Genomic DNA, 72,089 nt, shown 5'->3' with positions numbered 1-72,089 from the left:
GGAGTGAGAATAAAACTCACTGAGCGAACAGGGAGTGAGTATAAAACTCATTGAGCACACAGGGAGCGAGTATAAAACTCACTGAGCACACAGGGAGCGAGTATAAAACTTACTGAGCGCACAGGGAGTGAGAATAAAACTCACTGAGCGCACAGGTAGTGAGTATAAAACTCACTGAGCGCACGAAGTGAGTGTAAAACTGACTGAGCACACAGGGAGTGAGTATAAAACTCACGGAGCACACAGGGAGTGAGTATAAAACTGATTGAGCAGACAGGGAGTGAGTATAAAACTCACTGAGCACACGAAGTGAGTGTAAAACTGACTGAGCACACAGGGAGTGAGTATAAAACTGACGGAGCACACAGGGAGTGAGTATAAAACTCACTGAGCACACAGGGAGTGAGTATAAAACTCACTGAGCACACGGGGAGTGAATATAAAACTCACTGAGCACACGGGGAGTGAATATAAAACTCACTGAGCACATGGGGAGTGAGTATAAAAATCACTGAGCCCAGGGAGTGAGAATAAAACTCACTGAGTGCACGGGGAGTGAGTATAAAACTCACTGAGCACACAGGGAGTGTGTATAAAACTCACTGAGCACACGGGGAGTGAATATAAAACTCACTGAGCACATGGGGAGTGAGTATAAAAATCACTGAGCCCAGGGAGTGAGAATAAAACTCACTGAGTGCACGGGGAGTGAGTATAAAAGTCACAGGGTGCAGGGGGAGTCAGTATAAAACTCACTGAGCCCAGGGAGTGTGTATAAAACTCACTGAGCGCACGGGGAGTCAGAATAAAACTCACTGAGCGCACAGGGAGTGAGTATTAAACTCACTGAGCCCAGGGAGTCAGAATAAAACTCACTGAGCGCACAGGGAGTGAGTATAAAATTCACTGAGTGCACAGGGAGTGAGTATTAAACTCACTGAGCCCAGGGAGTCAGAATAAAACTCACTGAGCGCACAGGGAGTGAGTATAAAATTCACTGAGAGCACAGGGAGTAAGTATAAAACTCACTGAGCACTGGGAGTGTGTATAAAACTCACTGAGCGCACGGGGAGTGAGTATAAAACTCACTGAGCGCACGGGGAGTGAGTATAAAACTCATTGAGCGCACAGGGAGCGAGTATAAAACTCACTGAGCACACAGGCAGTGAGTATAAAACTCACTGAGTACACAGGGAGCGAGTATAAAACTCACTGAGAGCACAGGGAGTGAGTATAAAACTCACTGAGCACACAGGCAGTGAGTATAAAACTCAATGAGCGCACAGGGAGTGAGAATAAAACTCACTGAGCGCACAGGGAGTGAGTATAAAACTCATTGAGCGCACAGGGAGTGAGTATAAAACTCACTGAGCGCACAGGGAGCGAGTATAAAACTCACTGAGCGCACAGGGAGTGAGAATAAAACTCACTGAGCGTACAGGGAGTGAGTATAAAACTCACTGAGCACACGAAGTGAGTGTAAAACTGACTGAGCACACAGGGAGTGAGAATAAAACTCACGGAGCACACAGGGAGTGAGTATAAAACTCATTGAGCACACAGGGAGTGAGTATAAAACTCACTGAGCACACAGGGAGTGAGTATAAAACTCACTGGGCGACAGGGAGTGTGTATAAAACTCACTGAGCATACAGGGAGTGAGTATTAAACTCACTGAGCCCAGGGAGTCAGAATAAAACTCACTGAGCGCACAGGGAGTGAGTATAAAATTCACTGAGAGCACAGGGAGTGAGTATAAAACTCACTGAGCCCAGGGAGTGTGTATAAAACTCACTGAGCACACGAAGTGAGTGTAAAACTCACTGAGCACACGGGGAGTGAGTATAAAACTCACGGAGCACACAGGGAGTGAGTATAAAACTCATTGAGCACACAGGGAGTGAGTATAAAACTCACTGAGCACACGAAGTGAGTGTAAAACTCACTGAGCACACGGGGAGTGAGTATAAAACTCACTGAGCTCAGGGAGTGAGAATAAAACACACTGAGTGCACGGGGGGTGAGTATAAAAGTCACTGGGTGCACGGGGAGTGAGTATAAAACTCACTGAGCGCACAGGGAGTGTGTATAAAACTCACTGAGCACACGGGGAGTGAATATAAAACTCACTGAGCACATGGGGAGTGAGTATAAAAGTCACTGAGCCCAGGGAGTGAGAATAAAACTCACTGAGTGCACGGGGAGTGAGTATAAAAGTCACAGGGTGCAGGGGGAGTCAGTATAAAACTCACTGAGCCCAGGGAGTGTGTATAAAACTCACTGAGCGCACGGGGAGTCAGAATAAAACTCACTGAGCGCTCAGGGAGTGAGTATTAAACTCACTGAGCCCAGGGAGTCAGAATAAAACTCACTGAGCGCACAGGGAGTGAGTATAAAATTCACTGAGAGCACAGGGAGTGAGTATTAAACTCACTGAGCCCAGGGAGTCAGAATAAAACTCACTGAGCGCACAGGGAGTGAGTATAAAATTCACTGAGAGCACAGGGAGTAAGTATAAAACTCACTGAGCACAGGGAGTGTGTATAAAACTCACTGTGCGCACGGGGAGTGAGTATAAAACTCACTGAGCACACAGGGAGTGAGTATAAAACTCACGGAGCACACGAAGTGAGTGTAAAACTGACTGAGCACACGGGGAGTGAGTAAAAAACTCACTGAGCACACAGGGAGCGAGTATAAAACTCACTGAGCGCACAGGGAGTGAGTATAAAACTCATTGAGCACACAGGCAGTGAGTATAAAACTCAATGAGAGCACAGGGAGTGAGAATAAAACTCACTGAGCGAACAGGGAGTGAGTATAAAACTCATTGATCACACAGGGAGTGAGTATAAAACTCACTGAGCGCACAGGGAGCGAGTATAAAACTTACTGAGCGCACAGGGAGTGAGAATAAAACTCACTGAGCGCACAGGGAGTGAGTATAAAACTCACTGAGCGCACGAAGTGAGTATAAAACTGACTGAGCACACAGGGAGTGAGAATAAAACTCACGGAGCACACAGGGAGTGAGTATAAAACTGATTGAGCAGACAGGGAGTGAGTATAAAATTCAGTGAGCACACGAAGTGAGTGTAAAACTGACTGAGCACACAGGGAGTGAGTATAATACTCAGGGAGCACACAGGGAGTGAGTATAAAACTCATTGAGCACACGAAGTGAGTGTAAAACTCACTGAGCACACGGGGAGTGAGTATAAAACTCACTGAGCCCAGGGAGTGAGAATAAAATTCACTGAGTGCACGGGGAGTGAGTATAAAAGTCACTGGGTGCACGGGGAGTGAGTATAAAACTCATTGAGCACACAGGGAGTGAGTATAAAACTCACTGAGCGCACAGGGAGCGAGTATAAAACTCACTGAGCACACTGGGAGTGAGTGTAAAACTCACTGAGCGCACAGGGAGTGAGTGTAAAACTCACTGAGCACACAGGGAGTGAGTTTAAAAGTCACTGAGCACACAGGGAGTGAGTATAAAACTCACTGAGCGACAGGGAGTGTGTATAAAACTCACTGAGCATACAGGGAGTGAGTATTAAACTCACTGAGCCCAGGGAGTCAGAATAAAACTCACTGAGCGCACAGGGAGTGAGTATAAAATTCACTGAGAGCACAGGGAGTGTGTATAAAACTCACTGAGCGCACGGGGAGTGAGTATAAAACTCATTGAGCACACGAAGTGAGTGTAAAACTGACTGAGCACACAGGGAGTGAGTGTAAAACTCACTGAGCGCACAGGGAGCGAGTATAAAACTCACTGAGCACACGAAGTGAGTGTAAAACTCACTGAGCACACGGGGAGTGAGTATAAAACTCACTGAGCCCAGGGAGTGAGAAATAAACTCACTGAGTGCACGGGGAGTGAGTATAAAAGTCACTGGGTGCACGGGGAGTGAGTATAAAACTCATTGAGCACACAGGGAGTGAGTATAAAACTCACTGAGCGCACAGGGAGCGAGTATAAAACTCACTGAGCACACTGGGAGTGAGTGTAAAACTCACTGAGCGCACAGGGAGTGAGTGTAAAACTCACTGAGCACACAGGGAGCGAGTTTAAAAGTCACTCAGCACACAGGGAGTGAGTATAAAACTCACAGAGCGACAGGGAGTGTGTATAAAACTCACTGAGCATACAGGGAGTGAGTATTAAACTCACTGAGCCCAGGGAGTCAGAATAAAACTCACTGAGCGCACAGGGAGTGAGTATAAAATTCACTGAGAGCACAGGGAGTGAGTATAAAACTCACTGAGCACAGGGAGTGTGTATAAAACTCACTGAGCGCACGGGGAGTGCGTATAAAACTCACTGAGCGCACGGGGAGTGAGTATAAAACTCATTGAGCACACGAAGTGAGTGTAAAACTGACTGAGCACACGGGGAGTGAGTATAAAACTCACTGAGCACACAGGGAGCGAGTATAAAACTCACTGAGCACACAGGGAGCGAGTATAAAACTCACTGAGCGCACAGGGAGCGAGTATAAAACTCACTGAGCGCACAGGGAGTGAGAATAAAACTCACTGAGCGCACAGGGAGTGAGTATAAAACTCACTGAGCGCACGAAGTGAGTGTAAAACTGACTGAGCACACAGGGAGTGAGAATAAAACTCACGGAGCACACAGGGAGTGAGTATAAAACTGATTGAGCACACAGGGAGTGAGTATAAAACTCACTGAGCACACGAAGTGAGTGTAAAACTGACTGAGCACACAGGGAGTGAGTATAAAACTGACGGAGCACACAGGGAGTGAGTATAAAACTCACTGAGCACACAGGGAGTGAGTATAAAACTCAGTGAGCACACGGGGAGTGAATATAAAACTCACTGAGCACACGGGGAGTGAACATAAAACTCACTGAGCACACGAAGTGAGTGTAAAACTCACTGAGCACACGGGGAGTGAGTATAAAAGTCACAGGGTGCAGGGGGAGTCAGTATAAAACTCACTGAGCCCAGGGAGTGTGTATAAAACTCACTGAGCGCACGGGGAGTCTGAATAAAACTCACTGAGCATACAGGGAGTGAGTATTAAACTCACTGAGCCCAGGGAGTCAGAATAAAACTCACTGAGCGCACAGGGAGTGAGTATAAAATTCTCTGAGTGCACAGGGAGTGAGTATTAAACTCACTGAGCACAGGGAGTGTGTATAAAACTCACTGAGCGCACGGGGAGTGAGTATAAAACTCACTGAGTGCACGGGGAGTGAGTATAAAACTCATTGAGCACACGAAGTGAGTGTAAAACTGACTGAGCACACGGGGAGTGAGTATAAAACTCACTGAGTACACGGAGCGAGTATAAAACTCACTGAGCGCACAGGGAGTGAGTATAAAACTCATTGAGCACACAGGCAGTGAGTATAAAACTCACTGAGCGAACAGGGAGTGAGAATAAAACTCACTGAGCGCACAGGGAGTGAGTATAAAACTCACTGAGCGCACAGGGAGCGAGTATAAAACTCACTGAGCGCACAGGGAGTGAGAATAAAACTCATTGAGCGCACAGGGAGTGAGTATAAAACTCGCTGATGCAAATGTGTTGCTGGTCAAAGCACAGCAGGTTAGGCAGCATCTCAGGAATAGAGAATTCGACGTTTCGAGCATAAGCCCTTCATCAGGAATAAGAGAGAGAGAGCCAAGCCGGCTGAGATACTCACTGAAATCCTTGTAGAGGGAGGAAGAGAGCTTCTTCAAGGAAGGCATCCTTGTAAGAGGATTCGCAGTAGGTTAAAATCTTCGAGTAAAAAATGAGGTCTGCAGATGCTGGAGATCACAGCTGCAAATGTGTTGCTGGTCAAAGCACAGCAGGTTAGGCAGCATCTCAGGAATAGAGAATTCGACGTTTCGAGCATAAGCCCTTCATCAGGAATAAGAGAGAGAGAGCCAAGCCGGCTGAGATACTCACTGAAATCCTTGTAGAGGGAGGAAGAGAGCTTCTTCAAGGAAGGCATCCTTGTAAGAGGATTCGCAGTAGGTTAAAATCTTCGAGTAAAAATTGAGGTCTGCAGATGCTGGAGATCACAGCTGCAAATGTGTTGCTGGTCAAAGCACAGCAGGTTAGGCAGCATCTCAGGAATAGAGAATTCGACGTTTCGAGCATAAGCCCTTCATCAGGAATAAGAGAGAGAGAGCCAAGCCGGCTGAGATACTCACTGAAATCCTTGTAGAGGGAGGAAGAGAGCTTCTTCAAGGAAGGCATCCTTGTAAGAGGATTCGCAGTAGGTTAAAATCTTCGAGTAAAAAATGAGGTCTGCAGATGCTGGAGATCACAGCTGCAAATGTGTTGCTGGTCAAAGCACAGCAGGTTAGGCAGCATCTCAGGAATAGAGAATTCGACGTTTCGAGCATAAGCCCTTCATCAGGAATAAGAGAGAGAGAGCCAAGCCGGCTGAGATACTCACTGAAATCCTTGTAGAGGGAGGAAGAGAGCTTCTTCAAGGAAGGCATCCTTGTAAGAGGATTCGCAGTAGGTTAAAATCTTCGAGTAAAAAATGAGGTCTGCAGATGCTGGAGATCACAGCTGCAAATGTGTTGCTGGTCAAAGCACAGCAGGTTAGGCAGCATCTCAGGAACTCACTGAGCACACGAAGTGAGTGTAAAACTGACAGCACACAGGGAGTGAGAATAAAACTCACGGAACACACAGGGAGTGAGTATAAAACTCATTGAGCACACAGGGAGTGAGTATAAAACTCACTGAGCACACGGGGAGTGAGTATAAAAGTCACTGAGCCCAGGGAGTGAGAATAAAACTCACTGAGTGCACGGGGAGTGAGTATAAAAGTCACTGGGTGCACGGGGAGTGAGTATAAAACTCATTGAGCACACAGGGAGTGAGTATAAAACTCACTGAGCGCACGGGGAGCGAGTATAAAACTCACTGAGCACACTGGGAGTGAGTGTAAAACTCACTGAGCGCACAGGGAGTGAGTGTAAAACTCACTGAGCACACAGGGAGTGAGTTTAAAAGTCACTGAGCACACAGGGAGTGAGTATAAAACTCACTGAGCGACAGGGAGTGTGTATAAAACTCACTGAGCATACAGGGAGTGAGTATTAAACTCACTGAGCCCAGGGAGTCAGAATAAAACTCACTGAGCGCACAGGGAGTGAGTATAAAATTCACTGAGAGCACAGGGAGTGAGTATAAATCTCACTGAGCCCAGGGAGTGTGTATAAAACTCACTGAGCGCACGGGGAGTGAGTATAAAACTCACTGAGCGCACGGGGAGTGAGTATAAAACTCATTGAGCACACGAAGTGAGTGTAAAACTGACTGAGCACACGGGGAGTGAGTATAAAACTCACTGAGCACACAGGGAGCGAGTATAAAACTCACTGAGCGCACAGGGAACGAGTATAAAACTCACTGAGCGCACAGGGAGCGAGTATAAAACTCATTGAGCACTCAGGCAGTGAGTATAAAACTCACTGAGCGCACAGTGAGTGAGAATAAAACTCACTGAGCGCACAGGGAGTGAGTATAAAACTCATTGAGCGCACAGGGAGTGAGCATAAAACACACTGAGCACACAGGGAGCGAGTATAAAACTCACTGAGCGCACAGGGAGCGAGTATAAAACTCACTGAGCGCACGAAGTGAGTGTAAAACTCACTGAGCACACGGGGAGTGAGTATAAAACTCACTGAGCCCAGGGAGTGAGAAATAAACTCACTGAGTGCACGGGGAGTGAGTATAAAAGTCACTGGGTGCACGGGGAGTGAGTATAAAACTCATTGAGCACACAGGGAGTGAGTATAAAACTCACTGAGCGCACAGGGAGCGAGTATAAAACTCACTGAGCACACTGGGAGTGAGTGTAAAACTCACTGAGCGCACAGGGAGTGAGTGTAAAACTCACTGAGCACACAGGGAGCGAGTTTAAAAGTCACTGAGCACACAGGGAGTGAGTATAAAACTCACTGAGCGACAGGGAGTGTGTATAAAACTCACTGAGCATACAGGGAGTGAGTATTAAACTCACTGAGCCCAGGGAGTCAGAATAAAACTCACTGAGAGCACAGGGAGTGAGTATAAAATTCACTGAGAGCACAGGGAGTGAGTATAAAACTCACTGAGCACAGGGAGTGTGTATAAAACTCACTGAGCGCACGGGGAGTGCGTATAAAACTCACTGAGCGCACGGGGAGTGAGTATAAAACTCATTGAGCATACGAAGTGAGTGTAAAACTGACTGAGCACACGGGGAGTGAGTATAAAACTCACTGAGCACACAGGGAGCGAGTATAAAACTCACTGAGCACACAGGGAGCGAGTATAAAACTCACTGAGCGCACAGGGAGCGAGTATAAAACTCACTGAGCGCACAGGGAGTGAGAATAAAACTCACTGAGCGCACAGGGAGTGAGTATAAAACTCACTGAGCGCACGAAGTGAGTGTAAAACTGATTGAGCACACAGGGAGTGAGTATAAAACTCACTGAGCACACGAAGTGAGTGTAAAACTGACTGAGCACACAGGGAGTGAGTATAAAACTGACGGAGCACACAGGGAGTGAGTATAAAACTCACTGAGCACACGGGGAGTGAGTATAAAACTCAGTGAGCACACGGGGAGTGAATATAAAACTCACTGAGCACACGGGGAGTGAGTATAAAACTCACTGAGCACACAGGGAGTGTGTATAAAACTCACTGAGCACACAGGGAGTGAATATAAAACTCACTGAGCACATGGGGAGTGAGTATAAAAATCACTGAGCCCAGGGAGTGAGAATAAAACTCACTGAGTGCACGGGGAGTGAGTATAAAAGTCACAGGGTGCAGGGGGAGTCAGTATAAAACTCACTGAGCCCAGGGAGTGTGTATAAAACTCACTGAGCGCACAGGGAGTCTGAATAAAACTCACTGAGCGCACAGGGAGTGAGTATAAAATTCTCTGAGTGCACAGGGAGTGAGTATTAAACTCACTGAGCACAGGGAGTGTGTATAAAACTCACTGAGCGCACGGGGAGTGAGTATAAAACTCACTGAGTGCACGGGGAGTGAGTATAAAATTCATTGAGCACACGAAGTGAGTGTAAAACTGACTGAGCACACGGGGAGTGAGTATAAAACTCACTGAGTACACGGAGCGAGTATAAAACTCACTGAGCGCACAGGGAGTGAGTATAAAACTCATTGAGCACACAGGCAGTGAGTATAAAACTCACTGAGCGCACAGGGAGTGAGAATAAAACTCACTGAGCGCACAGGGAGTGAGTATAAAACTCATTGAGCGCACAGGGAGTGAGTATAAAACTCACTGAGTGCACAGGGAGCGAGTATAAAACTCACTGAGCGCACAGGGAGTGAGAATAAAACTCATTGAGCGCACAGGGAGTGAGTATAAAACTCACTGAGCACACGAAGTGAGTGTAAAACTGACAGCACACAGGGAGTGAGAATAAAACTCACGGAGCACACAGGGAGTGAGTATAAAACTCAATGAGCACACCGGGAGTGAGTATAAAACTCACTGAGCACACAGGGAGTGAGTATAAAACTCATTGAGCACAAAGGAAGTGAGTATAAAACTCACTGAGCGCACAGGGAGTGAGAATAAAACACACTGAGTGCACGGGGAGTGAGTATAAAAGTCACTGGGTGCACGGGGAGTGAGTATAAATCTCATTGAGCACACAGGGAGTGAGTATAAAACTCACTGAGCGCACAGGGAGCGGGTATAAAACTCAATGAGCGCACAGGGAGTGAGAATAAAACTCACTGAGCGCACAGGGAGTGAGTATAAAACTCATTGAGCAGACAGGGAGTGAGTATAAAACTCACTGAGCACACCAAGTGAGTGTAAAACTGACTGAGCACACAGGGAGTGAGTATAAAACTCACGGAGCACACAGGGAGTGAGTATAAAACTCATTGAGCACACAGGGAGTGAGTATAAAACTCACTGGGCGACAGGGAGTGTGTATAAAACTCACTGAGCATACAGGGAATGAGTATTAAACTCACTGAGCCCAGGGAGTCAGAATAAAACTCACTGAGCGCACAGGGAGTGAGTATAAAATTCACTGAGAGCACAGGGAGTGAGTATAAAACTCACTGAGCCCAGGGAGTGTGTATAAAACTCACTGAGCACACGAAGTGAGTGTAAAACTCACGGAGAACACAGGGAGTGAGTATAAAAATCATTGAGCACACAGGGAGTGAGCATAAAACTCACTGAGCACACGAAGTGAGTGTAAAACTCACTGAGCACACGGGGAGTGAGTATAAAAGTCACTGAGCCCAGGGAGTGAGAATAAAACTCACTGAGTGCACGGGGAGTGAGTATAAAAGTCACTGGGTGCACGGGGAGTGAGTATAAAACTCATTGAGCACACAGGGAGTGAGTATAAAACTCACTGAGCGCACGGGGAGCGAGTATAAAACTCACTGAGCACACTGGGAGTGAGTTTAAAAGTCACTGAGCACACAGGGAGTGAGTATAAAACTCACTGAGCGACAGGGAGTGTGTATAAAACTCACTGAGCATACAGGGAGTGAGTATTAAACTCACTGAGCCCAGGGAGTCAGAATAAAACTCACTGAGCGCACAGGGAGTGAGTATAAAATTCACTGAGAGCACAGGGAGTGAGTATAAAACTCACTGAGCACACAGGGAGTGAGTATAAAACTCATTGAGCACAAAGGAAGTGAGTATAAAACTCACTGAGCGCACGGGGAGTGAGTATAAAACTCATTGAGCACACGAAGTGAGTGTAAAACTGACTGAGCACACGGGGAGTGAGTATAAATCTCATTGAGCACACAGGGAGTGAGTATAAAACTCACTGAGCGCACAGGGAGCGAGTATAAAACTCACTGAGCGCACAGGGAGTGAGAATAAAACTCACTGAGCGCACAGGGAGTGAGTATAAAACTCATTGAGCAGACAGGGAGTGAGTATAAAACTCACTGAGCACACCAAGTGAGTGTAAAACTGACTGAGCACACAGGGAGTGAGTATAAAACTCACGGAGCACACAGGGAGTGAGTATAAAACTCATTGAGCACACAGGGAGTGAGTATAAAACTCACTGGGCGACAGGGAGTGTGTATAAAACTCACTGAGCATACAGGGAATGAGTATTAAACTCACTGAGCCCAGGGAGTCAGAATAAAACTCACTGAGCGCACAGGGAGTGAGTATAAAATTCACTGAGAGCACAGGGAGTGAGTATAAAACTCACTGAGCCCAGGGAGTGTGTATAAAACTCACTGAGCACACGAAGTGAGTGTAAAACTCACGGAGAACACAGGGAGTGAGTATAAAAATCATTGAGCACACAGGGAGTGAGCATAAAACTCACTGAGCACACGAAGTGAGTGTAAAACTCACTGAGCACACGGGGAGTGAGTATAAAAGTCACTGAGCCCAGGGAGTGAGAATAAAACTCACTGAGTGCACGGGGAGTGAGTATAAAAGTCACTGGGTGCACGGGGAGTGAGTATAAAACTCATTGAGCACACAGGGAGTGAGTATAAAACTCACTGAGCGCACGGGGAGCGAGTATAAAACTCACTGAGCACACTGGGAGTGAGTGTAAAACTCACTGAGCGCACAGGGAGTGAGTGTAAAACTCACTGAGCACACAGGGAGTGAGTTTAAAAGTCACTGAGCACACAGGGAGTGAGTATAAAACTCACTGAGCACACAGGGAGTGAGTTTAAAAGTCACTGAGCACACAGGGAGTGAGTATAAAACTCACTGAGCGACAGGGAGTGTGTATAAAACTCACTGAGCATACAGGGAGTGAGTATTAAACTCACTGAGCCCAGGGAGTCAGAATAAAACTCACTGAGCGCACAGGGAGTGAGTATAAAATTCACTGAGAGCACAGGGAGTGAGTATAAAACTCACTGAGCCCAGGGAGTGTGTATAAAACTCACTGAGCGCACGGGGAGTGAGTATAAAACTCACTGAGCGCACGGGGAGTGAGTATAAAACTCATTGAGCACACGAAGTGAGTGTAAAACTGACTGAGCACACGGGGAGTGAGTATAAAACTCACTGAGCACACAGGGAGCGAGTATAAAACTCACTGAGCGCACAGGGAGCGAGTATAAAACTCACTGAGCGCACAGGGAGCGAGTATAAAACTCACTGAGCGCACAGGGAGTGAGAATAAAACTCACTGAGCGCACAGGGAGTGAGTATAAAACTCACTGAGCGCACGAAGTGAGTGTAAAACTGACTGAGCACACAGGGAGTGAGAATAAAACTCACGGAGCACACAGGGAGTGAGTATAAAACTGATTGAGCACACAGGGAGTGAGTATAAAACTCACTGAGCACACGAAGTGAGTGTAAAACTGACTGAGCACACAGGGAGTGAGTATAAAACTCACGGAGCACACAGGGAGTGAGTATGAAACTCATTGAGCACACAGGGTGTGAGTATAAAACTCACTGAGCACACGAAGTGAGTGTAAAACTGACTGAGCACACAGGGAGTGAGTATAAAACTCACGGAGCACACAGGGAGTGAGTATAAAACTCACTGAGCACACAGGGAGTGAGTATAAAACTCACTGAGCACACAGGGAGTGTGTATAAAACTCACTGAGCACACGGGGAGTGAATATAAAACTCACAGAGCACATGGGGACTGAGTATAAAAGTCACTGAGCCTGGGGAGTGAGAATAAAACTCACTGAGTACACAGGGAGTGAGTATAAAAGTCACAGGGTGCAGGGGGAGTCAGTATAAAACTCACTGAGCCCAGGGAGTGTGTATAAAACTCACTGAGTGCACGGGGAGTCAGAATAAAACTCACTGAGCGCACAGGGAGTGAGTATTAAACTCACTGAGCCCAGGGATTTAGAATAAAACTCACTGAGCGCACAGGGAGTGAGTATAAAATTCACTGAGAGCACAGGGAGTAAGTATAAAACTCACTGAACACGGGGAGTGTGTATAAAATTCACTGAGCGCACGGGGAGTGAGTATAAAACTCACTGAGTGCACGGGGAGTGAGTATAAAACTCACTGAGCACAGGGAGTGTGTATAAAACTCACTGAGCGCACGGGGAGTGCGTATAAAACTCACTGAGCGCACGGGGAGTGAGTATAAAACTCATTGAGCACACGAAGTGAGTGTAAAACTGACTGAGCACACGGGGAGTGAGTATAAAACTCACTGAGCACACAGGGAGCGAGTATAAAACTCACTGAGCACACAGGGAGCGAGTATAAAACTCACTGAGCGCACAGGGAGCGAGTATAAAACTCACTGAGCGCACAGGGAGTGAGAATAAAACTCACTGAGCGCACAGGGAGTGAGTATTAAACTCACTGAGCGCACGAAGTGAGTGTAAAACTGATTGAGCACACAGGGAGTGAGTATAAAACTGACGGAGCACACAGGGAGTGAGTATAAAACTCACTGAGCACACAGGGAGTGAGTATAAAACTCAGTGAGCACACGGGGAGTGAATATAAAACTCACTGAGCACACGGGGAGTGAGTATAAAACTCACTGAGCACACAGGGAGTGTGTATAAAACTCACTGAGCACACGGGGAGTGAATATAAAACTCACTGAGCACATGGGGAGTGAGTATAAAAATCACTGAGCCCAGGGAGTGAGAATAAAACTCACTGAGTGCACGGGGAGTGAGTATAAAAGTCACAGGGTGCAGGGGGAGTCAGTATAAAACTCACTGAGCCCAGGGAGTGTGTATAAAACTCACTGAGCGCACGGGGAGTCTGAATAAAACTCACTGAGCGCACAGGGAGTGAGTATAAAATTCTCTGAGTGCACAGGGAGTGAGTATTAAATTCACTGAGCACAGGGAGTGTGTATAAAACTCACTGAGCGCACGGGGAGTGAGTATAAAACTCACTGAGTGCACGGGGAGTGAGTATAAAATTCATTGAGCACACGAAGTGAGTGTAAAACTGACTGAGCACACGGGGAGTGAGTATAAAACTCACTGAGTACACGGAGCGAGTATAAAACTCACTGAGCGCACAGGGAGTGAGTATAAAACTCATTGAGCACACAGGCAGTGAGTATAAAACTCACTGAGCGCACAGGGAGTGAGAATAAAACTCACTGAGCGCACAGGGAGTGAGTATAAAACTCATTGAGCGCACAGGGAGTGAGTATAAAACTCACTGAGTGCACAGGGAGCGAGTATAAAACTCACTGAGCGCACAGGGAGTGAGAATAAAACTCATTGAGCGCACAGGGAGTGAGTATAAAACTCACTGAGCACACGAAGTGAGTGTAAAACTGACAGCACACAGGGAGTGAGAATAAAACTCACGGAGCACACAGGGAGTGAGTATAAAACTCAATGAGCACACCGGGAGTGAGTATAAAACTCACTGAGCACACAGGGAGTGAGTATAAAACTCATTGAGCACAAAGGAAGTGAGTATAAAACTCACTGAGCGCACAGGGAGTGAGAATAAAACACACTGAGTGCACGGGGAGTGAGTATAAAAGTCACTGGGTGCACGGGGAGTGAGTATAAATCTCATTGAGCACACAGGGAGTGAGTATAAAACTCACTGAGCGCACAGGGAGCGAGTATAAAACTCACTGAGCGCACAGGGAGTGAGAATAAAACTCACTGAGCGCACAGGGAGTGAGTATAAAACTCATTGAGCAGACAGGGAGTGAGTATAAAACTCACTGAGCACACCAAGTGAGTGTAAAACTGACTGAGCACACAGGGAGTGAGTATAAAACTCACGGAGCACACAGGGAGTGAGTATAAAACTCATTGAGCACACAGGGAGTGAGTATAAAACTCACTGGGCGACAGGGAGTGTGTATAAAACTCACTGAGCATACAGGGAATGAGTATTAAACTCACTGAGCCCAGGGAGTCAGAATAAAACTCACTGAGCGCACAGGGAGTGAGTATAAAATTCACTGAGAGCACAGGGAGTGAGTATAAAACTCACTGAGCCCAGGGAGTGTGTATAAAACTCACTGAGCACACGAAGTGAGTGTAAAACTCACGGAGAACACAGGGAGTGAGTATAAAAATCATTGAGCACACAGGGAGTGAGCATAAAACTCACTGAGCACACGAAGTGAGTGTAAAACTCACTGAGCACACGGGGAGTGAGTATAAAAGTCACTGAGCCCAGGGAGTGAGAATAAAACTCACTGAGTGCACGGGGAGTGAGTATAAAAGTCACTGGGTGCACGGGGAGTGAGTATAAAACTCATTGAGCACACAGGGAGTGAGTATAAAACTCACTGAGCGCACGGGGAGCGAGTATAAAACTCACTGAGCACACTGGGAGTGAGTGTAAAACTCACTGAGCGCACAGGGAGTGAGTGTAAAACTCACTGAGCACACAGGGAGTGAGTTTAAAAGTCACTGAGCACACAGGGAGTGAGTATAAAACTCACTGAGCGACAGGGAGTGTGTATAAAACTCACTGAGCATACAGGGAGTGAGTATTAAACTCACTGAGCCCAGGGAGTCAGAATAAAACTCACTGAGCGCACAGGGAGTGAGTATAAAATTCACTGAGAGCACAGGGAGTGAGTATAAAACTCACTGAGCCCAGGGAGTGTGTATAAAACTCACTGAGCGCACGGGGAGTGAGTATAAAACTCACTGAGCGCACGGGGAGTGAGTATAAAACTCATTGAGCACACGAAGTGAGTGTAAAACTGACTGAGCACACGGGGAGTGAGTATAAAACTCACTGAGCACACAGGGAGCGAGTATAAAACTCACTGAGCGCACAGGGAGCGAGTATAAAACTCACTGAGCGCACAGGGAGCGAGTATAAAACTCACTGAGCGCACAGGGAGTGAGAATAAAACTCACTGAGCGCACAGGGAGTGAGTATAAAACTCACTGAGCGCACGAAGTGAGTGTAAAACTGACTGAGCACACAGGGAGTGAGAATAAAACTCACGGAGCACACAGGGAGTGAGTATAAAACTGATTGAGCACACAGGGAGTGAGTATAAAACTCACTGAGCACACGAAGTGAGTGTAAAACTGACTGAGCACACAGGGAGTGAGTATAAAACTCACTGAGCACACAGGGAGTGAGTATGAAACTCATTGAGCACACAGGGTGTGAGTATAAAACTCACTGAGCACACGAAGTGAGTGTAAAACTGACTGAGCACACAGGGAGTGAGTATAAAACTCACGGAGCACACAGGGAGTGAGTATAAAACTCACTGAGCACACAGGGAGTGAGTATAAAACTCACTGAGCACACGGGGAGTGAATATAAAACTCACAGAGCACATGGGGACTGAGTATAAAAGTCACTGAGCCTGGGGAGTGAGAATAAAACTCACTGAGTACACAGGGAGTGAGTATAAAAGTCACAGGGTGCAGGGGGAGTCAGTATAAAACTCACTGAGCCCAGGGAGTGTGTATAAAACTCACTGAGTGCACGGGGAGTCAGAATAAAACTCACTGAGCGCACAGGGAGTGAGTATTAAACTCACTGAGCCCAGGGATTCAGAATAAAACTCACTGAGCGCACAGGGAGTGAGTATAAAATTCACTGAGAGCACAGGGAGTAAGTATAAAACACACTGAACACGGGGAGTGTGTATAAAATTCACTGAGCGCACGGGGAGTGAGTATAAAACTCACTGAGTGCACGGGGAGTGAGTATAAAACTCATTGAGCACACGAAGTGAGTGTAAAACTGACTGAGCACACGGGGAGTGAGTATAAAACTCACTGAGCACACAGGGAGCGAGTATAAAACTCATTGAGCACACGAAGTGAGTGTAAAACTGACTGAGCACACGGGGAGTGAGTCTGAAACTAACTGAGCACACAGGGAGCGAGTATAAAACTCACTGAGCGCACGGGGAGTGAGTATAAAACTCATTGAGCCCACGAATTGAGTGTAAAACTGACTGAGCACACGGGGAGTGAGTATAAAACTAACTGAGCACACAGGGAGCGAGTATAAAACTCACTGAGCGCACAGGGAGTGAGTATAAAACTCATTGAGCACACAGGCAGTGAGTATAAAACTCACTGAGCGCACAGGGAGTGAGAATAAAACTCACTGAGCGCACAGGGAGTGAGTATAAAACTCTTTGAGCACACAGGGAGTGTGTATAAAACTCACTGAGCGCACAGGGAGCGAGTATAAAACTCACTGAGCGCACAGGGAGTGAGAATAAAACTCACTGAGCGCACGGGGAGTGAGTATAAAACTCATTGAGCACACGAAGTGAGTGTAAAACTGACTGAGCACACGGGGAGTGAGTATAAAACTCACTGAGTACACGGAGCGAGTATAAAACTCACTGAGCGCACAGGGAGTGAGTATAAAACTCATTGAGCACACAGGCAGTGAGTATAAAACTCACTGAGCGCACAGGGAGTGAGAATAAAACTCACTGAGCGCACAGGGAGTGAGTATAAAACTCATTGAGCGCACAGGGAGTGAGTATAAAACTCACTGAGTGCACAGGGAGCGAGTATAAAACTCACTGAGCGCACAGGGAGTGAGAATAAAACTCATTGAGCGCACAGGGAGTGAGTATAAAACTCACTGAGCACACGAAGTGAGTGTAAAACTGACAGCACACAGGGAGTGAGAATAAAACTCACGGAGCACACAGGGAGTGAGTATAAAACTCAATGAGCACACCGGGAGTGAGTATAAAACTCACTGAGCACACAGGGAGTGAGTATAAAACTCATTGAGCACAAAGGAAGTGAGTATAAAACTCACTGAGCGCACAGGGAGTGAGAATAAAACACACTGAGTGCACGGGGAGTGAGTATAAAAGTCACTGGGTGCACGGGGAGTGAGTATAAATCTCATTGAGCACACAGGGAGTGAGTATAAAACTCACTGAGCGCACAGGGAGCGAGTATAAAACTCACTGAGCGCACAGGGAGTGAGAATAAAACTCACTGAGCGCACAGGGAGTGAGTATAAAACTCATTGAGCAGACAGGGAGTGAGTATAAAACTCACTGAGCACACCAAGTGAGTGTAAAACTGACTGAGCACACAGGGAGTGAGTATAAAACTCACGGAGCACACAGGGAGTGAGTATAAAACTCATTGAGCACACAGGGAGTGAGTATAAAACTCACTGGGCGACAGGGAGTGTGTATAAAACTCACTGAGCATACAGGGAATGAGTATTAAACTCACTGAGCCCAGGGAGTCAGAATAAAACTCACTGAGCGCACAGGGAGTGAGTATAAAATTCACTGAGAGCACAGGGAGTGAGTATAAAACTCACTGAGCCCAGGGAGTGTGTATAAAACTCACTGAGCACACGAAGTGAGTGTAAAACTCACGGAGAACACAGGGAGTGAGTATAAAAATCATTGAGCACACAGGGAGTGAGCATAAAACTCACTGAGCACACGAAGTGAGTGTAAAACTCACTGAGCACACGGGGAGTGAGTATAAAAGTCACTGAGCCCAGGGAGTGAGAATAAAACTCACTGAGTGCACGGGGAGTGAGTATAAAAGTCACTGGGTGCACGGGGAGTGAGTATAAAACTCATTGAGCACACAGGGAGTGAGTATAAAACTCACTGAGCGCACGGGGAGCGAGTATAAAACTCACTGAGCACACTGGGAGTGAGTGTAAAACTCACTGAGCGCACAGGGAGTGAGTGTAAAACTCACTGAGCACACAGGGAGTGAGTTTAAAAGTCACTGAGCACACAGGGAGTGAGTATAAAACTCACTGAGCGACAGGGAGTGTGTATAAAACTCACTGAGCATACAGGGAGTGAGTATTAAACTCACTGAGCCCAGGGAGTCAGAATAAAACTCACTGAGCGCACAGGGAGTGAGTATAAAATTCACTGAGAGCACAGGGAGTGAGTATAAAACTCACTGAGCCCAGGGAGTGTGTATAAAACTCACTGAGCGCACGGGGAGTGAGTATAAAACTCACTGAGCGCACGGGGAGTGAGTATAAAACTCATTGAGCACACGAAGTGAGTGTAAAACTGACTGAGCACACGGGGAGTGAGTATAAAACTCACTGAGCACACAGGGAGCGAGTATAAAACTCACTGAGCGCACAGGGAGCGAGTATAAAACTCACTGAGCGCACAGGGAGCGAGTATAAAACTCACTGAGCGCAAAGGGAGTGAGAATAAAACTCACTGAGCGCACAGGGAGTGAGTATAAAACTCACTGAGCGCACGAAGTGAGTGTAAAACTGACTGAGCACACAGGGAGTGAGAATAAAACTCACGGAGCACACAGGGAGTGAGTATAAAACTGATTGAGCACACAGGGAGTGAGTATAAAACTCACTGAGCACACGAAGTGAGTGTAAAACTGACTGAGCACACAGGGAGTGAGTATAAAACTCACTGAGCACACAGGGAGTGAGTATGAAACTCATTGAGCACACAGGGTGTGAGTATAAAACTCACTGAGCACACGAAGTGAGTGTAAAACTGACTGAGCACACAGGGAGTGAGTATAAAACTCACGGAGCACACAGGGAGTGAGTATAAAACTCACTGAGCACACAGGGAGTGAGTATAAAACTCACTGAGCACACGGGGAGTGAATATAAAACTCACAGAGCACATGGGGACTGAGTATAAAAGTCACTGAGCCTGGGGAGTGAGAATAAAACTCACTGAGTACACAGGGAGTGAGTATAAAAGTCACAGGGTGCAGGGGGAGTCAGTATAAAACTCACTGAGCCCAGGGAGTGTGTATAAAACTCACTGAGTGCACGGGGAGTCAGAATAAAACTCACTGAGCGCACAGGGAGTGAGTATTAAACTCACTGAGCCCAGGGATTCAGAATAAAACTCACTGAGCGCACAGGGAGTGAGTATAAAATTCACTGAGAGCACAGGGAGTAAGTATAAAACACACTGAACACGGGGAGTGTGTATAAAATTCACTGAGCGCACGGGGAGTGAGTATAAAACTCACTGAGTGCACGGGGAGTGAGTATAAAACTCATTGAGCACACGAAGTGAGTGTAAAACTGACTGAGCACACGGGGAGTGAGTATAAAACTCACTGAGCACACAGGGAGCGAGTATAAAACTCATTGAGCACACGAAGTGAGTGTAAAACTGACTGAGCACACGGGGAGTGAGTCTGAAACTAACTGAGCACACAGGGAGCGAGTATAAAACTCACTGAGCGCACGGGGAGTGAGTATAAAACTCATTGAGCCCACGAATTGAGTGTAAAACTGACTGAGCACACGGGGAGTGAGTATAAAACTAACTGAGCACACAGGGAGCGAGTATAAAACTCACTGAGCGCACAGGGAGTGAGTATAAAACTCATTGAGCACACAGGCAGTGAGTATAAAACTCACTGAGCGCACAGGGAGTGAGAATAAAACTCACTGAGCGCACAGGGAGTGAGTATAAAACTCTTTGAGCACACAGGGAGTGTGTATAAAACTCACTGAGCGCACAGGGAGCGAGTATAAAACTCACTGAGCGCACAGGGAGTGAGAATAAAACTCACTGAGCGCACAGGGAGTGAGTATAAAACTCACTGAGCGCACGAAGTGAGTGTAAAACTGACTGAGCACACAGGGAGTGAGAATAAAACTCACGGAGCACACAGGGAGTGAGTATAAAACTCATTGTGCAGACAGGGAGTGAGTATAAAACTCACTGAGCACACGAAGTGAGTGTAAAACTGACTGAGCACACAGGGAATGAGTATAAAACTCACTGGGCGACAGGGAGTGCGTATAAAACTCACTGAGCATACAGGGAGTGAGTATTAAACTCACTGAGCCCAGGGAGTCAGAATAAAACTCACTGAGCGCACAGGGAGTGAGTATAAAATTCACTGAGAGCACAGGGAGTGAGTATAAAACTCACTGAGCCAAGGGAGTGTGTATAAAACTCACTGAGCGCACGGGGAGTGAGTACAAAACTCACTGAGCGCACGGGGAGTGAGTATAAAACTCATTGAGCACACGAAGTGAGTGTAAAACTGACTGAGCACACGAAGTGAGTGTAAAACTGACTGAGCACACGGGGAGTGAGTATAAAACACACGGAGCACACAGGGCGTGAGTATAAAACTCACTGAGCACACAGGGAGTGTGTATAAAACTCACTGAGCACACGGGGACTGAATATAAAACTCACTGAGCACATGGGGAGTGAGTATAAAAGCACTGAGCACACGGGGAGTGAGAATAAAACTCACTGAGTGCACGGGGAGTGAGTATAAAAGTCACAGGGTGCAGGGGGAGTCAGTATAAAACTCACTGAGCCCAGGGAGTGTGTATAAAACTCACTGAGCGCACGGGGAGTCAGAATAAAACTCACTGAGCGCTCAGGGAGTGAGTATCAAACTCACTTAGCCCAGGGAGTCAGAATAAAACTCACTGAGCGCACAGGGAGTGAGTATAAAATTAACTGAGAGCACATGGAGTAAGTATAAAACTCACTGAGCACAGGGAGTGTGTATAAAAGTCACTGAGCGCACGGGGAGTGAGTATAAAACTCACTGAGCACACAGGGAGTGAGTATAAAACTCACGGAGCACACGAAGTGAGTGTAAAACTGACTGAGCACACGGGGAGTGAGTATAAAACTCACTGAGCACACAGGGAGCGAGTATAAAACTCACTGAGCGCACAGGGAGTGAGTATAAAACTCATTGAGCACACAGGCAGTGAGTATAAAACTCAATGAGCGCACAGGGAGTGAGAATAAAACTCACTGAGCGAACAGGGAGTGAGTATAAAACTCACTGAGCACACAGGGCGTGAGTATAAAACTCACTGAGCGCACAGGGAGCGAGTATAAAACTTACTGAGCGCACAGGGAGTGAGAATAAAACTCACTGAGCGCACAGGGAGTGAGTATAAAACTCACTGAGCGCACGAAGTGAGTGTAAAACTGACTGAGCACACAGGGAGTGAGAATAAAACTCACGGAGCTCACAGGGAGTGAGTATAAAACTGATTGAGCAGACAGGGAGTGAGTATAAAACTCACTGAGCACACGAAGTGAGTGTAAAACTGACTGAGCACACAGGGAGTGAGTATAATACTCACGGAGCACACAGGGAGTGAGTATACAACTCATTGAGCACACAGGGAGTGAGTATAAAACTGATTGAGCAGACAGGGAGTGAGTATAAAACTCACTGAGCACACGAAGTGAGTCTAAAACTCACTGAGCACACGGGGAGTGAGTATAAAACTCACTGAGCTCAGGGAGTGAGAATAAAACTCACTGAGTGCACGGGGAGTGAGTATAAAAGTCACTGGGTGCACGGGGAGTGAGGATAAAACTCATTGAGCACACAGGGAGTGAGTATAAAACTCACTGAGCGCACAGGGAGCGAGTATAAAACTCACTGAGCACACTGGGAGTGAGTGTAAAACTCACTGAGCGCACAGGGAGTGAGTGTAAAACTCACAGAGCACACAGGGAGTGAGTTTAAAAGTCACTGAGCACACAGGGAGTGAGTGTAAAACTCACTGAGCACACGAAGTGAGTGTAAAACTCATTGAGCACACGGGGAGTGAGTATAAAACTCACTGAGCTCAGGGAGTGAGAATAAAACTCACTGAGTGCACGGGGAGTGAGTATAAAAGTCACTGGGTGCACGGGGAGTGCGTATAAAACTCATTGAGCACACAGGGAGTGAGTATAAAACTCACTGAGCGCACAGGGAGCGAGTATAAAACTCACTGAGCACACTGGGAGTGAGTGTAAAACTCACTGAGCGCACAGGGAGTGAGTGTAAAACTCACTGAGCACACAGGGAGTGAGTTTAAAAGTCACTGAGCACACAGGGAGTGAGTATAAAACTCACTGAGCGACAGGGAGTGTGTATAAAACTCACTGAGCATACAGGGAGTGAGTATAAAACTCACTGAGCCCAGGGAGTCAGAATAAAACTCACTGAGCGCACAGGGAGTGAGTATAAAATTCACTGAGAGCACAGGGAGTGAGTATAAACCTCACTGAGCACAGGGAGTGTGTATAAAACTCACTGAGCGCACGGGGAGTGAGTTTAAAACTCACTGAGCGCACGGGGAGTGAGTATAAAACTCATTGAGCACACGAAGTGAGTGTAAAACTGACTGAGCACACGGGGAGTGAGTATAAAACTCACTGAGCACACAGGGAGCGAGTATAAAACTCACTGAGCGCACAGGGAGCGAGTATAAAACTCACTGAGCGCACAGGGAGCGAGAATAAAACTCACTGAGCGCACAGGGAGTGAGTATAAAACTCACTGAGCGCACGAAGTGAGTGTAAAACTGACTGAGCACACAGGGAGTGAGAATAAAACTCACGGAGCACACAGGGAGTGAGTATAAAACTCACTGAGCACACAGGGAGTGAGTATAAAACTCACTGAGCACACGGGGAGTGAATATAAAACTCACTGAGCACACAGGGAGTGAGTATAAAACTCACTGAGCATACAGGGAGTGAGTATTAAACTCACTGAGCCCAGGGAGTCAGAATAAAACTCACTGAGCGCACAGTGAGTGAGTATAAAATTCACTGAGAGCACAGGGAGTGAGTATAAAACTCACTGAGCCCAGGGAGTGTGTATAAAACTCACTGAGCACACGAAGTGAGTGTAAAACTCACTGAGCACACGGGGAGTGAGTATAAAACTCACGGAGCACACAGGGAGTGAGTATAAAACTCATTGAGCACACAGGGAGTGAGTATAAAACTCACTGAGCACACGAAGTGAGTGTAAAACTCACTGAGCACACGGGGAGTGAGTATAAAACTCACTGAGCCCAGGGAGTGAGAATAAAACACACTGAGTGCACGGGGAGTGAGTATAAAAGTCACTGGGTGCACGGGGAGTGAGTATAAATCTCATTGAGCACACAGGGAGTGAGTATAAAACTCACTGAGCGCACAGGGAGCGAGTATAAAACTCACTGAGCGCACAGGGAGTGAGAATAAAACTCACTGAGCGCACAGGGAGTGAGTATAAAACTCACTGAGCGCACGAAGTGAATGTAAAACTGACTGAGCACACAGGGAGTGAGTATAATACTCACGGAGCACACAGGCAGTGAGTATAAAACTCACTGAGCACACAGGGAGTGAGTATAAAACTGATTGAGAAGACAGGGAGTGAGTATAAAACTCACTGAGCACACGAAGTGAGTGTAAAACTCACTGAGCACACGGGGAGTGAGTATAAAACTCACTGAGCCCAGGGAGTGAGAATAAAACTCACTGAGTGCACGGGGAGTGAGTATAAAAGTCACTGGGTGCACGGGGAGTGAGTATAAAACTCATTGAGCACAGAGGGAGTGAGTATAAAACTCACTGAGCGCACAGGGAGCGAGTATAAAACTCACTGAGCACACTGGGAGTGAGTGTAAAACTCACTGAGCGCACAGGGAGTGAGTGTAAAACTCACTGAGCACACAGGGAGTGAGTATAAAACTCACTGAGCGCACGGCGAGTGAGTATAAAACTCATTGAGCACACGAAGTGAGTGTAAAACTGACTGAGCACACGGGGAGTGAGTATAAAACTCACTGAGCACACAGGGAGCGAGTTTAAAAGTCACTGAGCGCACAGGGAGCGAGTATAAAACTCACTGAGCACACTGGGAGTGAGTGTAAAACTCACTGAGCGCACAGGGAGTGAGTGTAAAACTCACTGAGCACACAGGGAGTGAGAATAAAACTCACTGAGCGCACAGGGAGTGAGTATAAAACTCACTGAGCGCACGAAGTGAGTGTAAAACTGACTGAGCACACAGGGAGTGAGAATAAAACTCACGAGGCACACAGGGAGTGAGGATAAAACTGATTGAGCACACAGGGAGTGAGTATAAAACTCACTGAGCACACGAAGTGAGTGTAAAACTGACTGAGCACACAGGGAGTGAGTATAAAACACACGGAGCACACAGGGAGTGAGTATAAAACTCATTGAGCACACAGGGAGTGAGTATAAAACTCACTGAGCACACAGGGAGTGAGTATAAAACTCACTGAGCACACAGGGAGTGAGTATACAACTCACTGAGCACACGGGGAGTGAGTATAAAACTCACTGAGCACATGGGGAGTGAGTATAAAACTCACTGAGCACACGGGGAGTGAGTATATAACTCACTGAGCACACAGGGAGTGTGTATAAAACTCACTGAGCACACGGGGAGTGAATATAAAACTCACTGAGCACATGGGGAGTGAGTATAAAAGTCACTGAGCCCAGGGAGTGAGAATAAAACTCACTGAGTGCACGGGCAGTGAGTATAAAAGTCACAGGGTGCAGGGGGAGTCAGTATAAAACTCACTGAGCCCAGGGAGTGTGTATAAAACTCACTGAGCGCACGGGGAGTCAGAATAAAACTCACTGAGCACACAGGGAGTGAGTATTAAACTCACTGAGCCCAGGGAGTCAGAATAAAACTCACTGAGCGCACAGGGAGTGAGTATAAAATTCACTGAGAGCACAGGGAGTGAGTATTAAACTCACTGAGCACAGGGAGTCAGAATAAAACTCACTGAGCGCACAGGGAGTGAGTATAAAATTCACTGAGAGCACAGGGAGTAAGTATAAAACACACTGAGCACAGGGAGTGTGTATAAAACTCACTGAGCGCACAGGGAGTGAGTATAAAACTCATTGAGCACACAGGCAGTGAGTATAAAACTCACTGAGCGCACAGGGAGTGAGAATAAAACTCACTGAGCGCAAAGGGAGTGAGTATAAAACTCATTGAGCACACAGGGAGTGAGTATAAAACTCACTGAGCGCACAGGGAGCGAGTATAAAACTCACTGAGCGCACAGGGAGTGAGAATAAAACTCACTGAGCGCACAGGGAGTGAGTATAAAACTCACTGAGCGCACGAAGTGAGTGTAAAACTGACTGAGCACACAGGGAGTGAGAATAAAACTCACTGAGCACACAGGGAGTGAGTATAAAACTCATTGAGCACACAGGGAGTGAGTATAAAACTCACTGAGCACACAGGGAGTGAGTATAAAACTCACTGGGCGACAGGGAGTGTGTATAAAACTCACTGAGCATCCAGGGAGTGAGTATTAAACTCACTGAGCCCAGGGAGTCAGAATAAAACTCACTGAGCGCACAGGGAGTGAGTATAAAATTCACTGAGAGCACAGGGAGTGAGTATAAAACTCACTGAGCCCAGGGAGTGTGTATAAAACTCACTGAGCACACGAAGTGAGTGTAAAACTCACTGAGCACACGGGGAGTGAGTATAAAACTCACGGAGAACACAGGGAGTGAGTATAAAACTCATTGAGCACACAGGGAGTGAGTATAAAACTCACTGAGCACACGAAGTGAGTGTAAAACTGACTGAGCACACGGGGAGTGAGTATAAAACTCACTGAGCCCAGGGAGTGAGAATAAAACTCACTGAGTGCACGGGGAGTGAGTATAAAAGTCACTGGGTGCACGGGGAGTGAGTATAAAACTCATTGAGCACAGAGGGAGTGAGTATAAAACTCACTGAGCGCACAGGGAGCGAGTATAAAACTCACTGAGCACACTGGGAGTGAGTGTAAAACTCACTGAGCGCACAGGGAGTGAGTATAAAACTCACTGAGCACACAGGGAGTGAGTATAATACTCACTGAGCGCACGGCGAGTGAGTATAAAACTCATTGAGCACACGAAGTGAGTGTAAAACTGACTGAGCACACGGGGAGTGAGTATAAAACTCACTGAGCACACAGGGAGCGAGTTTAAAACTCACTGAGCGCACAGGGAGCGAGTATAAAACTCACTGAGCGCACAGGGAGTGAGAATAAAACTCACTGAGCGCACAGGGAGTGAGTATAAAACTCACTGAGCGCACGAAGTGAGTGTAAAACTGACTGAGCACACAGGGAGTGAGAATAAAACTCACGAGGCACACAGGGAGTGAGGATAAAACTGATTGAGCACACAGGGAGTGAGTATAAAACTCACTGAGCACACGAAGTGAGTGTAAAACTGACTGAGCACACAGGGAGTGAGTATAAAACTCACGGAGCACACAGGGAGTGAGTATAAAACTCATTGAGCACACAGGGAGTGAGTATAAAACTCACTGAGCACACAGGGAGTGAGTATAAAACTCACTGAGCGCACAGGGAGTGTGTATAAAACTCACTGAGCACATGGGGAGTGAGTATAAAACTCACTGAGCACACGGGGAGTGAGTATAAAACTCATTGAGCAGACAGAGAGTGAGTATAAAACTCACTGAGCACACAAAGTGAGTGTAAAACTGACTGAGCACACAGGGAGTGAGTATAATACTCACGGAGCACACAGGGAGTGAGTATAAAACTCATTGAGCACACAGGGAGTGAGTATAAAACTCACTGAGCACACGGGGAGTGAATATAAAACTCACTGAGCACACGGGGAGTGAGTATAAAACTCACTGAGCATACAGGGAGTGAGTATTAAACTCACTGAGCCCAGGGAGTCAGAATAAAACTCACTGAGCGCACAGTGAGTGAGTATAAAATTCACTGAGAGCACAGGGAGTGAGTATAAAACTCACTGAGCCCAGGGAGTGTGTATAAAACTCACTGAGCACACGAAGTGAGTGTAAAACTCACTGAGCACACGGGGAGTGAGTATAAAACTCACGGAGAACACAGGGAGTGAGTATAAAACTCATTGAGCACACAGGGAGTGAGTATAAAACTCACTGAGCACACGAAGTGAGTGTAAAACTCACTGAGCACACGGGGAGTGAGTATAAAACTCACTGAGCCCAGGGAGTGAGAATATAACACACTGAGTGCACGGGGAGTGAGTATAAAAGTCACTGGGTGCACGGGGAGTGAGTATAAATCTCATTGAGCACACAGGGAGTGAGTATAAAACTCACTGAGCGCACAGGGAGCGAGTATAAAACTCACTGAGCGCACAGGGAGTGAGTATAAAACTCACTGAGCGCACGAAGTGAATGTAAAACTGACTGAGCACACAGGGAGTGAGTATAATACTCACGGAGCACACAGGCAGTGAGTATAAAACTCACTGAGCACACAGGGAGTGAGTATAAAACTGATTGAGAAGACAGGGAGTGAGTATAAAACTCACTGAGCACACGAAGTGAGTGTAAAACTCACTGAGCACACGGGGAGTGAGTATAAAACTCACTGAGCCCAGGGAGTGAGAATAAAACTCACTGAGTGCACGGGGAGTGAGTATAAAAGTCACTGGGTGCACGGGGAGTGAGTATAAAACTCATTGAGCACAGAGGGAGTGAGTATAAAACTCACTGAGCGCACAGGGAGCGAGTATAAAACTCACTGAGCACACTGGGAGTGAGTGTAAAACTCACTGAGCGCACAGGGAGTGAGTGTAAAACTCACTGAGCACACAGGGAGTGAGTATAAAACTCACTGAGCGCACGGCGAGTGAGTATAAAACTCATTGAGCACACGAAGTGAGTGTAAAACTGACTGAGCACACGGGGAGTGAGTATAAAACTCACTGAGCACACAGGGAGCGAGTTTAAAAGTCACTGAGCGCACAGGGAGCGAGTATAAAACTCACTGAGCACACTGGGAGTGAGTGTAAAACTCACTGAGCGCACAGGGAGTGAGTGTAAAACTCACTGAGCACACAGGGAGTGAGAATAAAACTCACTGAGCGCACAGGGAGTGAGTATAAAACTCACTGAGCGCACGAAGTGAGTGTAAAACTGACTGAGCACACAGGGAGTGAGAATAAAACTCACGAGGCACACAGGGAGTGAGGATAAAACTGATTGAGCACACAGGGAGTGAGTATAAAACTCACTGAGCACACGAAGTGAGTGTAAAACTGACTGAGCACACAGGGAGTGAGTATAAAACACACGGAGCACACAGGGAGTGAGTATAAAACTCATTGAGCACACAGGGAGTGAGTATAAAACTCACTGAGCACACAGGGAGTGAGTATAAAACTCACTGAGCACACAGGGAGTGAGTACACAACTCACTGAGCACACGGGGAGTGAGTATAAAACTCACTGAGCACATGGGGAGTGAGTATAAAACTCACTGAGCACACGGGGAGTGAGTATATAACTCACTGAGCACACAGGGAGTGTGTATAAAACTCACTGAGCACACGGGGAGTGAATATAAAACTCACTGAGCACATGGGGAGTGAGTATAAAAGTCACTGAGCCCAGGGAGTGAGAATAAAACTCACTGAGTGCACGGGGAGTGAGTATAAAAGTCACAGGGTGCAGGGGGAGTCAGTATAAAACTCACTGAGCCCAGGGAGTGTGTATAAAACTCACTGAGCGCACGGGGAGTCAGAATAAAACTCACTGAGCACACAGGGAGTGAGTATTAAACTCACTGAGCCCAGGGAGTCAGAATAAAACTCACTGAGCGCACAGGGAGTGAGTATAAAATTCACTGAGAGCACAGGGAGTGAGTATTAAACTCACTGAGCACAGGGAGTCAGAATAAAACTCACTGAGCGCACAGGGAGTGAGTATAAAATTCACTGAGAGCACAGGGAGTAAGTATAAAACACACTGAGCACAGGGAGTGTGTATAAAACTCACTGAGCGCACAGGGAGTGAGTATAAAACTCATTGAGCACACAGGCAGTGAGTATAAAACTCACTGAGCGCACAGGGAGTGAGAATAAAACTCACTGAGCGCAAAGGGAGTGAGTATAAAACTCATTGAGCACACAGGGAGTGAGTATAAAACTCACTGAGCGCACAGGGAGCGAGTATAAAACTCACTGAGCGCACAGGGAGTGAGAATAAAACTCACTGAGCGCACAGGGAGTGAGTATAAAACTCACTGAGCGCACGAAGTGAGTGTAAAACTGACTGAGCACACAGGGAGTGAGAATAAAACTCACTGAGCACACAGGGAGTGAGTATAAAACTCATTGAGCACACAGGGAGTGAGTATAAAAGTCACTGAGCACACAGGGAGTGAGTATAAAACTCACTGGGCGACAGGGAGTGTGTATAAAACTCACTGAGCATCCAGGGAGTGAGTATTAAACTCACTGAGCCCAGGGAGTCAGAATAAAACTCACTGAGCGCACAGGGAGTGAGTATAAAATTCACTGAGAGCACAGGGAGTGAGTATAAAACTCACTGAGCCCAGGGAGTGTGTATAAAACTCACTGAGCACACGAAGTGAGTGTAAAACTCACTGAGCACACGGGGAGTGAGTATAAAACTCACGGAGAACACAGGGAGTGAGTATAAAACTCATTGAGCACACAGGGAGTGAGTATAAAACTCACTGAGCACACGAAGTGAGTGTAAAACTCACTGAGCACACGGGGAGTGAGTATAAAACTCACTGAGCCCAGGGAGTGAGAATAAAACACACTGAGTGCACGGGGAGTGAGTATAAAAGTCACTGAGCACACGGGGAGTGAGTATAAAACTCACTGAGCACACGGGGAGTGAGTATAAAACTCATTGAGCAGACAGAGAGTGAGTATAAAACTCACTGAGCACACAAAGTGAGTGTAAAACTGACTGAGCACACAGGGAGTGAGTATAATACTCACGGAGCACACAGGGAGTGAGTATAAAACTCATTGAGCACACAGGGAGTGAGTATAAAACTCACTGAGCACACAGGGAGTGAGTATAAAATTCACTGAGAGCACAGGGAGTGAGTATTAAACTCACTGAGCACAGGGAGTCAGAATAAAACTCACTGAGCGCACAGGGAGTGAGTATAAAATTCACTGAGAGCACAGGGAGTAAGTATAAAACACACTGAGCACAGGGAGTGTGTATAAAACTCACTGAGCGCACAGGGAGTGAGTATAAAACTCATTGAGCACACAGGCAGTGAGTATAAAACTCACTGAGCGCACAGGGAGTGAGAATAAAACTCACTGAGCGCAAAGGGAGTGAGTATAAAACTCATTGAGCACACAGGGAGTGAGTATAAAACTCACTGAGCGCACAGGGAGCGAGTATAAAACTCACTGAGCGCACAGGGAGTGAGAATAAAACTCACTGAGCGCACAGGGAGTGAGTATAAAACTCACTGAGCGCACGAAGTGAGTGTAAAACTGACTGAGCACACAGGGAGTGAGAATAAAACTCACTGAGCACACAGGGAGAGAGTATAAAACTCATTGAGCACACAGGGAGTGAGTATAAAACTCACTGAGCACACAGGGAGTGAGTATAACACTCACTGGGCGACAGGGAGTGTGTATAAAACTCACTGAGCATCCAGGGAGTGAGTATTAAACTCACTGAGCCCAGGGAGTCAGAATAAAACTCACTGAGCACACAGGGAGTGAGTATAAAACTCATTGAGCACACAGGGAGTGAGTATAAAACTCACTGAGCACACAGGGAGTGAGTATAAAACTCACTGGGTGACAGGGAGTGTGTATAAAACTCACTGAGCATACAGGGAGTGAGTATTAAACTCACTGAGCCCAGGGAGTCAGAATAAAACACACTGAGCGCACAGGGAGTGAGTATAAAATTCACTGAGAGCACAGGGAGTGAGTATAAAACTCACTGAGCCCAGGGAGTGTGTATAAAACTCACTGAGCACACGAAGTGAGTGTAAAACTCACTGAGCACACGGGGAGTGAGTATAAAACTCACGGAGAACACAGGGAGTGAGTATAAAACTCATTGAGCACACAGGGAGTGAGTATAAAACTCACTGAGCACACGAAGTGAGTGTAAAACTCACTGAGCACACGGGGAGTGAGTATAAAACTCACTGAGCCCAGGGAGTGAGAATATAACACACTGAGTGCACGGGGAGTGAGTATAAAAGTCACTGGGTGCACGGGGAGTGAGTATAAATCTCATTGAGCACACAGGGAGTGAGTATAAAACTCACTGAGCGCACAGGGAGCGAGTATAAAACTCACTGAGCGCACAGGGAGTGAGAATAAAACTCACTGAGCGCACAGGGAGTGAGTATAAAACTCACTGAGCACACGAAGTGAATGTAAAACTGACTGAGCACACAGGGAGAGGGAATAAAACTCACGGAGCACACAGGGAGTGAGTATAAAACTGATTGAGCAGACAGGGAGTGAGTATAAAACTCACTGAGCACACGAAGTGAGTGTAAAACTGACTGAGCACACAGGGAGTGAGTATAATATTCACGGAGCACACAGGGAGTGAGTATAAAACTCATTGAGCGCACAGGGAGTGAGTATAAAACTCACTGAGCACACAGGCAGTGAGTATAAAACTCACTGAGCGCACAGGGAGTGAGAATAAAACTCACTGAGCGCACAGGGAGTGAGTATAAAACTCATTGAGCACACAGGGAGTGAGTATAAAACTCACTGAGCGCACAGGGAGCGAGTATAAAACTCACTGAGCGCACAGGGAGTGAGAATAAAACTCACTGAGCGCACAGGGAGTGAGTATAAAACTCACTGAGCGCACGAAGTGAGTGTAAAACTGACTGAGCACACAGGGAGTGAGAATAAAACTCACTGAGCACACAGGGAGTGAGTATAAAACTCATTGAGCAGACAGAGAGTGAGTATAAAACTCACTGAGCACACAAAGTGAGTGTAAAACTGACTGAGCACACAGGGAGTGAGTATAATACTCACGGAGAACACAGGGAGTGAGTATAAAACTCATTGAGCACACAGGGAGTGAGTATAAAACTCACTGAGCACACAGGGAGTGAGTATAAAACTCACTGGGCGACAGGGAGTGTGTATAAAACTCACTGAGCATCCAGGGAGTGAGTATTAAACTCACTGAGCCCAGGGAGTCAGAATAAAACTCACTGAGCGCACAGGGAGTGAGTATAAAATTCACTGAGAGCACAGGGAGTGAGTATAAAACTCACTGAGCCCAGGGAGTGTGTATAAAAGTCACTGAGCACACGAAGTGAGTGTAAAACTCACTGAGCACACGGGGAGTGAGTATAAAACTCACGGAGAACACAGGGAGTGAGTATAAAACTCATTGAGCACACAGGGAGTGAGTATAAAACTCACTGAGCACACGAAGTGAGTGTAAAACTGACTGAGCACACGGGGAGTGAGTATAAAACTCACTGAGCCCAGGGAGTGAGAATAAAACTCACTGAGTGCACGGGGAGTGAGTATAAAAGTCACTGGGTGCACGGGGAGTGAGTATAAAACTCATTGAGCACAGAGGGAGTGAGTATAAAACTCACTGAGCGCACAGGGAGCGAGTATAAAACTCACTGAGCACACTGGGAGTGAGTGTAAAACTCACTGAGCGCACAGGGAGTGAGTATAAAACTCACTGAGCACACAGGGAGTGAGTATAAAACTCACTGAGCGCACGGCGAGTGAGTATAAAACTCATTGAGCACACGAAGTGAGTGTAAAACTGACTGAGCACACGGGGAGTGAGTATAAAACTCACTGAGCACACAGGGAGCGAGTTTAAAACTCACTGAGCGCACAGGGAGCGAGTATAAAACTCACTGAGCGCACAGGGAGTGAGAATAAAACTCACTGAGCGCACAGGGAGTGAGTATAAAACTCACTGAGCGCACGAAGTGAGTGTAAAACTGACTGAGCACACAGGGAGTGAGAATAAAACTCACGAGGCACACAGGGAGTGAGTATAAAACTGATTGAGCACACAGGGAGTGAGTATAAAACTCACTGAGCACACGAATTTAGTGTAAAACTGACTGAGCACGCAGGGAGTGAGTATAAAACTCACGGAGCACACAGGGAGTGAGTATAAAACTCATTGAGCACACAGGGAGTGAGTATAAAACTCACTGAGCACACAGGGAGTGAGTATAAAACTCACTGAGCGCACAGGGAGTGTGTATAAAACTCACTGAGCACATGGGGAGTGAGTATAAAACTCACTGAGCACAAGGGGAGTGAGTATAAAACTCATTGAGCAGACAGAGAGTGAGTATAAAACTCACTGAGCACACAAAGTGAGTGTAAAACTGACTGAGCACACAGGGAGTGAGTATAATACTCACGGAGCACACAGGGAGTGAGTATAAAACTCATTGAGCACACAGGGAGTGAGTATAAAACTCACTGAGCACACAGGGAGTGAGTATAAAACTCACTGGGTGACAGGGAGTGTGTATAAAACTCACTGAGCATACAGGGAGTGAGTATTAAACTCACTGAGCCCAGGGAGTCAGAATAAAACACACTGAGCGCACAGGGAGTGAGTATAAAATTCACTGAGAGCACAGGGAGTGAGTATAAAACTCACTGAGCCCAGGGAGTGTGTATAAAACTCACTGAGCACACGAAGTGAGTGTAAAACTCACTGAGCACACGGGGAGTGAGTATAAAACTCACGGAGAACACAGGGAGTGAGTATAAAACTCATTGAGCACACAGGGAGTGAGTATAAAACTCACTGAGCCCAGGGAGTGTGTATAAAACTCACTGAGCACACGAAGTGAGTGTAAAACTCACTGAGCACACGGGGAGTGAGTATAAAACTCACGGAGAACACAGGGAGTGAGTATAAAACTCATTGAGCACACAGGGAGTGAGTATAAAACTCACTGAGCACACGAAGTGAGTGTAAAACTGACTGAGCACACGGGGAGTGAGTATAAAACTCACTGAGCCCAGGGAGTGAGAATAAAACTCACTGAGTGCACGGGGAGTGAGTATAAAAGTCACTGGGTGCACGGGGAGTGAGTATAAAACTCATTGAGCACAGAGGGAGTGAGTATAAAACTCACTGAGCGCACAGGGAGCGAGTATAAAACTCACTGAGCACACTGGGAGTGAGTGTAAAACTCACTGAGCGCACAGGGAGTGAGTATAAAACTCACTGAGCACACAGGGAGTGAGTATAAAACTCACTGAGCGCACGGCGAGTGAGTATAAAACTCATTGAGCACACGAAGTGAGTGTAAAACTGACTGAGCACACGGGGAGTGAGTATAAAACTCACTGAGCACACAGGGAGCGAGTTTAAAACTCACTGAGCGCACAGGGAGCGAGTATAAAACTCACTGAGCGCACAGGGAGTGAGAATAAAACTCACTGAGCGCACAGGGAGTGAGTATAAAACTCACTGAGCGCACGAAGTGAGTGTAAAACTGACTGAGCACACAGGGAGTGAGAATAAAACTCACGAGGCACACAGGGAGTGAGTATAAAACTGATTGAGCACACAGGGAGTGAGTATAAAACTCACTGAGCACACGAATTTAGTGTAAAACTGACTGAGCACGCAGGGAGTGAGTATAAAACTCACGGAGCACACAGGGAGTGAGTATAAAACTCATTGAGCACACAGGGAGTGAGTATAAAACTCACTGAGCACACAGGGAGTGAGTATAAAACTCACTGAGCGCACAGGGAGTGTGTATAAAACTCACTGAGCACATGGGGAGTGAGTATAAAACTCACTGAGCACACGGGGAGTGAGTATAAAACTCATTGGGCAGACAGAGAGTGAGTATAAAACTCACTGAGCACACAAAGTGAGTGTAAAACTGACTGAGCACACAGGGAGTGAGTATAATACTCACGGAGCACACAGGGAGTGAGTATAAAACTCATTGAGCACACAGGGAGTGAGTATAAAACTCACTGAGCACACAGGGAGTGAGTATAAAACTCACTGGGTGACAGGGAGTGTGTATAAAACTCACTGAGCATACAGGGAGTGAGTATTAAACTCACTGAGCCCAGGGAGTCAGAATAAAACACACTGAGCGCACAGGGAGTGAGTATAAAATTCACTGAGAGCACAGGGAGTGAGTATAAAACTCACTGAGCCCAGGGAGTGTGTATAAAACTCACTGAGCACACGAAGTGAGTGTAAAACTCACTGAGCACACGGGGAGTGAGTATAAAACTCACGGAGAACACAGGGAGTGAGTATAAAACTCATTGAGCCCACAGGGAGTGAGTATAAAACTCACTGAGCACACGAAGTGAGTGTAAAACTCACTGAGCACACGGGGAGTGAGTATAAAACTCACTGAGCCCAGGGAGTGAGAATAAAACACACTGAGTGCACGGGGAGTGAGTATAAAAGTCACTGGGTGCACGGGGAGTGAGTATAAATCTCATTGAGCACACAGGGAGTGAGTATAAAACTCACTGAGCGCACAGGGAGCGAGTATAAAACTCACTGAGCGCACAGGGAGTGAGAATAAAACTCACTGAGCGCACAGGGATTGAGTATAAAACTCACTGAGCACACGAAGTGAATGTAAAACTGACTGAGCACACAGGGAGTGAGAATAAAACTCACGGAGCACACAGGGAGTGAGTATAAAACTGATTGAGCAGACAGGGAGTGAGTATAAAACTCACTGAGCACACGAAGTGAGTGTAAAACTGACTGAGCACACAGGGAGTGAGTATAATATTCACGGAGCACACAGGGAGTGAGTATAAAACTCATTGAGCACACAGGGAGTGAGTATAAAACTCACTGAGCACACGAAGTGAGTGTAAAACTCACTGAGCGCACGGGGAGTGAGTATAAAACTCACTGAGCCCAGGGAGTGAGAATAAAACTCACTGAGTGCACGGGGAGTGAGTATAAAAGTCCCTGGGTGCACGGGGAGTGAGTATAAAACTCATTGAGCACAGAGGGAGTGAGTATAAAACTCACTGAGCGCACAGGGAGCGAGTATAAAACTCACTGAGCACACTGGGAGTGAGTGTAAAACTCACTGAGCGCACAGGGAGTGAGTGTAAAACTCACTGAGCACACAGGGAGTGAGTTTAAAAGTCACTGAGCACACAGGTAGTGAGTATAAAACTCACTGAGCGACAGGGAGTGGGTATAAAACTCACTGAGCATACAGGGAGTGAGTATTAAACTCACTGAGCCCAGGGAGTCAGAATAAAACTCACTGAGCGCGCAGGGAGTGAGTATAAAATTCACTGAGAGCACAGGGAGTGAGTATAAAACTCACTGAGCCCAGGGAGTGTGTATAAAACTCACTGAGCGCACGGGGAGTGAGTATAAAACTCACTGAGCGCACGGGGAGTGAGTATAAAACTCATTGAGCACACGAAGTGAGGGTAAAACTGACTGAGCACACGGGGAGTGAGTATAAAACTCACTGAGCACACAGGGAGCGAGTATAAAACTCACTGAGCGCACAGGGAGCGAGTATCAAACTCACTGAGCGCACAGGGAGTGAGAATAAAACTCACTGAGCGCACAGGGAGTGAGTATAAAACTCACTGAGCGCACGAAGTGAGTGTAAAACTGATTGAGCACACAGGGAGTGAGAATAAAACTCACGGAGCACACAGGGAGTGAGTATAAAACTGATTGAGCACACAGGGAGTGAGTATAAAACTCACTGAGCACACAGGGAGTGAGTATAAAACTCACTGAGCACACAGGGAGTGTGTATAAAACTCACTGAGCACACGGGGAGTGAATATAAAACTAACTGAGCACACAGGGAGTGAGTATAAAACTCACTGAGCACACAGGGAGTGTGTATAAAACTCACTGAGCACACGGGGAGTGAATATAAAACTCACTGAGCACATGGGGACTGAGTATAAAAGTCACTGAGCCCAGGGAGTGAGAATAAAACTCACTGAGTGCACGGGGAGTGAGTATAAAAGTCACAGGATGCTGGGGGAGTCAGTATAAAACTCACTGAGCCCAGGGAGTGTATATAATACTCACTGAGCGCACGTGGAGTCGGAATAAAACTCACTGAGCGCACAGGGAGTGAGTATTAAACTCACTGAGCCCAGGGAGTCAGAATAAAACTCACTGAGCGCACAGGGAGTGAGTATAAAATTCACTGAGAGCACAGGGAGTGAGTATTAAACTCACTGAGTCCAGGGAGTCAGAATAAAACTCACTGAGCGCACAGGGAGTGAGTATAAAATTCACTGAGAGAACAGGGAGTAAGTATAAAACTCACTGAGCACAGGGAGTGTGTATAAAACTCACTGAGCGCACGGGGAGTGAGTATAAAACTCACTGAGCGCACGGGGAGTGAGTACAAAACTCATTGAGCACACGAAGTGAGTGTAAAACTGACTGAGCACACAGGGAGTGAGTATAAAACTCACTGAGCACACAGGGAGCGAGTGTAAAATTCACTGAGCACACAGGGAGTGAGTATAAAACTCACTGAGCGACAGGGAGTGTGTATAAAACTCACTGAGCATACAGGGAGTGAGTATTAAACTCACTGAGCCCAGGGAGTCAGAATAAAACTCACTGAGCGCACAGGGAGTGAGTATAAAATTCACTGAGAGCACAGGGAGTGAGTATAAAACTCACTGAGCCCAGGGAGTGTGTATAAAACTCACTGAGCGCACGGGGAGTGAGTATAAAACTCACTGAGCGCACGGGGAGTGAGTATAAAACTCATTGAGCACACGAAGTGAGTGTAAAACTGACTAAGCACACGGGGAGCGAGTATAAAACTCACTGAGCACACAGGGAGCGAGTATAAAACTCACTGAGCGCACAGGGAGTGAGAATAAAACTCACTGAGCACACAGGGAGTGAGTATGAAACTCACTGAGCACACGAAGTGAGTGTAAAACTGACTGAGCACACAGGGAGTGAGTATAAAACTCACGGAGCACACAGAGAGTGAGTATAAAACTCATTGAGCACACAGGGAGTGAGTATAAAACTCACTGAGCACACAGGGAGTGAGTATAAAACTCACTGAGCACACAGGGAGTGTGTATAAAACTCACTGAGCACACGGGGAGTGAATATAAAACTCACTGAGCACACAGGGAGTGTGTATAAAACTCACTGAGCACACGGGGAGTGAATATAAAACTCACTGAGCACATGGGGAGTGAGTATAAAAGTCACTGAGCCCAGGGAGTGAGAATAAAACTAACTGAGTGCACGGTGAGTGAGTATAAAAGTCACAGGGTGCAGGGGGAGTCAGTATAAAACTCACTGAGCCCAGGGAGTGTGTATAAAACTCACTGAGCGCACGGGGAGTCAGAATAAAACTCACTGAGCACACAGGGAGTGAGTATTAAACTCACTGAGCCCAGGGAGTCAGAATAAAACTCACTGAGCGCACAGGGAGTGAGTATAAAATTCACTGAGAGCACAGGGAGTGAGTATTAAACTCACTGAGCCCAGGGAGTCAGAATAAAACTCACTGAGCGCACAGGGAGTGAGTATAAAATTCACTGAGAGCACAGGGAGTAAGTATAAAACTCACTGAGCACAGGGAGTGAGTATAAAACTCACTGAGCGCACGGGGAGTGAGTATAAAACTCATTGAGCACACGAAGTGAGTGTAAAACTGACTGAGCACACAGTGAGTGAGTATAAAACTCACTGAGCACACAGGGAGTGAGTATAAAACTCACTGAGCGCACAGGGAGTGAGTATAAAACTCATTGAGCGCACAGGCAGTGAGTATAAAACTCACTGAGCGCACAGGGAGTGAGAATAAAACTCACTGAGCGCACAGGGAGTGAGTATAAAACTCACTGAGCCCAGGGAGTGAGAATATAACACACTGAGTGCACGGGGAGTGAGTATAAAAGTCACTGGGTGCACGGGGAGTGAGTATAAATCTCATTGAGCACACAGGGAGTGAGTATAAAACTCACTGAGCGCACAGGGAGCGAGTATAAAACTCACTGAGCGCACAGGGAGTGAGAATAAAACTCACTGAGCGCACAGGGAGTGAGTATAAAACTCACTGAGCACACGAAGTGAATGTAAAACTGACTGAGCACACAGGGAGAGGGAATAAAACTCACGGAGCACACAGGGAGTGAGTATAAAACTGATTGAGCAGACAGGGAGTGAGTATAAAACTCACTGAGCACACGAAGTGAGTGTAAAACTGACTGAGCACACAGGGAGTGAGTATAATATTCACGGAGCACACAGGGAGTGAGTATAAAACTCATTGAGCGCACAGGGAGTGAGTATAAAACTCACTGAGCACACAGGCAGTGAGTATAAAACTCACTGAGCGCACAGGGAGTGAGAATAAAACTCACTGAGCGCACAGGGAGTGAGTATAAAACTCATTGAGCACACAGGGAGTGAGTATAAAACTCACTGAGCGCACAGGGAGCGAGTATAAAACTCACTGAGCGCACAGGGAGTGAGAATAAAACTCACTGAGCGCACAGGGAGTGAGTATAAAACTCACTGAGCGCACGAAGTGAGTGTAAAACTGACTGAGCACACAGGGAGTGAGAATAAAACTCACTGAGCACACAGGGAGTGAGTATAAAACTCATTGAGCAGACAGAGAGTGAGTATAAAACTCACTGAGCACACAAAGTGAGTGTAAAACTGACTGAGCACACAGGGAGTGAGTATAATACTCACGGAGAACACAGGGAGTGAGTATAAAACTCATTGAGCACACAGGGAGTGAGTATAAAACTCACTGAGCACACAGGGAGTGAGTATAAAACTCACTGGGCGACAGGGAGTGTGTATAAAACTCACTGAGCATCCAGGGAGTGAGTATTAAACTCACTGAGCCCAGGGAGTCAGAATAAAACTCACTGAGCGCACAGGGAGTGAGTATAAAATTCACTGAGAGCACAGGGAGTGAGTATAAAACTCACTGAGCCCAGGGAGTGTGTATAAAAGTCACTGAGCACACGAAGTGAGTGTAAAACTCACTGAGCACACGGGGAGTGAGTATAAAACTCACGGAGAACACAGGGAGTGAGTATAAAACTCATTGAGCACACAGGGAGTGAGTATAAAACTCACTGAGCACACGAAGTGAGTGTAAAACTGACTGAGCACACGGGGAGTGAGTATAAAACTCACTGAGCCCAGGGAGTGAGAATAAAACTCACTGAGTGCACGGGGAGTGAGTATAAAAGTCACTGGGTGCACGGGGAGTGAGTATAAAACTCATTGAGCACAGAGGGAGTGAGTATAAAACTCACTGAGCGCACAGGGAGCGAGTATAAAACTCACTGAGCACACTGGGAGTGAGTGTAAAACTCACTGAGCGCACAGGGAGTGAGTATAAAACTCACTGAGCACACAGGGAGTGAGTATAAAACTCACTGAGCGCACGGCGAGTGAGTATAAAACTCATTGAGCACACGAAGTGAGTGTAAAACTGACTGAGCACACGGGGAGTGAGTATAAAACTCACTGAGCACACAGGGAGTGAGTTTAAAACTCACTGAGCGCACAGGGAGCGAGTATAAAACTCACTGAGCGCACAGGGAGTGAGAATAAAACTCACTGAGCGCACAGGGAGTGAGTATAAAACTCACTGAGCGCACGAAGTGAGTGTAAAACTGACTGAGCACACAGGGAGTGAGAATAAAACTCACGAGGCACACAGGGAGTGAGTATAAAACTGATTGAGCACACAGGGAGTGAGTATAAAACTCACTGAGCACACGAATTTAGTGTAAAACTGACTGAGCACGCAGGGAGTGAGTATAAAACTCACGGAGCACACAGGGAGTGAGTATAAAACTCATTGAGCACACAGGGAGTGAGTATAAAACTCACTGAGCACACAGGGAGTGAGTATAAAACTCACTGAGCGCACAGGGAGTGTGTATAAAACTCACTGAGCACATGGGGAGTGAGTATAAAACTCACTGAGCACAAGGGGAGTGAGTATAAAACTCATTGAGCAGACAGAGAGTGAGTATAAAACTCACTGAGCACACAAAGTGAGTGTAAAACTGACTGAGCACACAGGGAGTGAGTATAATACTCACGGAGCACACAGGGAGTGAGTATAAAACTCATTGAGCACACAGGGAGTGAGTATAAAACTCACTGAGCACACAGGGAGTGAGTATAAAACTCACTGGGTGACAGGGAGTGTGTATAAAACTCACTGAGCATACAGGGAGTGAGTATTAAACTCACTGAGCCCAGGGAGTCAGAATAAAACACACTGAGCGCACAGGGAGTGAGTATAAAATTCACTGAGAGCACAGGGAGTGAGTATAAAACTCACTGAGCCCAGGGAGTGTGTATAAAACTCACTGAGCACACGAAGTGAGTGTAAAACTCACTGAGCACACGGGGAGTGAGTATAAAACTCACGGAGAACACAGGGAGTGAGTATAAAACTCATTGAGCACACAGGGAGTGAGTATAAAACTCACTGAGCCCAGGGAGTGTGTATAAAACTCACTGAGCACACGAAGTGAGTGTAAAACTCACTGAGCACACGGGGAGTGAGTATAAAACTCACGGAGAACACAGGGAGTGAGTATAAAACTCATTGAGCACACAGGGAGTGAGTATAAAACTCACTGAGCACACGAAGTGAGTGTAAAACTGACTGAGCACACGGGGAGTGAGTATAAAACTCACTGAGCCCAGGGAGTGAGAATAAAACTCACTGAGTGCACGGGGAGTGAGTATAAAAGTCACTGGGTGCACGGGGAGTGAGTATAAAACTCATTGAGCACAGAGGGAGTGAGTATAAAACTCACTGAGCGCACAGGGAGCGAGTATAAAACTCACTGAGCACACTGGGAGTGAGTGTAAAACTCACTGAGCGCACAGGGAGTGAGTATAAAACTCACTGAGCACACAGGGAGTGAGTATAAAACTCACTGAGCGCACGGCGAGTGAGTATAAAACTCATTGAGCACACGAAGTGAGTGTAAAACTGACTGAGCACACGGGGAGTGAGTATAAAACTCACTGAGCACACAGGGAGCGAGTTTAAAACTCACTGAGCGCACAGGGAGCGAGTATAAAACTCACTGAGCGCACAGGGAGTGAGAATAAAACTCACTGAGCGCACAGGGAGTGAGTATAAAACTCACTGAGCGCACGAAGTGAGTGTAAAACTGACTGAGCACACAGGGAGTGAGAATAAAACTCACGAGGCACACAGGGAGTGAGTATAAAACTGATTGAGCACACAGGGAGTGAGTATAAAACTCACTGAGCACACGAATTTAGTGTAAAACTGACTGAGCACGCAGGGAGTGAGTATAAAACTCACGGAGCACACAGGGAGTGAGTATAAAACTCATTGAGCACACAGGGAGTGAGTATAAAACTCACTGAGCACACAGGGAGTGAGTATAAAACTCACTGAGCGCACAGGGAGTGTGTATAAAACTCACTGAGCACATGGGGAGTGAGTATAAAACTCACTGAGCACACGGGGAGTGAGTATAAAACTCATTGGGCAGACAGAGAGTGAGTATAAAACTCACTGAGCACACAAAGTGAGTGTAAAACTGACTGAGCACACAGGGAGTGAGTATAATACTCACGGAGCACACAGGGAGTGAGTATAAAACTCATTGAGCACACAGGGAGTGAGTATAAAACTCACTGAGCACACAGGGAGTGAGTATAAAACTCACTGGGTGACAGGGAGTGTGTATAAAACTCACTGAGCATACAGGGAGTGAGTATTAAACTCACTGAGCCCAGGGAGTCAGAATAAAACACACTGAGCGCACAGGGAGTGAGTATAAAATTCACTGAGAGCACAGGGAGTGAGTATAAAACTCACTGAGCCCAGGGAGTGTGTATAAAACTCACTGAGCACACGAAGTGAGTGTAAAACTCACTGAGCACACGGGGAGTGAGTATAAAACTCACGGAGAACACAGGGAGTGAGTATAAAACTCATTGAGCCCACAGGGAGTGAGTATAAAACTCACTGAGCACACGAAGTGAGTGTAAAACTCACTGAGCACACGGGGAGTGAGTATAAAACTCACTGAGCCCAGGGAGTGAGAATAAAACACACTGAGTGCACGGGGAGTGAGTATAAAAGTCACTGGGTGCACGGGGAGTGAGTATAAATCTCATTGAGCACACAGGGAGTGAGTATAAAACTCACTGAGCGCACAGGGAGCGAGTATAAAACTCACTGAGCGCACAGGGAGTGAGAATAAAACTCACTGAGCGCACAGGGATTGAGTATAAAACTCACTGAGCACACGAAGTGAATGTAAAACTGACTGAGCACACAGGGAGTGAGAATAAAACTCACGGAGCACACAGGGAGTGAGTATAAAACTGATTGAGCAGACAGGGAGTGAGTATAAAACTCACTGAGCACACGAAGTGAGTGTAAAACTGACTGAGCACACAGGGAGTGAGTATAATATTCACGGAGCACACAGGGAGTGAGTATAAAACTCATTGAGCACACAGGGAGTGAGTATAAAACTCACTGAGCACACGAAGTGAGTGTAAAACTCACTGAGCGCACGGGGAGTGAGTATAAAACTCACTGAGCCCAGGGAGTGAGAATAAAACTCACTGAGTGCACGGGGAGTGAGTATAAAAGTCCCTGGGTGCACGGGGAGTGAGTATAAAACTCATTGAGCACAGAGGGAGTGAGTATAAAACTCACTGAGCGCACAGGGAGCGAGTATAAAACTCACTGAGCACACTGGGAGTGAGTGTAAAACTCACTGAGCGCACAGGGAGTGAGTGTAAAACTCACTGAGCACACAGGGAGTGAGTTTAAAAGTCACTGAGCACACAGGTAGTGAGTATAAAACTCACTGAGCGACAGGGAGTGGGTATAAAACTCACTGAGCATACAGGGAGTGAGTATTAAACTCACTGAGCCCAGGGAGTCAGAATAAAACTCACTGAGCGCGCAGGGAGTGAGTATAAAATTCACTGAGAGCACAGGGAGTGAGTATAAAACTCACTGAGCCCAGGGAGTGTGTATAAAACTCACTGAGCGCACGGGGAGTGAGTATAAAACTCACTGAGCGCACGGGGAGTGAGTATAAAACTCATTGAGCACACGAAGTGAGGGTAAAACTGACTGAGCACACGGGGAGTGAGTATAAAACTCACTGAGCACACAGGGAGCGAGTATAAAACTCACTGAGCGCACAGGGAGCGAGTATCAAACTCACTGAGCGCACAGGGAGTGAGAATAAAACTCACTGAGCGCACAGGGAGTGAGTATAAAACTCACTGAGCGCACGAAGTGAGTGTAAAACTGATTGAGCACACAGGGAGTGAGAATAAAACTCACGGAGCACACAGGGAGTGAGTATAAAACTGATTGAGCACACAGGGAGTGAGTATAAAACTCACTGAGCACACAGGGAGTGAGTATAAAACTCACTGAGCACACAGGGAGTGTGTATAAAACTCACTGAGCACACGGGGAGTGAATATAAAACTAACTGAGCACACAGGGAGTGAGTATAAAACTCACTGAGCACACAGGGAGTGTGTATAAAACTCACTGAGCACACGGGGAGTGAATATAAAACTCACTGAGCACATGGGGACTGAGTATAAAAGTCACTGAGCCCAGGGAGTGAGAATAAAACTCACTGAGTGCACGGGGAGTGAGTATAAAAGTCACAGGATGCTGGGGGAGTCAGTATAAAACTCACTGAGCCCAGGGAGTGTATATAATACTCACTGAGCGCACGTGGAGTCGGAATAAAACTCACTGAGCGCACAGGGAGTGAGTATTAAACTCACTGAGCCCAGGGAGTCAGAATAAAACTCACTGAGCGCACAGGGAGTGAGTATAAAATTCACTGAGAGCACAGGGAGTGAGTATTAAACTCACTGAGTCCAGGGAGTCAGAATAAAACTCACTGAGCGCACAGGGAGTGAGTATAAAATTCACTGAGAGAACAGGGAGTAAGTATAAAACTCACTGAGCACAGGGAGTGTGTATAAAACTCACTGAGCGCACGGGGAGTGAGTATAAAACTCACTGAGCGCACGGGGAGTGAGTACAAAACTCATTGAGCACACGAAGTGAGTGTAAAACTGACTGAGCACACAGGGAGTGAGTATAAAACTCACTGAGCACACAGGGAGCGAGTGTAAAATTCACTGAGCACACAGGGAGTGAGTATAAAACTCACTGAGCGACAGGGAGTGTGTATAAAACTCACTGAGCATACAGGGAGTGAGTATTAAACTCACTGAGCCCAGGGAGTCAGAATAAAACTCACTGAGCGCACAGGGAGTGAGTATAAAATTCACTGAGAGCACAGGGAGTGAGTATAAAACTCACTGAGCCCAGGGAGTGTGTATAAAACTCACTGAGCGCACGGGGAGTGAGTATAAAACTCACTGAGCGCACGGGGAGTGAGTATAAAACTCATTGAGCACACGAAGTGAGTGTAAAACTGACTAAGCACACGGGGAGCGAGTATAAAACTCACTGAGCACACAGGGAGCGAGTATAAAACTCACTGAGCGCACAGGGAGTGAGAATAAAACTCACTGAGCACACAGGGAGTGAGTATGAAACTCACTGAGCACACGAAGTGAGTGTAAAACTGACTGAGCACACAGGGAGTGAGTATAAAACTCACGGAGCACACAGAGAGTGAGTATAAAACTCATTGAGCACACAGGGAGTGAGTATAAAACTCACTGAGCACACAGGGAGTGAGTATAAAACTCACTGAGCACACAGGGAGTGTGTATAAAACTCACTGAGCACACGGGGAGTGAATATAAAACTCACTGAGCACACAGGGAGTGTGTATAAAACTCACTGAGCACACGGGGAGTGAATATAAAACTCACTGAGCACATGGGGAGTGAGTATAAAAGTCACTGAGCCCAGGGAGTGAGAATAAAACTAACTGAGTGCACGGTGAGTGAGTATAAAAGTCACAGGGTGCAGGGGGAGTCAGTATAAAACTCACTGAGCCCAGGGAGTGTGTATAAAACTCACTGAGCGCACGGGGAGTCAGAATAAAACTCACTGAGCACACAGGGAGTGAGTATTAAACTCACTGAGCCCAGGGAGTCAGAATAAAACTCACTGAGCGCACAGGGAGTGAGTATAAAATTCACTGAGAGCACAGGGAGTGAGTATTAAACTCACTGAGCCCAGGGAGTCAGAATAAAACTCACTGAGCGCACAGGGAGTGAGTATAAAATTCACTGAGAGCACAGGGAGTAAGTATAAAACTCACTGAGCACAGGGAGTGAGTATAAAACTCACTGAGCGCACGGGGAGTGAGTATAAAACTCATTGAGCACACGAAGTGAGTGTAAAACTGACTGAGCACACAGTGAGTGAGTATAAAACTCACTGAGCACACAGGGAGTGAGTATAAAACTCACTGAGCGCACAGGGAGTGAGTATAAAACTCATTGAGCGCACAGGCAGTGAGTATAAAACTCACTGAGCGCACAGGGAGTGAGAATAAAACTCACTGAGCGCACAGGGAGTGAGTATAAAACTCATTAAGCACACAGGGAGTGAGTACAAAACTCACTGAGCGCACAGGGAGCGAGTATAAAACTCACTGAGCGCACAGGGAGTGAGAATAAAACTCACTGAGCGCACAGGGAGTGAGTATAAAACTCACTGAGCACATGACGTGAGTGTAAAACTGACTGAGCATACAGGGAGTGTGAATAAAACTGACTGAGCACACAGGGAGTGAGTATAAAACTCATTGAGCAGACAGGGAGTGAGTTTAAAACTCACTGAGCACACGAAGTGAGTGTAAAACTGACTGAGCACACAGGGAGTGAGTATAATACTCACGGAGCACACAGGGAGTGAGTATAAAACTCATTGAGAAGACAGGGAGTGAGTATAAAACTCACTGAGCACACGAAGTGAGTGTAAAACTCACTGAGCACACGGGGAGTGAGTATAAAACTCACTGAGCCCAGGGAGTGAGAATAAAACTCACTGAGTGCACGGGGAGTGAGTATAAAAGTCACTGGGTGCACGGGGAGTGAGTATAAAACTCATTGAGCACAGAGGGAGTGAGTATAAAACTCACTGAGCGCACAGGGAGCGAGTATAAAACTCACTGAGCACACTGGGAGTGAGTGTAAAACTCACTGAGCGCACAGGGAGTGAGTGTAAAACTCACTGAGCACACAGGGAGTGAGTATAAAACTCACTGAGCGCACGGCGAGTGAGTATAAAACTCATTGAGCACACGAAGTGAGTGTAAAACTGACTGAGCATACAGGGAGTGAGTATAAAACTCACTGAGCACACAGGGAGCGAGTTTAAAACTCACTGAGCGCACAGGGAGCGAATATAAAACTCACTGAGCGCACAGGGAGTGAGAATAAAACTCACTGAGCACACGAAGTGAGTGTAAAACTCACTGAGCACACGGGGAGTGAGTATAAAACTCACTGAGCCCAGGGAGTGAGAATAAAACTCACTGAGTGCACGGGGAGTGAGTATAAAAGTCACTGGGTGCACGGGGAGTGAGTATAAAACTCATTGAGCACAGAGGGAGTGAGTATAAAACTCATTGAGCACACAGGGAGTGAGTATAAAACTCACTGAGCACACGAAGTGAGTGTAAAACTGACTGAGCACACAGGGAGTGAGTATAAAACTCATTGAGCACACAGGGAGTGAGTATAAAACTCACTGAGCACACGAAGTGAGTGTAAAACTGACTGAGCACTCAGGGAGTGAGTATAAAACTCACGGAGCACACAGGGAGTGAGTATAAAACTCACTGAGCACACAGGGAGTGTGTATAAAACTCACTGAGCACACGGGGAGTGAATATAAAACTCACTGAGCACACGGGGAGTGAGTATAAAACTCACTGAGCACACAGGGAGTGTGTATAAAACTCACTGAGCACACGGGGAGTGAATATAAAACTCACTGAGCACATGGGGACTGAGTATAAAAGTCACTGAGCCCGGGGAGTGAGAATAAAACTCACTGAGTGCACGGGGAGTGAGTATAAAAGTCACAGGGTGCAGGGGAGTCAGTATAAAACTCACTGAGCCCAGGGAGTGTGTATAAAACTCACTGAGCGCACGGGGAGTCAGAATAAAACTCACTGAGCGCACAGGGAGTGAGTATTAAACTCACTGAGCCCAGGGAGTCAGAATAAAACTCACTGAGCGCACAGGGAGTGAGTATAAAATTCACTGAGAGCACAGGGAGTGAGTATTAAACTCACTGAGTCCAGGGAGTCAGAATAAAACTCACTGAGCGCACAGGGAGTGAGTATAAAATTCACTGAGAGCAGAGGGAGTAAGTATAAAACTCACTGAGCACAGGGAGTGTGTATAAAATTCACTGAGCGCACGTGGAGTGAGTATAAAACTCACTGAGCGCACGGGGTGTGAGTATAAAACTCATTGAGCACACGAAGTGAGTGTAAAACTGACTGAGCACACGGGGAGTGAGTATAAAACTCACTGAGCACACAGGGAGCGAGTATAAAACTCATTGAGCACACGAAGTGAGTGTAAAACTGACTGAGCACACGGGGAGTGAGTATAAAACTAACTGAGCACACAGGGAGCGAGTATAAAACTCACTGAGCGCACGGGGAGTGAGTATAAAACTCATTGAGCCCACGAAGTGAGTGTAAAACTGACTGAGCACACAGGGAGTGAGTATAATACTCACGGAGCACCCAGGGAGTGAGTATAAAACTCATTGAGCACACAGGGAGTGAGTATAAAACTCAGTGAGCACACAGGGAGTGAGTATAAAACTCACTGGGCGACAGGGAGTGTGTATAAAACTCACTGAGCATACAGGGAGTGAGTATAAAACTCACTGAGCCCAGGGAGTCAGAATAAAACTCACTGAGCGCACAGGGAGTGAGTGTAAAATTCACTGAGAGCACAGGGAGTGAGTATAAAACTCACTGAGCCCAGGGAGTGTGTATAAAACTCACTGAGCACTCGGGGAGTGAGTACAAAACTCACTGTGCGCACGGGGAGTGAGTATAAAACTCATTGAGCACACGAAGTGAGTGTAAAACTGACTGAGCACACGGGGAGTGAGTATAAAACTCACTGAGCACACAGGGAGCGAGTATAAAACTCACTGAGCACACAGGGAGTGAGTATAAAATTCACTGAGTGACAGGGAGTGTGTATAAAACTCACTGAGCGCACAGGGAGTGAGTATAAAACTCACTGAGCGCACTGGGAGTGAGAATAAAACTCACTGAGCGCATAGGGAGTGAGTATAAAACTCATTGAGCACACAGGGAGTGAGTATGAAACTCACTGATCACACAGGGAGTGAGTATAAAACTCATTGAGCACACAGGGAGTGAGTATAAAATTCACTGAGAGCTCAGGGAGTGAGTATAAAACTCACTGAGCCCAGGGAGTCTGTATAAAACTCACTGAGCGCACGGGGAGTGAGTATAAAACTCACTGAGCACACAGGGAGTGAGTATAAAACTCACTGAGCGCACAGGGAGTGAGTATAAATCTCACTGAGCGCACAGGGAGTGAGTATAAATCTCACTGAGCGCACAGGGAGTGAGTATAAATCTCACTGAGCGCACAGGGAGTGAGTATAAATCTCACTGAGCACACTGGATGTGAGTTTCAAAGTTGGTGCACATTGCAAATACTGTAAAATATTGGAATGTCATCACACGATTCTGTGACCTGATTGGCTGATGGAAGTCTGCTTACGTTTGGCCAAGAACATATCAGAGAAGGATTATGGAATTAATTACCTCATAAGTTTATGTATGTTAATAAAGTAACTGAGTAGGGAGGGCTGGGCAGGTGCATGTGCTGTAGCTGTATGAAGTGTGAGCTGGCTGAGCCCATTATGAATGGCAGTGACCACATCTGCTGCAGGAGCTTTGGCTCAGAATTCATGATCTAGAATCTGAGCTTCAAACACTGGGAGGTGGAGTGTTACCTGGACGCTGTGTTTCAGGAGGCAGTCACACCTTGTAGATTAAGTACTTGAAATTCATTTAGGGACAGTTGGGTGTGACTGCAAGTGAGGTAGGTTGGGGGTTCCTGAGTTCAGGAACAGAGGAGCCTCAGCTCTTGACCTTGTCCAACAGGTATGAGTTACTTGCTTCCTGTTTGGATGAGGAAAACGGCTAGGAAGGAGGAGATGTTTGGGGATTATCAAGCACTAAGCACAAAATTAAGAAACAGGTCCTCAAAGGTTATAATCTCAGGATTACTACCTGAGCCAAGTGCAAATTATCTTAGGGAAAAGAAAATTAGGGAAGTAAACACATGGTTAAGGGAGGGTATGGGAAGGAGGGGTTCCATTTCATGAGGCATTGGCATCAGTTTTGGAACAGGAGGGATCTATACCGATGGGACGATCTCTGTCTGAACCAATCTGGAACCAGTATTACAGTAAAAAGGATAAATAGGGTGGTCACTAGATCTTTAAACTAGTGAGTCAGGGGGAGAGGTTGAAGAGAAGGGGAAAAGGACAGCAAGTATGGTGGTAAGTATAAAGGAAAGCAGCAGGTTAACATGTGTGCAGGAGGGTTTAACTACATGGCAGACTATGAAAGAAGTAAGAAGAAAGAATAACTCAGGAGATATTATTAATGGAGATGCTGAAATTCATAAAGAGGGTTCAAAAACTAGCATAAGTGCACTTTACCCGAATGCTTTTAGCATTTGTAACAAGGTCGATAAGTTAACAGTACAAATCTTTGCGAATAAATATTATTTATTAGCCATTGTGGAGACTTGGTTGTAGGGTGGTCATGACTGGATGTTAAATATCCAGGGGTGCCAGACTATTCAAAAGGACAGACAGGGAGGTAAGGGAGGTGTGGCGGCTTTGATATTTAAGGACAACATCAAGGCAGTGATGAAAGATGACAAAGGTTCTATGGAGAATAAGGTTGAATCTATTTGGATGGAAATTAATAATTCTAAGAAGAAGTCATTGATAGATGTAGACTGTTGACCACTAAATAATGACATCACATTGGAGCAGGCAATAAACAAAGAAATAACTAGTACTTTCAGAAATGGTACGGCAATTATCATGGGGATTTTAATCTACATGTCAGTTGGTTGAGCCAAATTGGTCAGGGTAGCCTTGAGGTAGAGCTTATTGAGTGTATCCATGAACTTTCTTGAACAGTATGTAATGGAACCGACGAGGGGACAAGCTATCCTACATCTGGTTCTGTGTAATGAGACAGAGATAATTAATGATGTCATAGTTGGGGGATCCTCTTGGAAGGAACGATCACAGTATGGTTGAATTTAGAATACAGATGGAGATGCAAACATAAAATCCAATACCAGCATCCTGTGATTAAACAAAGGAGTGTTGAATTAGAGTTTAAATTAGCAGGGATCTGTGACAGCAAAGGAAATCAACAATGCCTGAAAAAGAATCAATTGAGCTGACAATAATTAGCCTTTATTGAAATTCTGCCGCAGTTTGCTGAAACTTGAGAAAAGGGATCCAAATTGTTCCCTATTTCCCTTCTAAGTTTCGTGCCTTTACAAAACAAAAGTGTACATTATGTACTTTAAAACATGCCGATAAATTTACAGATTATCATGAATTGTATGTCATCTGTAACACTGAATCTTAGTCCTAAAAAGAATTAATTATTTGCATCATTCCACAACTCTGTTTCTTTTATACGAACATTTTGTTTAGGCTAAAATCTGCAGTTTGAAACATACAAGGGGCCATTAAGAAGATGACTGAAATTTTATTACATTTATGGAATTTGATTACATTTATGGAATTTGTTTACATTCAGCCTGGTCCTGAAAGATGTTTCTGACCTTCTGCCACAGTCTTTTTAACTTACCGAATTATAACTCGAAATTTTTTTCTATCATGCAATGTTAAATGTTCCCCACAACACCACAGGCGGCTACAATAGGACAAGGAAGGAGTTGGTTAAAGTAAACTGGGAGCAAAGACAATGGTGGGACAGTTGAAAAACAGTGGAGGACTTTCAAAGCAAGTTTTCAAAGTGCTCACCAAAAATACATACCAGTGCAGGCCATGGACATCTAAGGAAATAAGGGAGGCTATCAAATTGAAAGAGAAGGCACACAAAGTGACCAAGATCAACAGGAACCTAGGAAATTATCAAAGCTTTAGAGGTCAACAGAAAGCCACAAAAAAAGCCAAAAAGAAAAGTAAGAGAGAACATGAGAAAAAAAAGCACAGAATATAGAGACAGAAGTTTTTATAAATAAAACAAAAAAGTGTGGCTAAAGTAAATGTTAGTCCTTTAGAGGATGAGAAGGGGCATTTAGTAATGACATATGAGGAAATGGCTGAGGCATTGAATCGGTATTTTGTGTCAGTCTTCATAGTGGAAGACACGAATAACATGTCAGTAATTGAGAAAGAGACGAAAGTGGATGAGGACCTGGAAACAATCGTTATCATGAATGAGGTAGTGTTGGACATGCTAATGGAGCTAAGGGTAGAAATTCTACTGGTCATAATGGAATGCAAACCAGGGTGCTAAAAGAGATGGCTGGAGAAATAGCAAATGTATTTGTCGTAATTTTCCAAAATTCACTGAACTCTGGGGCAGCTCCAGCAGATTGGAAAACAACAAATGTGACGCCACTGTTTAAAAAGGGAGGTAGACAAAAGATGGAGAATTATAGACCGGTTAGCTTAACCTCTGTAAGTGGGGAAAATGTTTGAGTCCGTTATAAAGGAAGAAATAGCAAAGCACCTTGATAGAAATTGTCCTGCAGGACAGACACAACGTGGGTTCATAAAGGGCAGGTCATGCTTAACTAATCTATTGGAATTCTATGCAGACATTATGAACATGGTAGACCACAGGGACGCACTAGATGTGTGTATCTAGATTTCCAAAAGGCATTCAGTAAGGTGCCACACAAAAGGTTGCTGCATAAGATAAAGATGCAAGATATTACAGGCAATGTATTAGCATGGTCAGACGATTGGTTAACCAATTGGAAACAAAGAGTGGGAATAATTGAGTGCTATTCTGGTTGGCAATCAGTCACTAGTGGTGCGCCTCAGGGATAAGTGTTGGGACCGCAATTAATTCACAATTTACATCATGATTTGGAGTTGGGGACAACAGGTATTGTGTCAAAAGGTTATGGATGACACCAAGATGAATGGTAGAGCAAAATGTGAAACTTTGCAAAGGGATGCAGATATTTTAAGTGAGTGGGAAAAGATTTGGCAGAATGAATACAATGTTAATGGATGTGAAGTCATCCATTTCAGTAGGAATAACAGTAAAAAGGGCTGTTTAAATGGTAAGAAATTACAGCATGCTTCTATGCAGAGTGACCTGGTATCCTTGTGCATGAATCACAGAGGGTTGGTCTGTAGGTCAACAGGAAATTAAGAAGGCAAATGGAATTTCGTCCTTCATTGCAAAAGGGATTGAGTTTAAAAGCCGTGAGGTTTTGTTGCAGTTGTATAGGGTGCTGGTGAGACCATACTTGGAGTACTGCATGCAGCTTTGATCTCCTTACTTGAGAAAGGATGCACTGACACTAGAGGGTGTGCAGTAGGTTGATTCTGGAGTTGAGGAGTTTGGTTTATGAGGAGAGACTGAGTAGAGCGGGAATATATTCATTGGAATTTACAAGAATGAATTAAGGGAATAGATAAGATATAAGTAGCAAGGATGTTTCTACTGGCGGGTGAAACTAGGACCAGAGGGCACAGCCTCAAAATTAGGGGGAGCAGATTTAGAACTGAATTGAGAAGGAACTTCTTTACCCAGAGGGTTGTAAATCTATGGAATTCCCTGACCAGTGAAGCAGTTGAGGCTTCTTCAATAAATGTTTTTAAGGCTAAGATAGATAATTTTTTGAACAATAAAGGAATTAAGGGTTACAGTGAGAGGGTGGGTATGTGGCGCTGAGGCCACTGATCTTATTGAATGGCAGAGCCGGCTCAAAGGGTCAGACGGCTTACTCCTGCTTATGTACTTAAGTAAAGTCATAGGGCATGGAATGATCATCCAAACAACATGGATACATAATTAGCTGAGGGATAGAAAGCAGGGATTAATGGTTAAAGTGGTTTTTTATTGGGCTGGGGCTAGGTTTGTAGTGAAGTTCCTCAGAGTTCAGGATTACAACTCTCGCTTTTTCTGAAAATATATAAATCTAGATGTTGGTGCGCAGGGATAATTTCAACATTTGTGGATGATACAAAACTTGAGAACATTGAAAACCAGGAGAGGACCACATAAAACTTCAAAACTATATCGACAATTTGGATGTAGATGAAGTTCAATGCAAAAAAAATGTGGTAATATATTTTGATACAAAAAGCATGGCAAGATAACATAAACTGAAGGGTATCATTGTAAAGGGTGTGCAGGAGTTATTAAAGATAGCAGGACAAGTAAAGAGAGCTGTAAATAAAGCTGTAAATCAAGGCTTCATTGATAAAGGCATAGAATGCAACTGTAGGGAGATTATGCTGAACATATATTGACATTAGTTAAACATCAGCTGGATTGCTGTGTATAGTTCTGAGTGCTACACTTTAAGAAGGATGTGAATGTATTGGAAAGAAGGCAGAAGCAGTTTATGAGAATATTCCAGGAAACGAAGCACTTTCGTTCTGAGAATGGAGTTGAGAAGTTGAAACTCTTTCTTGGAGAGGAGAAGGCGAAGACAGAATCTGATGGAGGTTTTCAAAATCACGAGGGTTCTGGTTGAAGTAGGTAGGCAGGAAGTATTCCCACTGGTAAGGCACAGCGGAGAACCCAGATTTAATAGCCACAGATTTTGCAAAAGAAGCAAATGAGGTGAGAAAAATATTTTGCACACAGTAAGGCATTTGGGTCTACATTACACTGTCTAGAATTATGGTAGAGGCAGGTTCAAAGGTGGCATTGAGGAGAGCATTAAGTGACGGTATAAATCAAAACAATATGCAGGGTACGTGGGGAAAAGGCAGGAGATTCACAGTAAGTTAAAATGCTTACAAAGCCAGGGCAGACATGATGGTTTGAATGATTTCCTTCTGCATCATAATGATGCTCTGTCTGGATCGCAGGGAGGAAGTGGTAGAAGCTGTGTGACAATAAGAAATGGTTTGACGTTCATGTTTGTAACAGTGTTCAATTTAAACAGTGGGAGTCAATAAACAATCAAGATTGACAAAATCAATATTCAATCTTTAAGCAAGCTTTAGTTGAGCACGCCTAGTGAGAAATAGGAAATTATGATGACATTTGTTTACAATATGCAATTTCCTCATTAAGAAGCTATCAAAACTCTGCACAGGGCAGGACCTGCTACAATCATTGTGAACTGCAGTGGCATCTGTACATGATCATGTAGGATTTCAATACAAACTAACGGAGAAAGAGCCATCCTTAACATCTCCCTGCCCATGTTGGTGATAACGTGGCAGCAAATTCAGATTTTGAAACGGTGAGTAAAGGGAAAATGACAATTGTTAACTTGATCAGAAAACGAGTGGATGGTACCCCTCACTTACTTAAAAGAGGAGGATGGGAAATATCCTCAAAGTGCTGACCAGTATTCATGCTTCACAAAACATCACCAAACGGGTTATCTCCTATTTTCACATTGTTGAAAACGAGAACTTCTGCGTGCAAATTGGCTGATGCTTATTCTATGTTGCAATAGTGACTTCATTTTATAAATAGCTTAATTGGGTGTAAAACAATTTGGGATGTCACAATGTTGCAGAAAATGTTCTAAGAGTACAAGCCTTTCTTTCATCTAACCTTATGACGCAGAAAGAAGCCAACAACCCATTGTGGTTTCTTCTCCAGCTCTTTGAAAGTGCTATTTAATTTGTTCCACTCCTACCTCCCCATCTCCACCAGCCATTCCCACAAATGTTTTTTTTTAAGTGTATATCCAAACCTCTTTTGAAAGCTCCTATGGATGTTCCAGGGGTATTTAGGTCAGACAGCGATAAAGGAACAAAAAACAGTGGAGTTGCTAATTGGCAACATCATCTAAAAGCCCAATATTAGTAGTGCCAGCTAACAATATCCATTTCTATCCCACCATCCCATTTCTAGACTCCTCTACTATTGTTAAATTATCAGATTACTTATTCAACACCCAACATTACATGTGTAGAAATATCTTCTAATCAGATATTGGAAAGACTGAAGCTGTTGTCTTTGGTCCCCAGTGTAAATTCTGTTCCCCAGCTAGACACAATCCTTCTCCCTTGTAACAGTCTGTCAGTAACAAGACTTTTAGCAACTTTGTTTGTATATTTGTTCCAAAGTGAGCTGACCACCACATATCTACAGCACCACTGAGACCATTTATTATCAAACTTCCATAAAATCATTCTCATTCAGAGCCTGAGATTGGGACAGTTTATAGAGTTGTAGAAGTCTTCCGCATAAAAAGGCCCTTCGGCCCGTCAAGTCTTCATCATTCAGAACAACCACCTATCTATTTGTGTCCCATTTCTCAACATTTGTCCAATAGCTTATAGATTAGATTACTTACAGTGTGGAAACAGGCCCTTTGGCCCAACAAGTCCATACCGACCTGTCAAATCGCAACCCACCCTGATCCATTCCCCTACATTTACCCCTTCACCTAACACTACAGGCAATTTAGCATGGCTAATTCACCTAACCTGCACATTTTTGGATTGTGGGAGGAAACCGGAGCACCCAGAGGAAACAGGACATGGGAGAATGTGCAAACTCCGCACAGAGAGTCACCTGAGGCAGGAATTGAACCCAGGTCTCTGGTGCTGAGAGGCATCAGTGCTAACCACTGTGCCACCGAGCCGCCCACAAACCTTCTGTATTGGGTCCATGATTTCTGTCCCTGGATCTGCTCTCATTCATCCCTTTCTTCCTTCTTGACCTGACTATTATAAAACAGTCCTGGCTATCGTCACATGTTGTAGTCTCCATAAACTTGAAGTCATCCAAAATCTGGCCACCCATGTCTTAACTCGCACTTGGTAATATTCACCTTGCCTTGCCTATGTCCCCTGACCTACATTGGTGGCCATGGATGGGAATCTCTAACAGCTGTTCACCAAAGATTTGCTTGTGTCCTCTATTCTCAGTCTTCATCTTACATCCAGACTACTCAGGACTTTGTCTTAAAAGAAAATATACCAATTTCAGTCAACTTCATTTTTTTCTATTCCTGTCAACATCACAGAAGATTGGACTCAAATACATGTGGCCCTCTACTCGAGTGGCTGATCATTAATAAATGTGATCCTGAATAAAAGAGAGAGCTTTAGTGAGTACTGAGGCTGCTGCTTTCTGGTCATTTGGAGCATTGTAGAGAAGTTCAATGTGTTCCTATTATTAGGTTGGCATAGTGGTAATTGGTAGCAAGTTCTTTTAGTTTGTGGGTTTTGCAAATCTGCCACTTTTTATTTTGCATTGTCTATTATCTCTGGCTCTGTGTCGGCCATTGCAAAACTTTACGTTCAGTCAAGAGTCCTGGTTAAACCATGTCAAAATTTTAGAGTCTAAGCTATGTTTTCCAATCCATCAATGGCGTAACTCAGTTTACCTGTGCCATCACTGCATGCACGACATCTGTCTGAGATATCTGCAATCATCTCATTCATTTAATCCCCAATGTTAATCCCTTTACCACTGGTAGCTGTGTTTTCCATTGCCTAGATCCTAAGATCTCGAATTACCTCCAACTATCTGTCCACTTCTCTTCTGTTAAATCCCACCTCTTTGACCAAGGTTCTCACTTCCTGCCATAAAGTTGACTCATCACACATCTTGGCATCTATTATCACTTTGAAGGTGCTACATTAATGTAAGTAGTTGGTACGATTCAGCTGCAGAATTGGAGAAAACCATGCTTTGCATAATTCCTGTGACTATTAAATAGAAGCAGATATGAAAACAAGAACAAGTCAATTATGGTGTTTGATAACAAAGAAGGAATGTCATTGTCTGAAGTTTTTGTTTTTCATACCTAAGGTACACACCGGGATACAGATCAGATTCAGATTTGCAGTGTCTTCCATTATCAGCAGATGACTATGAACTTTCAAGTGTCTTATGTCTCTCTGAAGCCAGAAGTTCATTAACTAATGATTAACCATTATTAGATGTCTAAGTACTGACCAAGGAAGACTACTTCCCGCCATTGGGAATTTGTACCTTTACATTCCATGCAAAGCACCAATGTAAATAAGCACAAATGACTAAAATACAGCTAAAATCAAAATAAGTCAATGTCCTTGCAGTTCAATTCCAACACGCCACTCAAGATGACAACAGAATAGGGCTCCTCACCAGAGAACATCTGCTCCAATTGCTTTTCTTTTCCTTCCTTCTTCTTTTCTTGATTTTTCTTTTTCTTTCCTTTAGTCTTCAAAGTTGGATGATGGCAGTGGTTGGGGGATGTTGACAGTCATCAGTCGTCAGCATTATGGCTTCATCGATGTCGGGAGTGTTACCAGAGCAGCACTTGGCAGTGAGGTGGCTAATGAGGCAGTGGCTGGGGCCCAGCCCAAGCCTGGATGGCGGTGAAGGATGGTGGCAGCGGCGATCAGTAATGAGGCAGTGGCAGCGAAAGATGGCCGTGGTGGATCAGTGGCGAAGCAGCAGTGGGGACCAAATTCTTGTGAGCAGCAGCGAGGCCTGGAGTGCCCAATGGAGATCATCAGTAGCAGTCAGCAGTGAAGGTGGATGGCGAACACAGGGGGGTCCTGGCCCAGCGTGGGTGAAAGCATGCCCAGCACAGGGGAGAGGGAGCCCTCTTGGGGAAAGCCCAACTTAGAGCATCTGCAGGCCCTTGGTTTCAGAAAGGACTCTAATGATTGACTTTTTAATTTTATTTCTTTATTTTTTCACTCCTATACTAAGTAGTGCTGAATTTCTTAACTTATACCTTGATTTTTCTACTTGTATAACTAAAATGTTTTACCTAGATATTTTGTAATTAAGAAAGGCACTACTGTGTTGCAACATTGAGCACTTTTCACTTACCCTGTTCTTGATTAAACGTGACAAAAAAAACCTAAATCTAAATCTATCTTGAAATATTCAACTGCTTGTTGCATCAGAAGACAGATTTGCACACAAATAAACACATTCAGTCATCCTCCTACACACTGACCTTTAAGACAGACCAACTGAAGTCTGAATCCTCATGACAAAGAACAGTAAACATGTTTATTAGACAAAGACAAGTTAAGAGAATTTGCTGAAGGGATAGGCAAGTGAGAAAATGAAAGTAAAATCTTCTCCAGGAAATGAAGACAGATGGAGAAAGGACAGAGGGACAAAGGGAATAAATCGATATGGAAGAAGGGGGCATTGATTTGCATACGTTCTAGTTTGAATGTAAGTAGGTTTTGCTGAGTTAGGGCAGATTATCTCCAATGTAGGCTGACTTCTATTTACCACAAAGTCAACTCTCATTTCAAATGTTAAAAATCACAACACAAGGTTATAGTCCAACAGATTTAGACAATAAACCTGTTGGACTGTAACCTAGTGTGGTGTGATTTTTAATTTTGTCCATGTCAATCCAACACCGGCACCTCCAACTCATTTCCAATGATTTACTTGTGATTGGTCCAAACACAAGAACAATGGGCATGTCTGGAGTTATGTTATTGAGAAAACTAAAGCACATTTACCTTTAAAGCAGCAGAGATTTGATTTGGATCTCCCTCCTCCCATTCAGGACAATGGGATTAAGCAAACAGTTCACCCTCTAGTTCTTTGGTAAAAGGAATTTAGAATCAACCACTAGGGATGACCAATCCTCTCAGCAGTCTATCATTTAATCAATATATCGTCATAATTTGGAGATGCCGGTGTTGGACTGGGGTGTACAAAGTTAAAAATCACACCACACTAGGTCATAGTCCAACAGTTTAATTAGAAGCTCTAGCTTTCGGAGCACTGCTCCTTCATCAGGTGGTCGTCATCAGGAACGGCGCTCCAAAAGCTAGTGCTTCCAATTAAACCTGTTGGACTATAACCTGGTGTGGTGTGATTTTTAACTCAAATATCATCAGAATTAAACATCAAAAATATGTATGATATATTGTCAATTTTATTCCACCCTTTGAAAGGTCTCAGCCCTTCTCTCCATGGATGCAAATACCATTAATAATCTCAACTTTTAAAAGCTTGGAAAGGCAGTGCCTCCATTTTATCTCTCTCTCTCTCTCTCTCTCTCTCTCTCTCTCTCTCACTCACTCACTTACCTACAAGGGCAGCTTGCTTTTGAATTCAGGCTGGGAAGACCTCCATCACTTTTATAGCTCCAAAGTTCCACCCACAGACTAAAATGACCAACCATGAAGGACCAATTCTCACATTAGGAATGGGCTTCCGACTGTCCGACTGATCCCCCCAATTTAAGATTAATTGCAGGGTTCAGAAGCTATAGGAAATTAGATTACTGCAGGTATTCACAAATTGAATAGAAAGACCATTTAGAGGTAGATTTCTATTTTTGGACATCGTTTTAAGGAGTTCCTGAGGGTAGAGCCCTAGACGGAAACATTTTCTACTGCTTCACCAAAGACCTTCTCTCTATTATAATGACAGGTGGGAATGTTTGCTGATGATTGCACAATGCTGACATCATTCATGACTCCTCACACACTGAAGCAGTTTATGCCCAAGTGCAGCAAGAACTGGACAATATCTAAACTTGGCCTGACAACTGGCCAAGTAGCACATGTGCCACACACATCAGGCAATGACCATCTCCAATAAGAGAGAATCAAACCATTGCCCTTTGAGATTGAATGCCCCTCTCTCAACACCATTACCATTGATCAGAACCCGAAATAGATGAGTACTGTGGGTACAAACAGCAGAACAGATGATGGAAATTTTGCAGCAAGTAACTCACCTCCTGACTCTCAAAGCCTATGCACCATCTACAAGGCATAAGTCAGGAGTGTGGTTTATCTGGATGAGGTGGCTCCAACAACACTCAGGAACTTTGACACCATCCAGGACAAAACATGCTGCTTGATTGGTAGCACATCCCCAAGCATTCACTCCCTCCTCCATCAACACTCAGTGCGTTGAGCAAATACAGCAGTGCGTACTACCACCAAGATGCAGAAATTAATCAAGATTCCTTAACAGAGCACCTTCCAAACTCATAACCAGTACAACCTGAGGAAAAGGAAAGCAGATACATGGAAATAGCCATCACCTTCAAGTGCCCTTCCAACCCCCTCACTATCCTAACTCGAAAAGGTATAATTGTTGCTCCACTGTCACTGAGTCAAAAACCTGGAACTCCCTCCCTAACACTATTAGGGGCTTATCTGCATCAATAAACAAGACAGCTCACCAGCACTTTCTCAAGAGCAACTAACGTTAGTAATAAATGATGGTCCAGTCCATGAATGAATTAAAAAGAGCTGTTTTCTGAATTTTTGCTCACAACTATTGTATGATGGGCCAGAATGAGAGGTGAAACAGCGAACTTAGTTGGCTCAATGTTTTCATAAGCAGAGCTTTTCATCATTTTTAATAATCCCATCAGTAATTCAACAAATAGCAACAAGACACCTCCAGAAATCCATCAGTGTATTTGGCTCTAAGTCAAAATTTCAACCACTAGATATATAGAATGAACCATCCCAATAAAACGTCAAGTAGGCAAACTAATAAAAAGATTTCCCAATGTTCAACTGATTAGCCTAAGGGATGTTGGCTCATTTACAAAAATTGTACATTTTCTGCTTCTTCAAAGCAGGCTTCCTTTGAAGAGATTCACAGTGGAACAAACTTGGTTAGAGACTAAAAAACTGCAAATGCTGGAATCCAAAGTAGACAGGCAGGGGGTTGGAAGAACACAGCAAACCAGGCAGGAGGTAGAGAAGTCAACGCTTCGGTTGTAAACCTTCTTCAGGAGGGTTACAACTAAAATGCTGACTCCTCTGTCTCCTGATGTTGTTGTGTTCTTCCAGCCTCCTGCCTTTTGAAGAAGTAACAAAGAGGATTGATGAGGGCAGAGCGTTAGACGTGGTCTATATGGATTTCAGTAAGGCGTTCAACAAGGTTTCTCATGGGAAACTGATTAGCAAGGTTAGAGAACATGGAATACAGGAAGAGCTGGCCATTCTGATACAGAACAAGCCTGAAGGTAGAAGTCAGAGAGTGGTGGTAGAGGGTTGCTTTTCAGACTGGAGACCTGTGAAGAGGGGTGTGCCACAAGAGTCGGTGCAGGGTCCACTGCTTTTCATCATTTTATATAAATGATTTGAATGTGAGCATAGGAGGTTTAGTTAGTAAGTTTTCAGATGACACCAAAATTGAAACAGCAAAGAAGGTTGCCTCAGATTACAATGGGATCTTGATCAGATGGACCAATGGGCTGAGGAGTGACAGACAGAGTTTTATTTAGATAAATGCGAGGTGCTACATTTTGGAAAAGCAAATCAGAGCGGAATGGTAAGGTCCTAGGGAGTGTTGCCAAACAAACAGACCTTGGAGTGCAGGTTTATATTTCCTTGAAAATAGAGTCTCAGGTAGATAGGATAGTGAAGGTATTTGGTATGCTTTCCTTTATTGGTCAGAGCATTGAGTACAGGAGTTGGGAGGTCATGTCACTGCTGTACAGGACATTGAGGAGAGGCAGAATGGATTGGGGCTGTTTTCCTTGGAGCCTCAGAGGCTGAGGGGTGATCTTATATAGTTTTATAATATCATGAGGGCATGGATACGATAAATAGACATGGTCTTTTCCCTGGGGTGGGTAAGTCCAGAAATAGTGAGCATAGGTTCAGGGTGAGAGGGGAAAGATATAAAAGGGAGCTGAAGGGCAACCTTTTCACACAGAGGGTGGTACGTGCATGGAATGAACTGCCAGAGGAAGTATTGGAGGCTGGTACAAATACTGCATTTAAAAGGCATCTGGATGGGTATATGAATAGGAAGGGTTTAGAGGGATATGGGCAAAGTGCTGGCAAATTGGACGAGATTAGGTTAGAATATCTGATTGGTATGGATGAGTTAGACCAAAGGGTCTGTTTCCATGCTTTACATCTCCATGTCTCTGTGACTCTGTGTGCATTTCTCACTTCGGCGGAAATTGTCAGTGCAGGCATTAGTTACACCCTGAACTGTTCTTGTTATCCAGAATTATGACTCAAGTTTCCACTCAATCTCATTTGTAAACTCACACAGTTAAAATTTTCCATGAACCAGTACACGCAGGTGGCATTTTAGAATACTTTTCTTCTCACATGCTGTCGAGGTTACCTCGTGTTGTTTTATTACTATACCTGAGTATGGGTTTATCACAAACAATAAGCATTTTTAATCAGTGCTTATTTCACATAACCCATTTTAATAAAATGTTAATGAAAATGACAATAAAATCACTTCAAAAAACATTGTATGCACATTGGTATACATTAGTTAGCTCCTTTGCAAATTGTTTTTTTCTTAATATTTAAAATGTTTAATAACCTCTAAGTCTAAAGTTAAGCCCTATTTAATTGTCAAAGCCTGTTTGGGGCTACAAATGGCTGCAATTGGTGCAATGGTAATTATTTGATTCAGACATGGGCAGCTTTGTATACAATATTTTATAAATGAACACAAAAGAGTATTCTGCTGAATGTAAATTGTATTTGGTGTCATGTTATGTCTTGCAACAGGTAGACAATATACCTTTAAGGGATGTGATCATGATGTCATCACCATGCCATGACATGTGTCCTGATGATATAAAACTCTCAATCTTCATCTTTTTAAGCACCGTTCTCTTGCAACGTGTCACAATGAGGGAAATGTCGTGCAATTCATTCAAATGGTTTAGCTTGAGCCCAGGATGCAATTGCCATGTTTTCATAAAGCTCATTGCATTTTAAAGTCCTATGTGACTTACTTCTCATCCTTGTGTTCCAGGAGCCAGCAGCAATATCAGAGTGTGACACTGACAGATCACATGTATTCCAACACCTGGTGTCATAGTGACAGATCATGGTGACTGAAATTCCTTGATCTTCTTTGCTGGTTTGACTGATTGCGTGCAATTGTAATCTGGCAATCATGCAGTCTGGCAGAAACTTTAACCACGTATGTTAAGTTGGACTGGGAAATTAATTCTTCAATTTTTTTCACATGTTATAATACATAAGAATATAAAACCATGAGAAATAGGGACATGAGTAAGCAGTACAGTTCCTGCTCCACCATTCAATAGGATCATGGCTGATCCATCATCCCACACATTCACCTTCCAACCCTTTCCCCATACCCTCACTGATCAAGAAACCATTTTTCTCAGCCTTAAATACTCAGGACTCTGCCCACAAAGCTCTGTGTGACAAGGAGTTCAAAGACTCTCAATCCTCTGAGAGAAGAAATTCCTCTTCCTCTCAATCTTAAATAGGTGCCCCGTTCCTCTCTCATGAGTGGTAACATACACCCATTATTTACACTGTCAAGCCACTTAAGAATCCCATATGTTTTAACACAGGACATAAACAGTAAATTCATTTGCATTGAACAATCATTCAATATCAATGCAATGGGTGAGAGCTGTTGATCGATAACAGAAATTTCTTCTGACATGTCCACTTACTGGATGACTGCACAAGCAGCATCTAGTGGAGCAGTTTATTTCCACAAAGATCAGTGAGCAATAAGTTATACAAATGCAGTACACTATCCTGAGCATCAAACATACAGTTGGATGGAGATCAACATTTTCCCTCAAGGACTAATCACCAAAATGATCTATGATCTCATTTACTAAGTGCCAGAGGCCATCCAGGAGAGTGATGTCTGAGTACAAAGGAGACAACAGTGCTGAAGAAGTCTTCACTCAGTTGTCATTGAATGAAACAGTAATAGCCTCCTGTTGAAAGCATGTCATCCCACTAGCAGGAGCCTCTTCAAGAATGAAAAACAACTGTTACTCCAGGTCTACATTTTCAGATTTACATGTATCAGCTATGCACCAATCATTATCCCAAGTGATGCTGTAACTGGGAAATTGAGACCATTGCTTGTCCTGGACTTGGGCCTCATTTGCAATGGGGCTATAGGGTCAAAAATAATTTGGAAGGAGCAGCAATCATATTTCCCTGTAATTATGCTCCTGATTGTCTTGAATTTCCAATTGGCAGCAATTAAGGAAGAGTGGCAAGTTGAATGAAAAAGCAATCCAAGTTGGCAAAGCTCAGATCAATTAGCATTTAGGAAATCCCTGAAGTTTGTTCTGACTTTATTTGATTCAGATCGAACATTGCTGTTCCTTTGACAGCAGTTCTCCACTTTGCACGCAAAGAATCAACTAGTTACTTCCTGTTTTCTGATCATTATCAGAATAAAAAAAATGCACATCAGCGGGCCAGTGAGCTTTTTCCCGAAATGTCGATTTTACTGCTCCTCGGATACTGCCTGAACTGCTGTGCTCTTCCAGCACCACTAATCCATAGGCCAGTTATCATGTTTGAGGGGAAAAGATACATAAGCTTCAACAGCAACTTCTATTTCTAAACATCACACATACTACACGTGTACATTTCTTGTCAATTACCAAGGCTTTGGGAGCATTGTCAATGCAACTGTCCCATCACCATCCATCAACCTGAAGCTATCCAAAACTCTAATGTCCACGTGATCTCACACTAAGTCCTAATCACCCATCATTCCATAACTCACAATTTGGCAGCCCCTCTATCATACTAATCTCAACCCTGTGTACAAACCCTGAGGCTTCATTGCTTCCTATCTTTGCAATCTCCTACAACCACCGTAATATCTATGCTGCTTTAAATCTGAAATCTTGCACACTGTTTGATTTTCATCTTTGGTTTTAATTAATTCATGGGTTCAGGGTGTCACTGGTCAGCCAGCATTTATAGCAGTTTGTTCTGAGGGCATGTCAGTGTCCCATGTAAACCAGACCCAGTAAGGATGGCAGTTTCTTTCGCTAAAGGACATTAGTGAACTGGATGGGTTTTTTTCCAACAATCGGCAGTGGTTTCACAGTCTCCATTACACTTTGAATTCTAGATTTTTATTGTATTCAAATTCTATCATCTGGCAGGGCAGGATTTGAACTCAGGTCCCCAGAATATTACTAGGGTCTCTGAATTAATAGGTCGAGTGATAATACCACTAGGATATCACTTCCTCTCCAGCACTGACAGCTGTAGGTACAAAGCTCTGAATTTACATCACTAGATTCTATATCTGTTTCCCCTTCTTTAAGATGGTCTGTAAAGCTTAGCACTTTGACTCAGCTTTTGTGGTGATCTGTCCTAATATCGCTCTAGGTAGCTCAGAGCCAAATATTGTTGATAATTGCCCCCGTGGAAAATAGCTTGATGTGTTCAACTCTCTGTTTGCTTCAGGTCAGCCCTCACAGCTTGCTATTGACAATGCAATGCCCGAGAAAAATTCAACTTTGACTAATGCTTCCAGTTCAATGCTCTCACTTTCATGCATGTTTGAGTCAAAGGGGCTAAGGAAAAACATTGAGCCTATTGAAGAGAGGCATTGAATGGGGAGAGAATCTGCACTTTGCATAACTTCAGGGTAAATATCTTACAAGCTTAAAATTAGCTTTATTGTCACACATATTCAAATGAGCACAGTGAAAAGTGTCAATACCAATAGCACCAACATTAGATACAAAAGTACCTAGGTACAGATTCTTTAGTACAAATTCTTAGGGAAAAAAAAGAAAATCAAAGAAATAAAAAGTCCAGCATTATAAATCATAGAAATAAATTCGAAAAATATGGGAAATAATGTTCAGAATAACAGCAGGTGACATGATTACTATTGGGTACAAGTTGGATATTGGGATGTTGCACTCTTTGCTTTCAGTGTGGACAGTTAGTGAGTTAATCTGTGACTGATGTTTACAGGGATATTCTAGGTCTCTTATTGCCTTGGAATCACCGACACATATTTAGTTTTCCATTCATTTTATCCATGATCCCGACTCTCGACACCCCTCTCTTACAGTGTTCAGAAAAAGCAATGTTTTTGTTTCTATATCTCTCCTTTGTATATTGCTCAGATTCACACTCATTTAAAATTTTGACTTCTTTCCTCCCTGTTGAAAACAACAGAGCTCTCTTCTGCCCTCTGCTGGCCCATTGCTCTCTTGGCACTTTCATTCTGGCATATATTGTTCTTTTTGTTTGTCCGATCAAGAAGCCTTGACACCATAAGGCCTTTTATTTGAGCCTGCTCCTTGCTTGAGCAATTCCAATCCCACTGCTTTCCTCTCAATCCATAATCCTGTGACTTATTTTACTTCAAATGCTGATCTACTCTTCCCTTTAATAGTATCCGTCCAAATCTCTCCTTGTGCTGAACTTCCACTCATTAACAAACTCACTGTCCAAAGAACCAACTCTCCAGAAGCTCTTACTGACAATTTGAAATAGATGGCCCTTTCCTAACCACAGGAGATAGGCTTTTCCCATTCACCTAAGTAAAATATTTTCTCAGATTAAAAATCTCAAATCCATTAAATTTTCTCAACTGAACATTTCCTGATGTCTCAAGTCTCTCCTTATGTCTTATATCCTCTGGTTGTTTCATAATCACTCTGTGAAGTGTTTTATTTTAGGTGCCTGTTATTTAAGTGCAAGTTATTATTATTTTTGCTGGGGGCATTAAGTTTTGTTTTTGAAATTTCCACAGCTATTGCAACTTGAGGTGCACTGGGGAAAATTGGGGTTGTCTGGGTCATGGCACTGCAGCATTCAAGAAAAATGGAGAGTTGCTATTTTGGACCATGTACCTTGTTACTATTCAGCACTTCAAACTGCTCCAGAAGGGGGAAATTTGCAAGTCAAGAATTCACCAACTTCATTTTCAGAGCGACTATCATGTCAAAATGTGTTAACGAAGATCTTGTCTTTTGATAAACAATAACACAAGCACAAATGATCCATGACAGAGGGTTGGAATGGGACAGCAGGGAAGAGAGTCTTGCCCATATTCTCTAAAGACAAGGCTGAACAAGTCATAACTTTGGCCACACAACCCATTACTAACTTGTGGTTTTATTTCCTCATTGCTGCTTTCTATTAATCGAATTTTGCGCAACTGATGGTTGAGAAATTAAGATGACCACTGCCTCACTTTAAAAATAACCCCAAACCAAGCCAACACAATTTCTTAATGTTAGCAGGTTGAGCTCTACACTTTAACAAATGGCAATGTCAGTTCATCCTCATACCTGGATCATAAGGGTTTCATGAGTATGCCAAGGTCCAAGAAGGCAATCCGTTTGCATGTTCCCTGTCGGACGGAGAAACATTCTGAGGCAGAACGGGGCTTGTTACATCTGGAAAGCGACTATAATTCAATCAGAGTTCCTCAGGCTAATGATCCTCTGGGAGAAAATACCATTCTTACTATCACAGCCTTAAATGGGTGACCTCTTATTTTTACACTGTGCCTCTGGTTTTTAATCCATCTAAAAAGTAGAAACACCCTCTCAGCATCCACCCTGTGAACTTGGCACTGGGTATGCAGCTGCCATTTTAATAAAACATTCAGTAGATCCAGAACCAACCTGTGCAAACTTGCCTCATTAAATGACAGCTTCATCCTGAAATCAGTCAAGTGAACTTGCTCTGAATTGTTTTTAATTCAATTATGTCCTTTCCTAAATAAGGAGACCAAAACTACTCATTCTACATCATTTATCCTTTCACCTGTACAACTGAAGCAAAATATCCCTGTTTATTTCTCCCTACCTCCTTGCAATAAACACCGACATTCCATTTAACCTTCCCAATGCTGCCCTTCATGTACCAGGACCCATAAATCTGTCTGTACTGCAGAATTCTGCCATCTTCCTCCATTTGAAAAGTATACTTTTTATTTTTCTTGCCAATGTGAACAGATTCATATTTTCGCGCATAATACTTCATCTGTAACTTTTTTGCCTAGTCACCTAACCCACCTAAAACCCCGTTGCAGGTGCCTTATGTCACAATCCCAACTTAGCTAATGACCTATCTTTGTGTTGACAGCAAATTTAACTTCCAGTGCCTCCATCCAAATCATTCATAAAGCATCTTCAGCTGTGACTAACTCTTCACTCATAGCACTGAGGAAGCTCATCAAATGAACGTAGTGTCAGCCACTAAAAAGCGAACCATCAACCTAAATATTGAAGTGTTACCCCACCAGGAGCTGTTGGCCAATCAGTTGCCTGCAGCTTCTGGGATCTAGAGATTGTCACTTAAACAGTCAGAAAGTGTGTCTTTCTTCCAGGGTTTGCGGGTGCGAGTCACTGGGAGGTAGGTCAGAGGCAAGGGCAAGGTTGTAGCTTTCAGACACCACCATATACTAGCCTTGTCTCTGATTGGCTTCAGAGACTTTATATCTTGATTCATGATTTCTTTAAAGGAATAGGGAGGAGTATTCATGGCAGCTCTCCACCCCCACTACTAGCTGGTAGTGGATGGACCTGCAGCACATGCAACATACCGGGCGGCACGGTGGCACAGCAGTTAGCACTGCTGCCTCACAGCGCCGGAGACCCGGGTTCAATTCACGACTCAGGCGACTGACTGTGTGGAGTTTGCACGTTCTCCCCGTGTCTGCGTGGGTTTCCTCCGGGTGCTCAGGTTTCCTCCCACAGTCCAAAGATGTGCAGGTTAGGTGAATTGGCCAGGATAAATTGCCTGTAGTGTTAGGTAAAAGGGGTAAATGTAGGGGTATGGGTGGTTGCGCTTCAGCGGGTCGGTGTGGACTTGTTGGGCCGAAGGGCCTGTTTCCACACTGTAAGTAATCTAAAAAAAATCTAATCTAATATCCTTGGAGCGGATAGTTATATCTTTTGTTTCCTGTGTACTTGCTCAATGCTCTACCCCATGCTAATATGTTACACACTGCATTACAACCTCTTATTGTGTACAGTAAGCCTTAAAGTGGTAGTTTGTCAAATACTTTCTGGAAATTCCAGTACAGTACATCTACAAGCTCCCCATTATTCACTTTGTTTGTTCATTCCTCATCTAACCCAATAATAGTCAAAGATGATTTTACTTTCACAGAAGTAGATTTGCTCGTTACATAAGGTGGCACAGTGGGTCAGTGGTTAGCTTCTACCTTCGGATGACTGCCTGTATGGAGTTTACACATTCTCCCGGCCCCTGTGTGTGTTTGCTCCAGCTTCTGCCCTCATTCCCAAGATGTGCAAGGCTAGGTTGATTGGCCATGCTAAATTGCCGAATTCAAGGGATGTGCAGGCTAAGTGGATTACCCATCAGAATGCAGGGTTACGAAGAAAGAGTGGACGGTCAGTGTGGATTCAGTGGGATGAATGGCCTACTTCTACAGTGTAGGGATTCTATGATAAGACCATAAAAACTAAGTGAAAGTCATTGAGCCTACTCCACTATCAAATACGATCATGATTGATCTCATCTTGATCTCAACTCCACTTTTCTGCTCACTTCCCACACCCCTTTAACCTATTACTAATTTAAAAGTCTATCTACCTCTTCCTTAAATGTATTCATCGCCTTCTGGTTTTAGTGAATATCACAGATTCAGGACTCTTGAGTAAAGTAATTCCTCCTCATCCCTGTTTTGAATCTGCTACCCCTTATCCTAAAATTACAACATCTCGTTCTCGGTTGCCCCAGCCAGTTTTCGAGGTAACAAAGTCACACAATTGGCAGGCAATTAAGAGATCCATTACAGAAAGGTTGCTAACATTATTGGAATTTTTCCCAACATCAATGCCACCCTCACCCTTACTAAATCTTCCTTCACAACGATGGTCTGAGAACAGAGGCCGTTTTTCTTTAGTCTCAGGAACATGCCAGACATCCTTTAATTGGATGACAAGTATGAAGGTAGCCTCTTAACAGAGCACCTCTCTTTAAGCTCAGTACACGAATGGTGTATGGGGATGTTTGTTGGGATCAACCTTTGGTTCTGAGGACATAATAATTTCATGATTACAAAAATTACGTTCATAGGCTCTGGAATCAAACATTCCATTAACCCCACATACTCATTACGTTTTAAATAAATTGCACTAAGATTAGCACCCAAATGCTGACATTCATATTAAAGTCTGAAGGGGGCCAGTGTTTTTTCAGTCTGCCCCTGTAATGCCTACTCTCCTGTGTTCTATCATTGCATGTTCTGATGGACCCATTGAGGCTTATGTACAGTAAACGTTCTGGAACACCAAATAAAGGAAGGAAGGGGTAGCATTCCACACAATCTCTCTGAACAATAAGTGAAGCATGCTCACAAAGTAGCAATGTTTGTGCTCTTCATATTTTATCAACTCAAGACATTCCTAAGAGTTGAAGCTGAGTTTGTATCTCCAATGGTTAATGGTGTTGTGTTCTTTATCTCCCATCTTATTGTCTTCACATTGGGCTGGAATGGAGGGCTCATATACAGAGGTGTCAAAAAGACCAGCATGTGTGAGAGGAGTGGGAGGGACGATCGACCAAAGTGCCACAGAACACCCAAAAAGGTGAGGAGGGATATTTTTCAGCAGCTCTTCAAACATGGAG

This window comes from Hemiscyllium ocellatum, chromosome 11 (assembly GCF_020745735.1).
Source record: "Hemiscyllium ocellatum isolate sHemOce1 chromosome 11, sHemOce1.pat.X.cur, whole genome shotgun sequence".
NCBI lineage: Eukaryota > Metazoa > Chordata > Chondrichthyes > Orectolobiformes > Hemiscylliidae > Hemiscyllium > Hemiscyllium ocellatum.
This window is presented reverse-complemented; position numbering follows the sequence as displayed.